The sequence below is a fragment of the Rhincodon typus genome, chromosome 30 (genome assembly GCF_021869965.1).
Source record: "Rhincodon typus isolate 14 chromosome 30, sRhiTyp1.1, whole genome shotgun sequence".
In the NCBI taxonomy this organism is placed as follows: domain Eukaryota; kingdom Metazoa; phylum Chordata; class Chondrichthyes; order Orectolobiformes; family Rhincodontidae; genus Rhincodon; species Rhincodon typus.
The window spans coordinates 16,832,177-16,884,596 of NC_063361.1; the positions used below are offsets into that span (position 1 = coordinate 16,832,177).

Below are 52,420 nucleotides of genomic sequence, written 5' to 3' on the forward strand. Positions count from 1 at the left end.
ACAAATAGGAATTATAATCATTTAACACCACAAAAAGTGCTTCTCAGTCTACAATCGAGAAAGAAAAACTTTAGCACAGGATGCCATTGTCTGAAAAAGGTCATTACTAGATAGTCATAATGACACTGCTCTCCCCATTGAGAAAAATCAGGTGTCCTGCAACAAGATATAAAACTTGGCTAAGAGAGGGATATACATTCTTTGGGAACTAAAGGTACAGAATGCTCACCATCTTTTTTCAAGCCACATTTCACAACTTGTTGTTCAACCCATAGACTATGACACCATCTGTACAGGAAATGAAACAGCAGGATATCCTGTTTTGTTACTCCAGTTCTACAGGTGTTCCAAATATCAAGACCAATGATTAAATGCCAATTCAGAAATCCCAGTGCAATATAACAGGTCAATGTAAACAAGGAATGAAGAACATTCAAAACAACAATTTCCTGGAAAGTTTTTCAGCTTACTACAACTCCAACAGCACAATATAAAAATTGTTTGTGAGCAACTGTGTTTGTTATAAACTGCAAAAGCAAACTAAAAAGTAAAATTCTGAACTTCAAGGTTATTAAGTCTTGAACCAAGATCTACAGCTTGGTTCTTAATCACATTTGGCTCCAGATCTCTCCTGCAGTCAGGGGTTAGGATCGTTTGCTTTAGCAATGCCTCCCCTGAAGCTTTACCAAAGGCTATCCAGGAAGAAAGGGAAGTGCTCTACTTTGGGTGGCAAGAGGTAATCCTGATTAATTAAGGGAGCCTGGACACTGGCAGCTGTAGAGATCCACGCCCCAGGATAGTTCAAGAACTGGCAAAATTACAGAACTGTAGGATATATACCACTGTCTACTCAGTGATTCACGCTGATATAAGCAAGTGCAAGAGCTGTAAGGTTGCCACTGCTTAGGACTGTCAAATAGGCAGTTGGCTGTCAGGCACCTCCACTAGATAACTACAATGCAAATCAACGTCTGCTAGTTGCATTGAAATGACAATGTAGCACTATTTGCACAATCTTAGTATTACCTCAAATACCTGCCAGAGATCACACTTCAAACATGGAAGCCACAACATTCAGTAGCTCACACACCATTTGTAATAAATAGGAGCACATACAAATCCAACAGCATTTCACTCAAGGTTTGAGATAAACAAGGGAGAACAACAAAATATGGCCCTTTGAATGGAGCTCACCTCTTATTTAGGGTTCATCCCCACTTGCCAGCCCACTCCAGTCAGGTTTGATGTTAGCCTGTGTGGTTGCCTTGCTTGGATAAGCTTATTGGCCTGGTCAGCCTTTACTCAAAGTGCAAGCAGTTGATAGGCATTTCATGAGTCAAACAACATGAAGGACTTCTCCTTCAACACTAAGCATTTCCTCATATTGGCATGTTAATGAAGGAGCCAAATAGCAGGAAAATGTTTCACTCAGTTTGGTGGAATCAATCTGTCTTGCCAGGTAGATATCCAAAACTTAGTCATGTGTGAACACCTCATTTCTGGCAAAGAATACACACATGATCTTAGTTCCATCAACTGCAGTATTTGAGAATATTCGAGATTATATGTTCATGAATGTGACAGAGGTTCCTAACAGGAAGGTCAGGAAAGCTGAGTGATCGGTCTCTTGGCATCCCAGCATGGCCTCAATGTGGACTTTCAGCCTCGATGATTTCAGAATGGTCTCAGCCTCAGGAACCTCAAGGTGAAGTCCAGTATGGTCTGGAGTTGCGGCCCAGCACGGACAAGAGGCTAGGTGCCATCATGGAGTGGGATGGAAGGGCTGTTATTCTGAACTTATCTTTATTTTTTTCGTCACAACTGCACAGGATGTCAGAGAAACTGGTGTCAAGGTGCGATTAAACCCAAAACACTACACTGGTGTTTCCCAGCCTCCCTCCCTCCGACCCAAAAAAGGACTTTGTGAGGAGGACGTCTGGCAAGGTAAAGGTGTCCAAGGGAGCAGCTATTAAAGAAAGTGGGCCAGTGTTAGATTGCAAGTGCCGAGGCCTTTGCTCGAGAGGTTTCAGTGTAAGGAGGCTGACCAGGGGTACAGGTAAGAACTCTAACTATTTCTGTCTATATGGTAGTTAGGGCAGCGGCATGCTCCCCTTGCAGGATGTGGGAGATCAGGCAGACTTCCAGTGTCCCTGGTGGCTACAACAGTGAGTAGTGTACCCAGCTGCAGGTTTGGACTGACCACATTAGGGAACGGGAGCTAGATGCACAGGATCATCCAGGGTGCACAGAATATCAATGATAAGAGCTATACTGAAGAAGAAGTGGTCACTCCAAAGTGCAGGCTACAGATAGCTGGGTGACAATGAGAAGAGGTTTTGGGGGCAGGGGGAGGCAGATAGTGCAGGGTTCCCTTGTGGCCATTCCTCTCAAAAACAGTATCTTTGGATATCCACTTTGGATACTTTTTTTGGGGGGGCCAAGGGAGAAGTGTGACTTTTCAGGGGCTAGCAGCAGCAGTCGGGTCAGTGGCACAATGATGAGCTCTGAGGCGGAGGGAAAGGGTGCAGTCAAACAGAGCAGTACTGATGGGAGACTCAGTTGTGAGGGGGACAGACAGGAGATTGTGGCCAGGATGGTGTGTTGCCTCCTGGGTGCCAGGGTCAAAGATGTCTGAGCAGTTGCAGAACATTCTGAAGGAGAATGAACAACTAGAGGTCACTGTGCACATTGGTACAAATGACATAGGTAGACAGAGGGATGGGGACCCTGCGAAATGAGTATGGGGAGTTAGGCAAGTTAAAAAGCAGGGCCTCAAGGGTAGTGATCTCGTGCCAGTGAAGACAGAAGTAGAAAGATAGGCCAGATGAATGCGTGGCTGAGGAGCTGCTGTAGGGGGGCAGGGTTTTCAGTTCTTGGATCTTGGGATCTCTTCTGGGGAAAAGGTGACCTCTACAAGACAGACGGGTTGCACTTGAACCAGAGGGGATCCAACATCCTCACGGGGAGGTTTGGTCGTGTTACCTGGGAGGGTTTAAATTAGTTTGGCAGGAGTGGGACTGTGAATAAGACAGGGGCCATCAAGAGAAAGTTTACTATTCAGGATACCCAGGGGAACAGTAAAGGGAGGGAAAAGGCTTCTGGTTTAAAGAGCATTTATTTCAACACGAGGCCTGATTGGTAAGGCAGATGAGCTCAGAGCATGGATTGGCTCTGGGGACTGGGATATGAGAGCCATAACAGAAACATGGCTGAGAGAAGGGCAGGACTGGCAGCTCAATGTTCCAGGATACAGAAGTTACAGGCGTAACAGAAGTACAAAACAAGCTTGGGGGGGGTTGCCCTTTTGATAAGGCAGGACATAAGTGCTTAGACAGGATATTCTTCAGGGATCATCAAATGAGGCCATATGGTTAGAACTTACAAACAAGGAGGGGATGGTCACTCTGTTGGGACTGTATTACAGACCCCTAAATAGCCTGATACCAGAGGAGCAGTTACGTAGAGATTGCAGATACTTGTAGAAAAAAATAGGGTAGTATTGGTTGGAGATGTTAAATTTCCCCTGTATTGACTGGGCCACCCACAGTTTAAAAGGGAATGTGTCAAATGCATCCAAGAAAGTTTCCTAAACCAATATGTAGAGGGCCAACATGGGACCTCCTCTTAGGAAACACAGTCGGGCAAGTGACTGAACTGTCAGTCGGAGTGCACTTTGGAGCCAGTACCATTACTCTTTGCTTTAAGATGGTTAAGGAAAACCTATGGACCTGCCCTGCCTTTAAGTTGCTAAACTGGAGCAGGGCCAATTTTGGGGCCATTAGGCAGGACCTAGAAGAGGTCAACTGGGTGAGTCTGTTTGAAGGAAAAGGAAAGATTGGCAAATGGGAGGCTTTTAAAGTGGGATATCAAGAATCCAGGGACCATAGGTCCCTGTTAGGGTGAGGGGAAAGATGGTAGGTTCAGGGATCCCTGGCTAACAAGGCACATGGAGGCTTTGGGCATGAGAAAGGTAGTGGCTTACATTGGGTTTAAGCTTTCGGGCTCAAGTGAATCCATAGATGACTATAAAATGTGTAGGAGCACACTTAATGGGGAAGTCATAAGAGCAAAAGAGGCATGAGATGGATCTGGCAGATAAGGTTAAAGATAATCCCTAGAGGTTCTATAGCTTATATTAAGAGTAAGAGGGCAACTAGGGAGAAATAGATGTCCATGCTGATCTTTAAGGGGACCTATATGTGGAGCCATAGAAGATAGGGGAGATAAATAATGAATATTTCTCCTCAGTATTTACTGAGGAGAGAATCATGGATGCCAAGGAAATAAGGGAAACAAATGGGGATGTCTTGGACTGCATACATATTACCAGAGAGGTGTTTGCAGCCTTCAAGTGCTGCAAGGTGGATAAATCTCCTGGGCCTGATCAAGCCCATCCATCCTCGGACATTGTGAGAAGCTAGCTAAGATATTGCAGAGGCCCTTCAAGATTTTTGCTTCATTTTTATCCACTGGTGAAGTTCCAGAAGACTGGAGGGTGGCTAATGTTGTTCCATTCTTTAAGTTAAGACAAGCCAGGGAACTACAGGCCAAACAGCCTGACATCAGCAGTGGTAGGCAAGTTACTGGAGAGGATACCCAGGACAGGGTCAACAAACATTTGGACAGTCAAGGTCTGATTAGGGATAATCAGCATGGATTTGTGCATGGGAACTCATGTCTAATAAATCCTTTAATTTTTTGAAGAGGTAACCAAGAGAATGGATGAGGGTAGGGCCATGGATATTATCTACATGAACTTTAAGGCCTTTGACAGGGTCCCACACAGCAGGTTAGTCACAAAGGTTAGGTCACATGGGATCTAGGGAGAGTGAGCTGTTTGGATTCAAAATTGGCTCGATGGTAGGAAGCAGACCGAAACGTCAGCCTTTCTGCTCCTATGATGCTGCTTGGCCTGCTGTGTTCATCCAGCCCTGCACCTTGTTGTCTCGGTGATGGTTGAAGGTTGTTTCTTAGACTGGAGGCCTGTGATTAGTGGTGTGCCACAGGAGCCCGTGCTAGGACCTTTCTTAATTGTTATTTACATAAATGATCTGGGTGTGAATGTACAAGGCATGATTAGTAAGTTTGTGTATGATACAAAATTAAGAGGTATTGTTGATAGCAAAGAAGGTTATCAAAAATTACAGAGGGACATTGATCAGATGGGGAAAATGTGCTGAGGATTGGCAAATGCAATTCAATACAGAAAAAAAGAGAGAGAGGTGTGGCACATTGGAAAGTCAAACCAAGGTAGGACTTGTACTGTAAATGGTAAGGCCCTGAGGAACGTTGTGGAACAGAGGGGCCTAGGAGTACAAGTACATAGTTCATTGAAAGTGGTGTCACGTGTGGACAGTTTCGTGAAGAAGGCATTCAGCATGCTGGTCTTCATTGTTCAAAGCAGAGAGTGTAGGAGTTGGGACGTTTTGTTACAGTTGTACAAGTGATTGGTGAGGCCACACTTGGGAGTATTGTGTAGAGTTCTGGTCACCTTGTTATAGGAAAGACATAGTTTAACTGGAAAGTGTGCAAAGAAGATTTACAAGGATGTTGCCAGGACTAGTAGGCCTGAGTTATAGGGAGGGGTTGGCCAGGGTAGGACTTTTTCCCTTGGAACATAGGACAATGAAGGGTGACCTTACTGAGGTGTATAAAATCATGAGGGATAGATGACAGCATATAGTCTTTCTTTCGCTAGGGATAGGGAATTGAAAACCAGAGGGCATAAGTGTAAATCTTTTCCCTCTCACCTCAAGGACGTGAGGGGCAACTTGTTCATGCAGACAGCTTATATGGAACAGGCTTCCAGAGAAAGCAGTTGAGGCAGGTACAATAGCAACATTTAAAAACATTTTGATAGGTACATGGACAGGAAGGGTTGAGGGGGATATGGACCAAATGCAGACAATTGGAACTTGTCAAGTAGGCATGATGGTCAGCATGGACCAGTTTGGACTGAAGGACCTATTTCCATGCTGTATTACTTTATGACTGTGCCTGGTTGAAAAGGAATTTGCCAAAGAATATTTACAGTGCAGGCTGTTATTAGTAAGGTCCCTGCTCTTCAGTAAAAGTCAACCTGTTATTGAAGTTAAAATTAATCACCAAATTAACAGCGGGTGTCATACTACGAAAGTTCACCATGAATAAATTAATTGGCCAAAATGCAGTGTGCAGTTAACTTCAAAATCATAAAACATAAACACTATTTCAATATTACAAATCAGAACACTTACTACTCCCCCTCAAATGGAATTGTTCTTTGCCTCAAACTCTGATTGCATGTTGACAGCACTTTTAGATAGCCACAGGATAAACTTTTATTCCACAGTCAGACATGCACTGCAAAAGGGTGCACATGTAGTAGGCTGCATTATCTACAACAGCTATGAATATAAAACTTATTTTAAGATGATGCAGTTATTCTGAAAACTGGTGCTGACTGATGTCTAAAGCAAGCTACAGGCAGTGTATATAGTGGGTGGTGGGGGAAGAAAACGAATAGATACTTTAGAGATTCAGCTTCTAGCTATATTGGCATTTGATCAATGGTTAATGGCTTGATCAAGATTCAACTTGCATTCACTTTAGTTGCAGCAAAACTGGTCTATTCCACCATCATTGTAGGGCAATTTTTATCTCATTCACACCCCTTTCAAACTGGTAGTTAACCTTAAATGCCTGTAATGTTCCTAAACAACAGCTTTCATGAAAAATTCTAAGCACGTTCTCAATATTGGATATGTACCCATTATCAAATGATATAGAGAAGTCGCTTTGGTCTCTTGTGCAGTGTAAAAATCATTGCTAAGTTTTGCTAAAACATTAAATTTGAACAAATTCAATATCAGGTCATATCAAAAATACTTGGCACTTGCTACTCAATTCAATAATGTTCCTAACATATTAAGTCCCAATTCACGTCAGGCTTTATTTCAACAATGGAGTTCGTCATCCACCCATAATCAGCAGGAATATCACTTGAATAGCAAGAGTCATTCCAGGAAGCATCTTCAAGATGAAGGGATTTACTTTCAGACACAAGTGAAGAGTGCACATTTCTTGACTCTTGACCTTAAAACAAATCCATTAAAATACTTTGCTGAACCTTGAAGCAAGGTTGCAGCTTGCCTAAGGTCTCATTTCTGGCACTAGCAGAGACTCATGTTCAAAAACATCCCCTTCACATCCAACAGTTATGAGACCTTGATCTTTACATACTGACAAGGTCCTTACCTACCTATGGTAACAGTCTCAAATTCCTTCTGAAACTTGTTTGTAGAAGGCAAAAGCCCAACAACAAACATGCAGGCAAGCACTCCGCACCCACTTTAAGCCTGTGCATGTTCCATGCGCGTTGTGCAAGGAGCTTAAAATTTGTCATTTTCAGCCAGACATTGAACAAGTTAGATGTTAAAACAGAAAGGTTTCTTCCCCCAACTCAACACCACCCGATCATTTCAAATTTCCACAATAGCCAAGGAGATATTTTCAAGTAGTTAATTTCTTGGCACACAGATAATTAACTGAATTTGAAGCTCCAAAATTTGGATCATTTGGGCATACAACATGTGAAATGGGCTGAAATCAAGGCATTTTTTGATGATTTTTCTTCCTTCTAATTTCCATTCGATGGATCAATCACCATTCAAATATAAATGTTTGCATCTTTTCTACCGTGGTAGAATCTATTTTGGGAAGAAAACCCAACTTTACATTGTTTTTACTCTAATTACTATCCTATTAAAATTGTCCTTATGAAGATGGTGAGAAACTATTTTCAAAACACTGCAGTTTACACAGTGCATGGGCACACAGCGCTGTTAGCAAGGCAACTTTGAGATTTTAAACCTGAGACAGTGAAGGAATCAGCTCAACGATCAGTGTAAAAGACACATGGAAACACCACCTGCAAGCTACATGCCTGACCCGAAACCAAAAGTCACTGAACCGTTCCTGTTTGAATCAAAATACAGATGTACCTTCCCTGGAATGTAGCTGTTCAAGGCATTACATTCAGTGGTAGTTAAGGATGAGCAATAATGTGATGCCCATCCTATGCTATACCTAGACACTCAGCTCATGCAATGAGTAAAGAAAGTCAGATTAAACACTAGGACAAAAATTGGGCACATTTTAGGAGTGTAAATCAGCAATGGTGGGTGACTGGTCACAGCGCAGGATAGAAAATGGGCAGTTTTGGTGAGTCAACATCAAGCTAGTGGAAGATGGGAGGTGAGCCAAGGAAGCATTTCAACATCTGAATCTGGGAGCTGAGACTGGACAGGTCCCAACAACTTCTCAAAATAGATCCCAACCTTATACATAGGGAATAGCAGGAATTGAGTAAAACAGAACCATCACCACAACATAACATACGCATAACCTACACAGGAAAGTCCGTCCTGGCATTGTTCTACTGCAACGTTTGCATCAACTTAAATTGCAACATCAGTAATTCTCTTAAATCAAGAAGTTGGTTTTGTCTGTCCGAATCCTTCGTGCAGAAAATGCTGGAATGAAGAATGCCTATTTGATAAAAGGTATAGCTTTTTTTTTTAAAAAAGATAAAATCACATTTGACAACATGCAGCCAACTGCAGTAATTACCTTGCACCTCAGCAGCGGGTGCACATGTATACACATCACGCACAGAGCATGGGCGAGCAAGAGACAAATTCAGTTTATAAAACTGAAATCTCTTTAGTATGCAGTAATACTGTTAGCTTAAGTGAAGTAGTTTTGCCTACACACAAGACAGACAATATTGGGCTCTTTCAAAGCTCAGAATGGATAGTAAATTAGAACATTATGCTTTCACTTCTGAAACCCAAGTTTGAATCCAGACAGCTGAAGTTTAAAAAAGTATGACAGGTTTTACAAAGCTTCTAAGCAAGTGGCCTCAACTGAGTTCCTAGAGGTCACAAGCATACAGTGCAAGAGGGCTCATAATTCAGTACTAAGCTGACAGCTTCAGTCCAAGGACAAAGATAGTTGGTGTGGGAAATTGAAACTTAGTTTGAGCACATTTTGGCAGTCCTTGAAACCAACAGCAAATATAGGAGAGGAAAGCAGTCTGCCCACCAGCATGGGATTCAACTCACCTCAATAGGCATGAAATTTATATAGAACAGATGCAAATGAAAAAATCCAATTTCAGAGACAGCTCCCAACCCCCAGAAAGGAACACAAGCCAGCAAGACGTAGACCAAGATTTCATTTTCCCTTTTCGAAAAAAAAACGCATGCAGAATTTTCAATAAGTAGGTAAGGCACAATTCCTGGCTATTTCCTACACATTACACCATTAATCTCCCCTACAGAGTAGTTTCTTCTTTCCACATGCATTTGGAAATTGAGAAAGGTTTCAGGACCTCAAACAAGAATCATTATGGGGCAATTCGGATCGAGACTAAAACGTCTAGGTTAACGTACCCTTCAAGAGAAATGCATAGAATTCCATAATTCTTGGGAAGCAGAACATTGGGTGATGATGATTAGGTCATTTATTGCTCATCCTAATTGCCCTAGAGAAGGAGCTAGTGAGCTGCTTTCTTGAATCATTGCAGTCCTTGAAGCTTAGGGACACCATCAGTGCTATTAGTAAAGGAGGATGTACACTCCAACAGAAGAAAGGAATCAGCAATAAGGAATTACATTATTCCTCTCCACCCCAGGACTATGGGAGATAAGCTTAACATGTAAAGTTTGAATGCCTCAAAAAATGTTTTGTAGATGTTGCTGTCTCAAAACGTAGATACATGAAACAAACCTGCAAGAAACAGCTGCCTAATCAACTTGCAGCAGATAGTGACAAGCACATGCTGCAGTTTCATACAGTACAAAAAGAGTAGGCATTATAGATTCCTAGTAGGGACGGGTTACTAGAAGCACCTGCCCTTGCTCCTGAACCCTGTTACTATAATCTCCTTCAAGCAAACCATCCAAAAACAAACAAACAGTCAGCAACCTTGCCCACTCCCCTTGGAATTCAAGATCACTGGTCAGTCACAGTCTTCGATTCTGAGGAAGCAGTGCTGCTTAATGGTTGCCAGTCTGATCTTGCAGCAGGTTAAGGTGAGAAGGGACATTCCTTCTTGGGACAGCAATCTACTGAAATGCCCATTGCGTGGCCACTAAGGCACAAGATGCAACAGGCTTGTTTGTGGTGTTGGTGGACTGTATCCACTACGCTGGGGAAGCCACCGCTGCATTGAAAAAGGACAGTTAATAATCCCAAGATGGTAGGAACTGCCGACTTTCTGAATAACAGTCCAGACCCAAAACGGCAGCTTTCCTGCTTGGCCTGTGTTCATTCAGTTCCACACCTTGCTATCTCAGTTAATAATTCCAGTGTTGTCTGGCAATATATCAACACAGCATAACCAACTCTGAAGTAAACAATGAAATGAAAAAATCATAATCCACTGGATAACTAAAGGACGGTTTTAAAAAGGTCTCAAATTAATGGCTTGCCTGACAAGTCTTAGTTGTTAGGTCATCAATATGGAGAATCTCCATCCTCTCAAATTATAAGTTGTCAGCACTCCCTTCCCTTCTCCTAAAAGGGCATCCAAAAATCATGTCACTTAGTTCCACCATACAACACTAACTCAAATCCTCAGGCCTAAAAAAATTGCAGAACTTAAATGTTCACAATAGTTACATCCAACCTTTGATCTAGTTAGTACAAAGTGGGCACAAAAGATTACTTCACTGGTCTCAGCTGAAGTTTCGCCATGGTAAAGATTTCTGAACAATGTTTGAATCTATTTGTAAAATCAACCAAGCAGAATCTCACTGCAAAAGTAATGGCAGCTTGATGGAGCATCCAATTTGGCTCTGTGCATTTTTCCCTATTCTTTCATGGGACGTGAGCATGGTTTCTAAGATCAGCATTTGCTGCCCATCCCCTATTGCACTCCAACTGACAACCATTATACCATCTCCCTCAATTGATATGACCCAGGTTCTCAGTCAGGTATATCAAATTCTTACTTTCACTAAGATTAGTGTCATTCAAGTTCAATGATTAGAAAGCACCATTTGTATACCAAACAACCCAGAAAAGTTCCTTACACCAGTATTTAACAGATTATTCACGTAATCATATGTGCTACATGATCTGAAAGTCTATTTCAGATGTGGAATATATTACATTAGCTTTGTTGACTGCTATGCATTAGCCAGATATGCTGAACAGCCAAGTTTAGGAACATGCCGGGTGTCTCTATGCTTCACCTAGAGCAGCACAAAATTCATGTAACTACACAGGTCCATCTTAACTTGCCATGTTACAATCTACAATTGTAAGAATTCAGTTATTTTATCTAGATTTATTTTTCAGATTCTGCAAGCTCATTTAATTTGGAAACACATCAGCGCATCTTACTTTTACCAAGTTAGAATAACAGAGTCCTTAAAGTGCACTAAAAGGCCATTTGGCCCCCCCCAAAGAGCACCCCACCCAGGCCCAGCCACCCACCTTCCCTATCCCCATTACCTCACATTTATTATGCAGGTTAGGTGGTTTAACCATATCACTGGAGACTAATGGGCAATTCAGCATGGCCAGTCAACCTAACCTACACAATCGTTGGACTGTGGGAAGAAGCTGGAGCACCCAACAGAAACCCACAGACATGGGGAGAACATGCATACTGCACATAGTCACCCAAGGCTGGAATTGAACCTGGGACCCTGGCACTGTCAGGCAGTAGTAACCACTGGGCCATCATACCACCCATTACTGTAGCTCAGTCATTTAGACTAGAAAGTGAATGGAGCTCCCTGCACTGATCTAGGAGACAACTCATTCAGGAAGGCAACCCTTAAAGTCCTGACATTCCCTTTGTAACAAGGACTTACATGCTGTCTCTGATCTATTCTGAAGTTTACTGAATTCCCTGAAAAATATTTCATTTGAGGACTTGATCAAAGGCCTTCTCAAAACCAAATTACACCACAATCATACGGCTTTCCAGTCTACTCGGGATGGGGCATTCTCAAAGTCACAAGCTATCAGGTAACATTTTTTGAAACTGGTTACAGTCACTTATTAAGCTACAATCAGATGACCTTTCACTTCCAATCATGAATTCCCTTATTTCATACTCCAGAAGGCAGGGATGTCAACATTACTTTTCCAATCAAATCCTCTCCGTTAAAAAGATGGACAACTTCAATTTCCATTGCATTGCTCATCTGTGCTAGCATTGAAAACTGCACTGATCACTTCATTAACTCTAGACTCAAACTATGCTGATATTTTCCTGGTCAGACTTCCTGTGCTCAGGCAGATTTGAAAAACTGACATTCTTGCTTTCACGTCTCTCTGCTCCTCACATCGCAGTATCCTCCTTCACCATGACACCTTCAATCCCAGAATCTTTTATATCTTCAGTTTTAAACTCACTTCATATTGGTACATATGCCGTTAGCTATTTAACCTCCCAAGCCTTTGAATTACCTCGCAAACCTCTCCAACACCTCACTTATGGAAAATTGTTTAAATCTACCTCTTACTCTGCCATCTATCCTAATATCTCCCAGTGTGACTCCATGCCAATTTAGTTTGAAAACAATCCGAAAGAGAGTGTATTGCTAAGTTTTACAGTGGTAGAAAATCCTATAAAAAATGAAGTTGCTATCTCATTTTATAATATTAGCAGGTCAGCATTTTCAATCTTCTAGTACTTCAAGAACTGTGTACCTCAGCATGTTCGTCAGAATCTACCTTTCTCCCTCAATAATTTTGCTAAGTCCTACCTACAGCAAGGATTTGCTTCTAGCCATTAGACTTCCTTGGACATCCAATACATGTAAAGTTTGCAACATCCATTCTAGTGGACACAGCCACCTTTTAAATTTGAAGAATGAAAGAATGAATCATTTAGATATTTCTCTATATTCAGCTTTGAGCCCATTTTCATGAATTGTTTTTCAGTTTGTTATTTTTGTCTCAAATGCATAGCAGCTGAGATGGTGAAACCTCAAATTCTAGCATTTTGTTTGCATTCAGGTGAGCAAGTCCTTTGATCTTGAAGTATTTCAATTATTTTGCTTTTTAAAGGTCATTTTAAAATTGCCTGCATATCCATTTGGGTAACATTCTTTAGCTCCAGCTGACTGATTTCTCTTATTTAAAAATCAAACCAGAAACTCAACGTTATACCTTGCTCAATTTGTATTCTCTAGACAATTTACTAAAAGCCTCACCAATCCATTGTTAAATTTAGTTCACTTGAAATTTGGTCTCATTCCCAGTTCAGCTAGTACTGCAATTTAAATTCCATGTTATAAATCAAGAAAATTTGATTAAGACAAGCATTACCACTGGCTCTCAAAGCTTATTTAGAAGTCCATTGACAAACTAGCTCCCCACAACAATAGGAAAAAAAGCAGAAAGAAATTGTGTACAAAGCCAACAAATGAGCAATTAGAGCAGCAATAGCTAGGATGTACTCTTCAGTCACAAATTTTTGTAAAAGTTTTCTCACAGAAATAGATATTGTTCATTAGGTATCAATTCAAGACTGCAGTCACCTTTATTTACAGCATAGAGATAACATACATTGATAAACTTCATAGGACAGAAGAATTTCAAACAGCAGAAAGCTGCACAATGTGTGGTCCTGCACATTGAGCGTCTCTCTAAAGTCACCACTTTACATTGAACAATAGCAAAATGGGAATCAGTGTCAAAGACCTTAGATTCAGCTATCAATACAAGGCCAACAAGGGATGTTTTTCAGACATTTGTTCATTATGGGTCTGAAGTGATAGTACCTGTGTAGCTTTCTCATTCTCCCACGATGCAGAGTGTACATCACTATCACGTGGCCACTGTCCTATCAAGTAAGGTCCGATGATTGTATCGAGGGAGGAGGTGCGTCGTATGCAAGATTTTGTCTGACGAGACTTGGGTTTCTCAACTGCTGGAATAGAAGTCATTTTAAAGTTAGTATTACTTGCTCCCCAAATTCCTGCACATTTACTTCAACTGAAGTTTCTTCTCACTCAAATTTTTTCATTACCCTATGGCTGTCAATGCTTTGCATCTAGACAGCTTAAAAACTTTGGAAGAAGCCCACTGTGATGTAGCCAATATAGAAATCTTGCAAGGCTCGTGTTTGAAGCTAAACTGGACAAAGCACTGCCATTTCTTTGCTGGCAAGTTACAAAATCAAGACGTATTGACAACAAAACCACCCAGAAATTTAGTTCTAACACGGATGCAAGGATGAAAATGTAACACTTGCATAGTGAAATGATTTTGCAAGATCTGGCACTAATTACAGGCAGACTTAACAGCAGGATCTGGTCACATCAACTGAAATTCAATCCAAACTCTATGCCCATTAAGAAAGATTCACAGAAGAAATCCTCTCAATAAAAAGCAAGCAAAGCTAAAACATAAAATTAAACAATTATACCAAAAATGACAGATTTGTAAGCAAACGTGCAATCTTGAAGCTTTCTTAAAATATACTTGCACTAAACTGCAAAACTGAAAATATTCAGTTAGTATATGGCATACAAGTTTATTGTTGTAGGCTTCTCGTGAAAACTAGTCAAAAATTAATGACAAGTGTTTCAGAAGTGCTCAGTCGGTCTACAGTCTCTGATAAGACAATTAAGTGCAAGGGATGGGCTAAATAATGACAGGCCAGTCAGTCTAACTTCAGTGTTGTGAACATAATTACAATAAATTGAGAAATGGGATGAATTGATCCATGCCTTTACAAGGCAGAATTAATATAATCAGTTTGGTTTTGTTAAGGGAAGTTATATCTCACTGATTTACATTTTGAGGAAGTAACATGAAAGATTGATGAGAAAGCACATAGATGCAGCAGGTAATCAGGGAGGCTAATGCAATGTTGACTCAATTCAGATGTTGGAATATCAGTAGAGAAATTTTACTGCAACTGTACAAGGTGCTGGTGAAACCACATCTGGAGTGGTGACAGCAGTGATGACCCCTTTATTTAAGCAAAGATATAACTGCAGGCAGTTCAGAGAAGGTTCACTGAGAGAATCCCTGGTATGGAGGAATTATCTGAGCAAAGGTTAAACAGTTTGGGACTCATTGGAATTTGGAACAATGAGAGGTTATTTGGTTGAAACTAAGAATTTTTAGGGGCTTGATACAAATACTGACAGGATGTTTCTCCTCATGGGAGAGTCTAGGGCCAGAAGACAATCTAAGAATTAAGGGCATCAATTTCAGACCAAGGGGAGATTTTTTTTTCCAGACAATGGAGTGTGTCTTTGGCACACTGCCACACAGCACAGTCGGGTCAGGGCCCTTGAGTATACTGAAGGCTGAGATAGAAGCAGGGGAAGCAATGGCTCTGGGAAAAACACAAGAAAGTGGATTGAGAATTGTTAGATCAGCCATGGTCCTATTGATTGGGGGAGCAGGCTTGAGGAGATGAACGGCCTACTCCTGTTCCTATTTATGGAATGAGGGGAGTATACTGGATGTCATCCATGTAGATTGAGACATTTGACAAGGTTTCAAGTGGCAGACCTCAAAAAGATTAAAGCCCAGGGGTACAGGAAACTGTGGCACATTGGATCCAACATTGGCTCAGTGTCAGAAAACAAATGGTGACGGTTGCTGGATGCTTTGTGAATCAGAAACAGTCGTAGGGCTTGGAGTTGGGTCCCTTGTTATTTGTGGTAGATAATTATGATTTAAAATTTAAATGTGGGAGGCATAATTGAGAAGTCTACAGATTACAAAAAAGGCATGTAATCAATAATGAAGTGAATAGCTGTTGAGTCTAGAATGACATAATAGCTTGGTTGACTGGGTAGCAAAATAAATGGCACTCAATCCAGAGAACTGAGGGGCAATGCATATGGGGGAAGGCAAACAAAGGTGGAATATACAATAAATAGTTAGGATATTGAGTGGAGTCAAGATAGTGAGAGACTTGAGTACATATCCACAGCTCTTTAAATATAAGTAGTGTTCAAGGAAGCATATGGATTTTTTTTCCCTTTGTCAGACAAGGTATGCAAGAGAAAAGCAGTGATTAGAGCTGAAGCAGTGGAAAATGCTGTTAAGCCACAGCAGGAATGGTGTACACAGGTCTGGTTATCACATTATGGGAAGAGCCTTACTGCTCTGGACAAAGTACACAGAAGTGACCTACAAAAATCTGCCAGGACATGAAAATGACAGCTGTAACTCTAACCCTATCGCAGACTGGAAAGGCTAGGGTTATTTTCTTCAGAACAGAGAAGGTCAAGGGATGATTTAATCCATGCACACAAACTAAAATTCCCCTATTACAAAGCACAGTAACAGGAGCTTATGCCTTTTAAACTTTAAGTATTTTAATTTTACAGCAGCAAACAGAGGACTGGACAAGGAAAAGAGGAAAGACACAAGCTACCGAATGTGGAACATGCATACTCATCTACTTTTACTATAAATGGTGCACATAAAAATGTTTGAATTTTGCATGCATGCACCTTAGAAGTTCAGTTTAACAGGATGCACTGCATCAGATAAATTTGACAACAATTTGTCATCAACTCTGTTATAAAAGCTTTTGCAACATGGCTAGAGTTGCCAATGGATATTAAAACTCAATCAAATATTGCTCACATCTTCAACAAACCTCTGTTCAAAGGGACAAATATTTACTTTGACCAAAATAGCTACTTCCCACTGACTATCTTTTAAGCTTACACCACTCCCACAACAGGGCTCGTTAACTCAGCAAACTCCAAACTGGAATACACAAAGCTACACCTGTTCAGTTGAACTCTGCTTTGTACACTCCACATTTGAAGAATGCTAGTTCTATGAGCCGGTTAAGAAATTGCCCAAAATAAAAGTTTAGTGGAGTATAGATCCAGCAACACTCCAGCATACCAACAAGTTTTGAACTGATCAACTCTCCCCCACAAGAACTTAGATTCTCAAACTGTCTCAATCCAATGCAACAGTGGAGACTTGTTCCTAGATGTTCTGTTAAACCTTCCAACTCTCCTATGGAATTTTAATTAAGACTTATTGGTTTGCAACTCTATTACTGCAGAGCTCACAAACAGCACATCACTGGAGTTCCTTCAGGAATACAGTCTTGCCTTGGGGCTCAGAGTGCAGTTTTGCCACACAGGAAAAACAATTTCAAATTTTAGAAAAGTTAACTTATTATGCAAAGGAAACTTTCTTGCCCAGGCTTGCAAAACAATTGCAACTGATATGTCAATTTTACTGAAATAATCCTATCCCTTCTGAAATGTTCAATGCATTTTGCCAAGATAGGAAATTAATCAGCTATGGTATTCACATATCAACTCTTAGTATTGCAAAAAGAACCAAGGTTAACATCAGGAAAAAATAAAGATGGAATCTCCAAGGCAAACCTCTCACAATTTTAGGTATGTTTAAAAGCAGTGTCAAAACATTTCTTCAGAACCTTTCCAAGTATAACATGCAGGGCCACACTAGAACGCAGGGCAAGTGATGTGCAAAAGGCCAAGCCATACAACTGAAGACAGTGGAGCAAAGTTGACATCTAAGTCCTGAAGCAATTTTGTCAGAGGATTGTGGACAAGTGCGGGGTGGGGGGGGGGACAGAAAGAGAAAGGAAAAACTTGCAATCGTAAGTTGTGCACTCCAAGTAAAATCAGCAAAACATGGTAGCATCAAGGAGGATAGAGGAAGAGTCAAGGAGAGAGTTAGGTCACAACTTTCAGTTAACTTGACAAAAGTTAGGACTCATGTTGGTCAAATAAAAAGGAGAGAAGCAGTCTGGATTTGGCTTGTATTTGCACCTTTATGGTATGATTAATGACTACATTGTGCTAAACATTCTGAAATGAAACAATATGGTAAAGGCAACTATGTACAACAGTTCCAAACATCCCATTGTTGAAACCAGTTCCACAAAGCAAAATTACCACAAGCATAATGAAATCTCACACGATACCACAAGAGCATCTATCTACTTCTCTTTACTGCCAAAGGATGTTCAGCAGCAGTAACATCCACAGTAAACTTTAGCAAAGTGAAATGTTAACAGCTTCCTCTCCAATAACTTAATGGTTTTGGACAATTTTAACCTTCCAGTTCAGACTCACTAATGACAAAGTAAAAAAGGATAGAAATTTAAATAGTCTAATCTGGATGTGATTGCATTAACCTCCTTCATTTCACTAAGTCTGCAGGGGTAGGGGGTGGTGACAGCCATGTTCTTCCAGAAGGTTCCAGCTGGCATGACATTCTACCCCACCTCTCCCAGTTCAGAGTGAAACGTGTCATCTATTCTACCTTTTCACAAATAGATGATGCGACAGCAATTACCTGGCACCATCCGCTTGTCTGTCAGAATGCTAAATAAACTAAGTATACAAGAAATGCAAACCAACTTCCAACGAACCCATACTATCAGCTTATTAGAACTTAGGCCTCACATTGACTAGTGGAAATAGAGTGTTTTTTTCCTTGGAAAGCAGCAGATAACATTTTTACCACTCAAATGCCAGGCAATGATCATCTAACCAAAACCCTGACATTCAGTGGTGTTACCACTGTATCCCCCAGTGTGCGCGCGCATGCAGGAAGGGTGGGGTTGCCTCAAACCAGAAACTCAACTCACCACAAATAGTGGTTACAAGGCTGGGAATACTGCAGCAAGTAAGTCACTTCCCGATTCCCCAAAGTCCATTCACCATTTACAAGGTACAAGTCAGGCGTGTAACAGAATACTCCCTATTTGCTGAGATGGGTGCAGCTACAACACCACAAAAAGGTTGACACTGTCCAGAACAAAGCCCCCCACCTGATTGGTACCACATCCACAAGCATCTCTCCATCTACCACAAACACTCAGTAGCAGTACGCACTACATACAAGATACACTGCAGAAATTCATCAAAGAGCAGACAGTACCTTTTAAACCTATGAGAAGGACAAGGACAGCAAATATACATAAACACCACTGCCAGCAAGTTCCCCTCCAAGGTGCTCACCATGCTGACATGGAAATATAATCACCATTCCTTCAGTGTCACTGGGTCAAAACCCCGGAATTCCCTCCCTAAGGGCATTGAGGACACATAGCATGTGGATTGCAACGGTTCAAGAATGCAGTTTGCCACCACCTTCAAAAAGGGAAACGAGAGAGTACAGTAAATGTTGACCAGCCAGCAATACCCACACCCCCATGAGTGAATTAAAAAAATTATGCAGTACTGAATGTGAATGCAGCAACTAAGCAAGTGTTCAACAGCACTTTCCAGGCCAGTGACCTCCATCACTTGGAATAGTACTCCCTAATCTTTTACACCACCTATGAACCCCTAGGTGAGCCAGCAACCATTGTTATCACAAAGTTCATGTTCCCACTTGAAGTCCCGGCCTAGAAGAACATGGCTACCAAAGGAAATGCAATCATGTAGATGTCCATGTTACCTGACTTGAAAATAATTCATTGTTCCTTCACAGTCATTGCATCAAAATTCTAGGTAGGACTCCCTGTCCAACAGCACTAAGCACCAGAACAGCTGCAGCAATTCAAGTTGGCAGCTCATCATCTTCACAAGACTAATTAGTTAATATTGAATGCTGCTGGCATTGTTAGCAAAGCCCAGATCCCACAAATTATTAAAATGTTGTGCTGAGTCAGTAGAACCTCTTTTGTAGAAAAAGAGGCTCGTTAAATACTGCGTTCTAAAGTTGCCAATCAAACATGTTCTGGCTTCTCTCAGGAGACAGCAAATGCTACTATGCATGTTTCTGCATACAAACACATTTATAACCAAGTTAGTTATTAGGTCACTCTAGGGAACGTACAAAGCATTAGCAAATGCCAGCAGATTAAATGGCAATACCTCCTTGAAAGGAAACAAACTTTTCAAATCTATTGAATGCAGTTAACAGATGATCTTTGGGTTGTTAATCCAGTATCATAACCATCAGGCCAGCTCCAGGTATGTAATCAAGTCATTTCTTCCCTTTCAGCTGACACACATCCAACCGCACCATAATTAGATACTAACTTAAAACACAGCACAGAAGTCAGTTTGAAACTTCTACAGGACTGTTGCTTTTGCACTTATTGGTTTCAAATTCAAAGACAAAATACCTCAATATGTATAGGTTTCAGCCATAATAGTAAGAAAGTCTTGATGTTTGTGTTGTGATCAACTTCATTTTGGTTACATTTATATAACATGCAATGAAAGCTGCCAAGCAATTGTAATTACAACTGTTCTCCAATCTCAAATTCTTGCATTTAAATGGGAATACTGTTATACTTTACAAACCTGAAACAAGATGTCACATGAAATGTATTTACAGAGTTTAATATTAAGCATTAAGAGTCTTCACTAAACATTGAGTTCCTTTGCAATATGATTTTTTTCATTAGCATTAAACTTCCGGCACGATCAGCTTCTGTTCCCATAAACGAAAGGTAATTAGCTAATTAGAGAAGCTAAGCACTGTTACTTGTGCTTAGTCTGATTACTTGGAGAAAAGATCTAACTCAGATGTTACCAAATTTCGAAGGTGATTCGGGAATTAACACTTACATGAAAGGCTTGTTATTACACAGGTATAAGTCAATGTTAGAATGATGAGGGTTTATGCCAGCAATAAGTGTCACACAGTAAGAGAGATGGCATAACTAACTCAAGCTTCAATCATGAAACATAGCAAACAGAAAAAATACTGACCCTGTATCCATCAACTGCTCACCAAAAGGCTCCTGACTGTCACCTCACTGCATTCAGTGCAACCTAATGAGTCATGTGTAGAAAGATTAAGGTCAACAGTCTCATTGCTGGACCTGTTGCTCAAAAGTACTTTCTAGGTGGTTTAAACGTACCACTTCTTTGAATGTTATTGACTGGAAGATTCTAAGTCAAAAAGTTGCATGGGCTTTGGGTTTTCAGATCTGGGTCACATCACTGCAAGCCTCAGGTGGACAAACTACTAGAAACAAAAGTCTCAAATCACTTCGTTTCCAGATGTTTGCATGGGGGATGCTATCAAACACAGGTTAGATTAAAGATCCAATTTCCTCTACTTTACTCCAATGTGGTCACTACAGATATCAAAAGATCAACCTCTATATAAAATGATCTTTCCCCACAAAACACTAAGATTAAAAAACAAACTTCTAAACACTGGAAATACCAAAACTGTCAACACTCATTCACTCGAGTTTATTTGTGATATGTACAGACTTAAGATTGTTCAGTGTTGGATTACAGCTCAAAGCCCAAAAACTTTTATTTGATGTTGGGTTAAGTAGTTGATTAGGCTCAACTCATCATTCTACTGCACTTTGGTGAGTTCTAGACTAAACCTATTGCATGAAATCTTCAAATTTTAAGAAAAAACATTAAGCAGAGGCAGAAATAGATGAGAGAGCAAACTTGAGCTGTAAAACCACTGAGTGAATTAACATTATTTAAACAGCCCAAATGCTATAAATTGAAAATTGAAAGGGCCCAAGTATCAGGGATATCGTGCTTGGGCTCCTAAACTTTCAAGGTGGCAGTTTGATAGGTATGAGTGCTACCAATGGATTCTAGTTACATTTTCACTGGGACAATTTAATAGCCAAATCATAGCTTAAAGGCATCATTTTTTTTAAATCACTGACTTGCAAGTGAAGTGATAGTTCACAGTTCAAATACCCCTGTTTGGGAATTACAGCCTGATACACTGTCAGATAAGTCTGTCGTGCATTTCTGAATAAAGCATCGTGATAGGCTTAGGAGATGGTGAGAGCAAGGAGTTAAGAATTTTATACTAACAAAATATCTGCATCCTTGCTGTTGAAAATTACTTATTCACAACATCAACATGTTCAAAAATACAGAGATATATTCAGTTTCTAAAATTTACTTTCCTCTTGCCCTTTGCGTGCAGTGGGGTTTAGTCTAGTCTTGAAGGTTCATGAGAAATTACCAGTTTACACTTGTTTTTGAAACTCTCCAAACAGTACAGAAATATTCAGTTACTACAACTGCCCAAATATCCATTTCAATTTTTCAATCTGCAATCTGCTATGTATTCTGATTGTGCCTCAACATGGTTTTTAACCAACAAATTTATACATCCTTGTAATTTATTATATTTTACTGCTTCTCATATATAGAAGACACACTGAAAAAATCATTTTATATTAACAAAAGTCTGTATGAAAATTTTAGAAACCTAAAGCAGTAATTTCGTTGTGGCACAAACGAGCTCTGCTCAGCTTCCAACTGGTGAAACACAATGTGAAGAACAAGCTGACAAGCCAGTTATTTCCATCTTAAAAAGTGGAACATTAAGAAAATTACACTGCCTTACAGCAAGCTTGGAAAGCCCCAGGATTCAGTTGTACAAGTTGGCTATTCTGTAACTAGTCTGAAATATAAATGATACAAGACTACCTTCTCCAGATGGTCTGGGGTCTATTTAAAAAAAACATTAATTGCTCCCAATGTGGTCCCGGGAAACAGAGGTAGAGTACGATACTGCTCAGTATGTTGATCACACCATAGCCACATACTTAGCCACCTAGTGACAAATAAATCTTCACTCAATCCTTAAGAGTGGCAAGGATAACTATTTCAGACACATGGAGGCAGGCCACACTTTTATTACTGCCCTGCACTTTGCTTGTAGTAGCACAAAACAGTGATAACAGTCACCTTTCAAAAACAAAACACCAGCTTCACAAGGTTGAAGCTGTACCCAAATGCTAGAAAGTCAGCACCTCTTACCCAAATGCCCTTTGTGGTTGAACCAGAGTGGCAGTCAACATTGGGACTCCTTTGCCACGACTGCAATATAACAGTTGGTCATTAAATCTTTGAAGGGGGGGGGCAGTTAGGATTGGCACAGGGAGGAGCAAAGAGTTGTGTATTGAAAGAATGACTAAAACAGTCCTAGAAGACAGTGCTATAGCTGAATGTATTAAATCAGATTCCACTGTGTTCTCATGTCAACAGCAGTCTCCATAGTTAATTTCCAAATTTTGCAAAAAATTTTTATAAGCTGCAGGATCCCTTCAATTGAAATTAAAATTAAAGGCTTAAAACAGGTGAACGAAATTTTAAACAATAAAGTCACCTTTGTCTTACCAGACCATGGAACTGGTCTCAATACAGACTAGCACTTCCTTAACTTAAGGGTGCAAGCATACCGAGGCGGAGAAGGTGAATCCTTGATAGTAATCTCAGCAGGTGCAGGAATTGAACCCATACCTGTTGGCATCATTCAATCACAAACCAGCTGGCTAGCCAACTGAGCCAAACTAACCCCCTTCTCTGTGCCTGTTAGCAAATTAATAGGAAGACCTGCACACACCCATCTAGAGTACAGCATATAGTTCTGGCCATCTCAAATTAAGAAGAATGCAACAACAGAGCAGTCCCACAAAATATTCATGAAACTTGTTGCAAAGAGATGCTACAACCAGAGACTGAAAAAGCAAAAAGGTTGTTCTCCTTGCACAAGACCATGACGAAATTTGACAGAGGCATTCAAAAGCATGAGAGCTGTGGACAGAGTAGACAGGGCTAAACCATTTCTACTCATGCAAGATTAGAGAACCAGAGGACACCAATTAAAGATGCACAGCAAGACAAAAAAGCAATGGCCTCATGAGTAAAACAGATTGATGCAGCAACTAGCTACATCCAAAACACAGCAAGAGTGTGAAGGCAGATTAAAGAGAATGCGATCATCTGAAAAAGAAAAAACTGCAGGGCAGAAAAGCAGCATAGAACAGTGACGCACAGTGAACTACTCTGAGCCAGTACAGGCAGTGACCCGAATGGTGTCCTATGCTATATCCATTCAATGACTGATTTCAAGAGCTTTTCCTGACTACAGGAATGACCCAAACACAAGAGGGGCTTTAAAATATAGTTACCGTAGTAATGTCAGAAATTTGCCAATTTGCATATCTTCTGTCATGAAATTTTTATCATGAAAGTTCATTCATCTGTGACTTTCTAAAGTACCAACTATCATTAAAGATTTCTTCATATGCTTCAGCAATGTAACCTCTCTGCTATTCCAATTCTCGCTGCCTGCACACTCCCAAGTTTCATCAGCCCACTACTAGAAGGTTCATCTTCAGACATTTAAGCTCTGCAATAGCACCCTAAAATTTCTCCTCCATGTTCTTTAAAGCATTATCCTCATGCTGTGGCTTCAAATTTTGTTTTGTCATGCTCCTGTGAACCACCTTAGGCTGTTTTACAGCAGGACAGAAATACAAAACTGCTAAGAACAAATATTCCAATACACACTCTTATACAGGAAAGGTTCCAAACTTGTCCCTCATTACTCAGAAAAAGCCATCAATAATGTGCAGCTGGGTCACAACTCAAATTGTGTTAAATAAAGTCCATATTTATTCCAGTAAATACAGTGCACAAAACTACTTCATTACCACACGAACAAAATCCAGCACTTCAGCTTTTAACAGCTGCAGCAAATATGCGTGGGAACAAAGTGTTACAACCAGTAAATATTTAGTATGGTTAAGCAAACTACTGTAGATGGTGACTGATCATGAGAAAGGGTGGCACCATGTTAACATGGAACTGCGCAGATAAATAGAAATGTCTGCATGCCATTTACTACTGAAACAACCCCACATGCAGTCTATTGATATGAGCCTATCTTCACTCAAAGAAAGTTCAATTAGTTTACATTTATTTACTTAGACTTTAGTAGAGCCTTTAATAAGGTTCCACATGGTAGACTAATTAGTAAAGCTCACTCACATGGGATTCAGGATAAGCTTGCTAATCGGACACAAAATTGTCTCCTACTGTAAAGCCAAGGGTGGTGAAGCAGGGTTGTTTTTCAGACTGGAGGCCTGTGACCAGTGTTCCACAGGGATCAGTGCTGGGTACACTTTTGGTTGGCATTCATATAAATGATTGGGTGAGATTATAGGAGGCACAGTTACTAAGTTTGCAGATGGCACCAAAATTGGTGATATAGTGGACAGTGAAGGTTATCTAGGGTTAGGGAAATCTTGATCAATTGGGTCAATGGGCTGAGGACAGCAGAGGGAGTTTAATTTGGATAAATGAGAGGTACTGCATTTTGGTAAAACAAACAGGGGCAGGACCCTGGGTAATATTGTAGAGCAGAGAAACCTAGGGGTTCAGGTACAGAATTCTTTGAAATTTGCACAGGTAGACAGGGTGGTTATGGAAGCATTCAGCACACTTGCCTTCATTGCTCAGACCTTTCAATATAGGAGTTGGGACATCATGCTGAGGTTGTGCAAGACACTGATGAGGCTTCTTCTGGAATACAGTGTCTAGCTCCGGTTGCCCTGTTATAAGAAGAATATCATTAAACTGGAGAGGATTCAGAAAAAATTTACAAGGATGTTGCCAGAACTGAAGGATTTGAGTTAGGCTGGGACTATTTTCCCTTGAGTGTGAGATTAAGGGGTGACCTTATGGAGGTTTATAAAACCACGAGGGGCATAGATAATGTGAATAGCAAAGGGCTCAGCCCCAAGGTGGGGTGAGTTCAAAACTAGGGGGCACATTTTTAAAAGGTGAGCAGAGGAAGTCGAAAAGGATGAGAGAAGCTACATTTTACACAGAATGGTTAGTGTGGAATGAACTGCCAAAGGAAGTGGTGGGTGCATGCACAATCGCAACATTTAGTAGACATTTGGATAAGTAAGTGAAAAGGAAAGGTTTAGAGGGATATGGGTCAAATGGAGGCAGGTGGGACTGGTTTAGTTTGGGAACATGGTTGGCATGGACTAGTTGGACCAAAAAGAGTCATACAGCATGGAAACAGACCCTATGACATTTCGCATATTGAGTCCTATCCAACAAGCAGTAACTGAATGGTCAATAACCTGTTTTGGCCAGACTTTCACAGATCACAGTACTATTGCCAGTTCAGTTGACAATCTCATTTTGGATGTGAAACAATTTGCACAAGTAAAAATTGGTTTCCTCTTTTTCAGCAATGCAAGCAAAAGCTGTCAACCTAATGCAGCAATCAACTGCCGATAAACAAATGTGCAGCATATTAGGAAGAGTGATCTTTGCAGAAATACTGGCACTGAAATTAGAGATCACAAGCCTCTGTGAAATGGGAATATCTGAATGACAGGCTGATTAAAAGGAGTTATTCTGCAGCTTTGTTGCAATAAGACTGTCCATGCATCTAATTTCAATATTAACCTTGTTCAACTGCCTTATAAATCTCTCGTTCGATATCTGAATTAACACAGAAATATTTCATTTTCTCATCTTTCACATTTTCAAAATGATTACCCAGGGGATCGTCTTCAACTTAGCTCACTGGTTTCTTTATAGAAATGCTACATCATATGTCAAAAGCCTATAGATTCTCACAGCTGGAAGCATATTACTTGGACACCTCCATATTCATTTTGACAGCTACACCAATTCCGAACACATTCTATGCAGTTACTGAACACAAGTAATATGCCATAAATGTAGCTATTATTTTGGCATCTAGTTACAGTTGTATTATTTCTATTAAACTTCATGTCTAAATTAAGCTCTTTCTTCAACAAAGCATTCCTACTTGTTTATTTCACTCTTGCAATCAAAACAAACTATACCAGTATTTTTAATTTGAATGTAAATTAAATTTAAATTTCAGTGCTAGGTTCTTATTCCTTTAAAATTTAGCCCAATTTAATAGGATAGATAATGCTGCTTCGAAAAAAGGAAACTGCAACCCCCTACACAGTTGTTATTAAGACACCAGATTATTTCACAACCAGATTTAATTATAAGACAGAAGACAAACTACTGCTCAGCTGTATTGTGCAAAAAGGTCACATTCAAAAATTGCAGAGGCAACTTATCTTGAGCTGAACAATACTATTAGCAACAACCACATATTTGGCAAAATGATTTGGAGGACCCCCAGAAGTCTTCAAAATGACCACTTTATGCACCCAGAAATTATTGCTACATAAACACCCTTTCAAAAGGCAGCAGTTAAGTGCCAGTTTTGATACATTGTACATTTGTATGAAGTCTAAAACATCACTAGCCAACTATATTTAAACCCAAAAATTAATTTCATTTCCTCTCTCACTGCTTCTAGTGAATCTCTGCAGTTAGTAACCATAGTTCAATTCAAACGTTTGTACGCTGCTGATGGAAGCTGATGCCAGCCTGATCAGGCTTATCATTGCTACAGTCTGAGCAGTGTTTGAAACCTGAGAGAATTAACAAACAACAAAAAAAACATGCAATTTACTCCACACAAGTTGCAGCTAACATTGCAATTCCAGGTTCTGTCATTAAGGGGAGGCACTCATGTGGGGGTAGAGAACACAAAAAGAAAAACAAGTAGGCAAGCAAAGAACATGCAAGCTGAGATTGTTAAAATAGATGCTGCTAACGTAGACATGGAGAAAAGGATAAGGGGATGGGGGGGGGGGGGGGGGGAGATTTGGGACACCATGAGTTGACCTGCTTCATTAAGGTTGCGGCTCTCCAGAACAAATTAAAGATAAAACACACCGAATAAAAAACTTATTGTCCCCGTGTGCAATGCTTGGCTGAGATTAATGCCCCGCTGCTCCCTATTGAAGGTGTTTATGTTGCTAGGGCCAGGCAGCAGGAGCAGGTGCAGGTACCTTTGCTGACGGGAGATGTGCAGCAGGAGGCCGAGTGACTGCCTTTCCTCTCCCCGGACGGGGCCGCCCTCCAGGCCGTCTCTTGCTCCCCCGGCCCTGGGCCGCTGCTGGTCGAGGTGGTGACGCTGTGGAAGGCGCTGCGGCTTCCCGGCGGAGAGACGGACGGAGCCGGGGAAGGAACCGAGGGGGAGGGGGAGGAGCCGGGGGCCAGCCGGGCGCCGCCGGGGGGAGTGCTGCCGGCGGCCGCTCGCAGCTGAAAGGGGACGGTGGCTCGGAGCGGCTGAGGGCGGCTGGAGGTCGGGGAGCCGCTGGGCCGCACCCGCGGCGTCACTTGCGAGGACATCGCCGATCGACGGGACTTGGAATTCGAAGACAATAAATGGCGGCGGCAGCGGCGGCTGTTCAGCGACCCCCTCCAGCTGCTCCTAGCCCACCAGCTCCTGGGGAGAAGATCCACTCCCCTCGCTGCTCCCTCTCTGTTCTCACACTGTACATCAACACTCACTCGAACTTTCCCTTAGCCCCATCACCACCGTCCCGCCCCCTTATGGCCTCCTCTCTCCCCTCACTGGCCGTGCCTCTGCCGGCTCGAACTCCGATTGGTCTGACTCCCCGTCCCTCATTCCAGCTGTGACCAATCGCAAGGGGCCGATGGCACATTTCTGGACGGCTGCCTGGAAGGAAAGACACTGATTGGTCGTTCGGCAGGAGGGCGGGGCCTTCTCCAGATCTCCCACTTGCTTGGTGAGTGCCGACATCAGTCAAGGCTGTCGCCGATAGCTATTGGATGAGGCGCGACGGGGGCTCCATGGCAACGACGGTGAGTGACGTCACAACCAGTGCCGCGCGGTCATGTGACCGTCTCTCCCTGGGTTTTACTACAGCCTTTGACGTCACAGCAACAATAAAAATAATGAAAAACTCCTTCTATTTCTCAATGAGTTTCTAATCAAAAAGGCTGCCGCCGTCTCATTACAGTGCAATAAACTGACGTGCGAGTAATTTTTTTTCTCACTGCATTTTCTTCACTTGTTTTTGCTTTAACTGTGTCTCTTTTCTACAGCAACATTGGTATTCTCCTCTTCTTCTCATCCCCTGCCAGTTAGTGCGACAAAATTCAGAATAAGGTCACCATCAACAGATGCAATGCACCGATGCACTCCTTGAGCTGTAGAAGTTACCAAGCAGGTGTGCTGGGCAATCTTGCAACTGAATAGCCTATGGTCCTGGCACTCACCAATTCAGCTATTTGCAAAGCACTGACACTGTAGGTGTTTTCTGAAATAAAGAATGAGCATACCCTACTGGTGTGTCCATATGTTCTGGAGACCTGAACACCAATGTCTGTGCCGTTGTTGACCGTACGGATGTACAGTAAATAATTTCTGAATATCTGTTAGCAATTTAGTCTCTCGCCATCTGAAAAAGACAGAAATTATATACAAGCCTGTCCCTGGTAAATATAGTGAGTCACTCAGTATTGCCATCAGATATGCCCTGCAGTAGATTCTTACCTACGCTGGCAATATCATGTCATTTAATGATCTCTTTGTAAACAGTGTGTAAACTCTTGTGTGGCTGGTAAAATGGGCTAAACAGTGGCAAATAAGGTTTATTAATGAAAAGTATGAGGTGATGCATTTTGGGAAGACTAACATGGCAAGCAAATACATATTGAATGGTAGGAACCTAGGATGTACGGCAGTCAGAGGGACCTTGGTGTGCATGTCCATAGATCCTTATGAAGGCAGCAGGATAGGTAGTTAAGATGATTAAGAATATGTAAGGGATTCTTGCCTTTGTTAGTCAAGGCATCAAATACAAGAGCATGGAGGTTGTAATAGAGCTGTATAGAACATTAGTTCGGCCATCGCTGGAGTATTGTGTGCAGTTGTGGTCACCACACTGTATGAAGGATGCAGAGGAAATTCACTAGGATGTTGTCTGGGCTGGAGTGATTCAGCTATGAGGACAGCCTGAATAGGCTGGGGTTGTTTTCCTTACAGCAGAGAAAGCTGAGGGAGATCTTGATTAAGGTGCACAAAGTTATGAGGCGCATAGATAGTGTAGATAGGGAGAAACTTTTACCCTGACTAGAAGGATCAGTAACAAGTTGGCATAGTTTTAAGGTAAGGAACAGGAAGTTTAAAGGGGATTTTAGGATTTATTTTCTTTCATCATGTGGTAGGTATCTGGAACTCACTGCCTAAAATGGTGGCAGACACAGGAATCCTCAAGGCATTTAAGAAGCATTTAGAAGAGCACTTGAAACTCCATACCACACAATGCTGTGGACCAAGTGCTTCAAAATGAAACTAGAATGGTTAGATGCTATACATCTGATGCAGACATGATGGGCTAAAGGGCCTTTTCTGTCCTGTAAAATCTCCATGACTCACTTACAAACAGCGTGCTAACTTTAGTCAGTTCTACTTTTTATCAGTGTCTACATATGCTTTGTATATATGCTGTTTAAATTGAGCAGGTCTCCCTATGGTGTTGATGTGCATTGTTGTTGCTGTTCATCTCATCTCTTCTTAAACTAAGAGTGATTGCCTTTCTCCAGGAAGCATTATTCAATGGCTATTGCTATTGCTATGGCAACTGTTGTTCCTGATCCACCTCCATTCCTGGAGATTGTTCAGAACCCTGTAGCTGATGGTCATTCTGTACTTTGTACAGGTGGTGCAATCACATCTTGTGATCAACTGCCTATGTGGGCTGACTCTTGTTGAAAGCACTGGAAGTTTGCATTCTGGTTGGCTCTCCAATGCTCAGCTCTTACTGTTACTTGGAAGTTTTATCAATGTGAGATTTGACTTTCTGTCATTTCTCTTTGATTTTGTTAATCATGCCTGTTGCTACTCCTAACTTCAGCTGTTATTTTTTGCTGTAAAAGAATAATTGGGAGCAATATAATACTAATCTTTGGACTGGACTACGTTCCATGTCTTCAGAAGTAGTGTTACATTCACTGAAGGATTGCCTTGAATAAGTCTGTGCTGGATTTGCTCAATTTCTTTATCATCCAACTTGTAATTTTGAAGCTGCGTCAGACTTTCCATTTGACTGCAGATCATGCAGAGATAATGTCTGTGTTAAATTTCCCAATTAATGTCTGAAATCTCCATTCATGAATTGTGTGCCATTGTCACTTATCGCAATGTCTGGAATAATGTAATGACTCACGTGTGCTTTCAGGCATACTATAATCTAACTAGTAGTCTTCAGATGGTCTAGTTTCCAGTAGTCAGTATAGTACTCAATGGTGACGAGGTAATCAGTTACTGTGAGAGTGAAGAAGTCTACTCCAAGCTTTATGCATGGGTAATATGGGATTTCATTCATCAGAGCAGCTCTTTATCTTGCTTATCTTTATCTGGTATTTATTACAAGAAGTGCATTAGTTGATGTGGTGGTTAATTTTAATCCTCATGTTTGGCCAGTTGAATACCTCTCTTTCCTTCCTCAGATTACAAAATTCCTTGATGGCATGCCTGGATTTGCTTTAGATATCTTTCGTCACTTCCTCAGGGGTAAGAACTCTATTTGCTTTGTATAAGATCCCATCTTGGGCTATCATTTAATCTCTGTCTGCCCAAAAATCTCTTAGAGCAACGGATGTGCCCATGATGCTTTCAGGCCATATTATCGTCATTAATTCCTGGAGCACATGGACAGCTGCATTTTATTATATGCTTTGCTTAATTTGAACATCTTTCAGATTTAATGTGCCTGTTAGTTGATGATTTCCAAGGCATTGTTTCGCATTGAATCTGAAATATTTCACACTTTGCCTCCCTTAAAGGGGAGAGTTGCTTTTGATGGCATGTTGGTTATGTACATCTGTTTCTCTTTTTGTATGTCTCATCCAGATGATGATTCTGCAAACTAAGTGACATTCTTTGCTTTCGAGTGATTTGTGGTCAAGATACAAGTCAATCGTCTCTCCAGAACAGGTATTGATTAAAATGCTCACAAGCAAAGAAATTGTCAAACACACTTTCTCAATGAGAGTGTAGCAGAATTCAGTTTATGTTAATGCCCAGACACAAATGCAAATGGTTGTCTTTCTCTCAGAAGGATTGCTCCAAGCCCTGACTTGCTGGCATTACACTGCGATGTGACTTCACAATTGACATTGTGATACCTCAGCACTGGCATTATTGTTGCTAATTGTTTAAATTTAGTGAAATCTGCCTCTTGTTCTGTTCCCTAATACTATCCATTACATACGCATAGCAGGATAACATAGAGTTGCACATATCTGATGACAAATTAGGCATGAACTTTGCAAAGTAGTTCGTGAATCCGATAAAGCATTACACTGATTTCACAACTGTTAGTTTGTGCATCTTTGCTGCACCTTGTCAAGATCTGGGTGTATTCCTCTCACAGTCAGTACACGAGATATGTAGTTGACTTTGGGTGTCTTCAATCTTTTATTGTTCACCTTCAGGTGAGCTGTCTCAAGCAGTTGTGATAGATTCTGATTGTGTTCATCATAGAATCCCTACAGTGTGGGAACAGGCCCTTCGGCCCAACCAGTCCACACCAAACCTCAAAGCATCCCACCCTGCTATAACCCACCTAATCTACACATCCCTGAACACTACAGGCAATTTAGCATGGCCAATCCATCTAGCATGCACATCTTTGGACTGTGGGAGGAAACCAGAGTACCCAGAGGAAACGCACACAGACACGGGGAGAACATGCAAACTCCACACAGACAGGCACCGGAGGGTGGAATCGAACCCGGGTCCCTGGCACTGTGAGGCAGCAGTGCTAACCACTGAGCCACCGTGCCGGGTTCTGTATTGGCTTCTTCAATTGTGCCTGCACATCTATAGACTGGATCATCCACAATAGTTTCCATTCTGGAAAATTAGTGATTATTTCATGCTGTCTTTGTTGGTACTCTTCTGGATCAGTGGAAATGACAAATGGGATGCACAGCCATCTGTACCAACCAGATATAATCCAGAGTGTAGTTAGAAAGCTTTCGCATTCACTCGGCTTAGCTTTTCTTCGCATCAAGGGTGGTAAAGACTTGCCCTCACATCAAGGGTGGTAAAGACTTGCCTTCTCAGGCAAATTGTGATAAAATATCTTCAATGGCTAGCATTGGGTTGTAAGATCTCTTCAAAGCTTTACTGAGATTCTTTGGATCTATGTATACTCTCAGTTTTCCAGGGTTTTTCATTGCTACCATGTTCCTAATCCAGATTGATGGAATTGTCACTTTCTTGATTCTTCCTTCTTTCCAGCACTCCTATCTTATCTTTCAGGGTGGACTTGAGGCAGATGGAACTCTCCTGTTCATGTGTCTTTTACTTTCATCTACTTCAAGATAATATTTACTAGGAAGATACCCAAGACCCGGAAAACCACCTTTGTAATCTTTTAGGATCTGTTGAGAAGTCAAAGTCTTAAAGGCCTGCAAAACCCAGCAAATTTCTTCTGGTGTATTTAAGATTACTGGTCCAAACTTTAAACTTGTTTCAGGGGAGATATGTGGATTTTACTTAACATCTACGATCTTGAATTCCAAGTCTTCATTCTTCCCATGACATTGAGGTCTCAGCTTTACTTGCCCTTTTAGAATTAGTCTTATATAGTTTCAATGTCACAGGTGAGACCTTCAGTTTTGGGTCGCTGTCTGAAGTTATTTTTGCGCAGCTCTGAAAAATTCACAATGCTGTACAAAGCACCTTTGTCTGTTGGAAATTTCATATTCACTCGATGTCCCCTCCTGCTGTCAGCATGATAACAAATCACAAACCATTTATCACTTTTAGGCCTGCCAGTGTCAACCTGTTGCATGATGTAAACTGATTTGCCAGATTCATCAGCTGATGTCCTTCAAGCAGCCAGCTATGTAGGCTTGCTTTGCTTCTTTCTAGCCAAGCACTTGTATACAAAGTAATTTAGCTTCTTTCAGTTAGAGTACTGCTTTCTCCATGCTGAACACACTTCATTTTCTTTGCTGTGCTTCCCTCTGCACTATTTACATGCTGCTCTCTAGCCTTGATCTTTCTGCTGGCTCTTCAGCAGATATTTCTTCCTTTTCTTTTCCAATATGTTATTCCCATTCTTCCTGGAATGCCTCCCAGCATAACGCATTGCCTCATCTGTTTTCCTGTTAATACATTCTAGCTGGTGATCAACAATCTTGGGGCTTCTGCACATCATTCTTTGATTTAAGAATGTTTTCATTGAATCATAGAATTTCACAGTACAGAAGGAGGCTTTCAACTCATCATGTTTGTACCAGTTCCTGAAAGAGCTGCCTAGCATGATCCACTCTCCAGCCCTATCTCCGTAGCCCTCTAACTTCATCCCTTTCAAATATATATCCAGCTCACTATTGAAACCTCCTGTGGAACCTGCCTCCACCACTCTTCCAGTCAGCACATTCCAAATCCTAAAAACTCCCTGAGTAAAGAAATTTCTCCTCATCTCACTCCGAGCTCTCTTGCTGATAACCTTGAAGTTATGACCCCTAGTTCCTGATAGACTAACTAATGGAAATAGAATATCTTTCTTTACCTGTCAAAATTGTTCATAATTTTGAACATCTCAATAAGCTCACCTCTTAATCTTCTGTGCTCCAAGTAGAACAATGCCAATCTTTCTAATCTTTCCTTGTATCTAAAATCCTTCATTCCTGCTATATTCCAATAAATCATTTTTGATCTCTCTCCATGACTTTAACATCCTTCCTTAAATAAGGTGCCCAGAACTGAATACGATACTCCAAATTAGTATTTCTCTCCTCCAAGTAGGATGCTCTCTTTGCAGGATCTCTGATGATCTATCTCTGATCAGATCATTTCTCAGTTGTCCAAATTCACAGCATTCAGTTGAATATATCAGTACTGTCACAGTGTTCAATAGCCACTCTCTTCTTAAGTTCTGATGTTGATACCATTAAGAAGTAACATTAATATAACATTGAAATTGTGTCTTCAAAGCAGAGACCGAAACTCTGGCTTTTTCTGCTCTTCAGTGATACCTAGGCTACAATGCAGCCTGTAGCACTCTTTCCACTTCATTTCCAATTCATCCGGGAGTGGACAATACATAGCCATTTTGACTCAGCCAATAATTCAAAATTTCTGAGGTAGATTTCACCTGACTACAGAATGCTCGCCAGAACACTAAATACATCTGTGCATATTTAAACATTCTTCTAATAAAACAGCCTAATTTATAGGGCTGGGTGGCTCCTTCATAGAAGGAAGAAGAAGAAATCATTGTTACCTTGAATCTAATAGACACAAAAATCTCTTTCTTCTTGTACTGTTATTTGAAGCAACTTTGCAACTACTTCCCAATGACTCCCACTCTCTCACTTGTTGTTAAAAAAAAATTTCCCATCCATCCAGGCTTCAAAAGATTTTTAAAAAGAAAGGAATGTTTGTTTGCACAGGTAGCTGTATGCATATCTGATTCTTAAATTTTTTGGGGGAAGAAACCTTACTTTCCTGATTTGAACTGTTGGTTGTGGGAGTCCTGACACCAATAACTGGCTCTGAAATCTCTCTATTTTGAGTACTGGCTTCAGTTTTTGTGGTCTTGCAATTTGTATTTTCAGCAACCAGAAGTCAGAGTTCATATCTTCAAATGCAGTTGACATCAAACACAAGAAATGAAAAGAAAAACTCATTTGGTTCCAATATGTTGTTGTAGATTGTGACTTAAGATGTGCAGTTACCAAGGAGGTTCAATAATGAATTTGCAGGAACCATCCTGAAGTGAACGAGGAGGCAACATATTTCAATAAGTCCTCTATTTTTCGAACTCAGATAAATTGAAAATGTGTTACATCTGTACCACCCTTACTGTAATCATGCGATAGATTAATCATTTGCATTAGCCACGTCCAAAGAACTCAGTAACTTTCACATAGACTTCCTCAGAAGTGGTTATTCAATAGTTGCACAAAATTCTAGCCATTGAGATCCTCAAGCAAGTAACCATGAGAGACAGAATCAACAATAGTAATGGTACATCTAAGGTTGGCTCATTATCTTGATACGTGCTGATAATAGACTACCCAAGAAGGTATTCCACAGTGAGCTGAAGCTTGATAAATGCTCTCAAGCATGACAGTTCAAAAGATATTAGGATTGCCTGAAGACCAGTCCAATAGAATATGGTATCTCAACTGACGTAATGCGAGTGACAGAAAAAATGTGGTGAAAGATGATTCACAATGCCACAGCAAAACTTGAAACAAGTTTTAAGCAAAGAAAGAAGGGCCTAAAGGAAATCAAGATTAATCCACAGATGAATCTGACAGCCAATGTTCTGTATGGGGTAGGGGGGAACGGTGTGAGGGGGGGAATATTCCTCACAAAAATTGAACGTAACAGTCATTTAAGAATCCACAACCTTTACCAAGTTAGAGACAAATTATAGACTGAAATCATTGACAATGATCATCATATTTTCCCAATATTGTTATTCCTCTCCCATGATGCTGCTGGAGTAAAGTGTTTTAGCCAGAAGCTTAGCCAATAGCTGACAAAATGCACATATGTGATTGTTTTCTTTGACTGTCAGGCAGTATTCAGACTTATCTTCCATCCAGAGGCCATGATGTAAACATCTTCCTGCTCCAAAGGCCGTATTTTCTTTTCTCAATTTACACAGTTCCCATACACAGAGTCTTTAGTCATGAAGATGAAGCCTAAACACATCTCAAAGAATAAAATAAATCACACTTCATAGTTAATCTGCCAAGTAACACATCTGGATCAGAAAAATGAAACACATGGAAATCTCCATTGAGTTACAGATTAAAAGATCACCTAGTACATTAAGCTCATTCCCATGCTGACATGTTGCAATGTATTTGCACCATAAACAAAACTCTGGCTCCACTCCCATCAAACTTCAAGACATGTAACCTCTAAGGAGAAGCTAAAAGACAAAAGAAAACAAACCAGAGAGCAATTCTAGGAAAACTCTGGAAATTATTTCCTGATCAATAAAGACAATGAATGTCCCAGCAATTTATATGAATTATTTCAACTATCCCTGAGCTACCTTCTTTGACTTGAGATGTTCTTGAATCTCAGCAATTCACCTTTTTGAATAACAGCAGTTACCAAACACCTTGGTGGGTGGGGAGGGCAACCGACATTTTTACAAATAACACAGTGTGGAGCTGGAGGAACACAGAAGACCGGGCAGCATCAGAGGAGCAGGAAAGATGAAGTTTCGGGTTAGGACCCTTCTTTAGAAGAAGCGACCCTCCTTTCTGAAGAAGGGTCCTGATCTGAAATGTTAACTTTCCTGTTCTTCTGATGCTGCCCGGTCTGCTGTGTTCCTCCAGCTCCAGCATCTGACTCCAGCATCTGCAGTTCTTACTATCTCTGAGATGTTTTTACAAGCCTTATTTGTCACTCAGTGCCATTTTAGATTTCAGACAGTCAGGCCAAAGAGTATAGCCTAGATTTTATCAATATTGCTGCCCCTGTGTCATGCAAAATGATAGGCGTCCACAGAAATTACAAGTCCTTTCCATGAACATGGTACTTCCCAATTTCCAGGGGCCAGGAAAAGCACTTGCTGCAAGACTACGAGACTGAGTGCAAGTTGGATTTAGCAGCATCTCATTTTCCTCTTGAGAACCCTGTAGCTTTCAGGACTCAATATTGACTTCAACAATTGTAGAACATGAACATCTTCTTCTATGTCCTTTACCCAACCCCCACAACACAGGCCATGTCGTGACACGGGTTGCTTTCAGCACAGTCAACCCATTTTCACCTCTTATGGTCCCTATTATCAGCTTTTCTTCTCCCTGGCTTACCATCATCCATTCCTTTGTCTGCCTGACTGTTGTTCCCTCTCACTGGGTTCCCTCTCACTGGGCTCCATCTCCACCTATCTACTCATTTCTTTCCATGAACGACCCCTTTCCTTCCCACCCATCCTCTATCTTCAGCAAATATACAACTTTCTCCTCACTGCTATCAGTTCTGAGGAAGTGTCACACAGGATTTGAAAAGTTAACTGTGCTTTCTCTCAAAAGCTGCCAGACCTGCTGAGTTTCTCTGGAAATTTCTGTTATTGTTCTAGAAAAAGGTTTGGGTGGAGACTTTCACGTGTGTAGCTGGCATTTTAAACGATCAGTTCTCTCCAATCAATTAATTGGATTTTGGTAGCCCAGGTAAAAGGGGCATAGGTTTGCAAAGCAGCTATAAAAGACATGGGGTGGGTACAGGAGCATAGGCTGACATGGAGTTTCTGAGGAGTAATGGGAAATGGGTACAGGGTAACATTCCCTCTAATTTTGTTTTCTTCTACGCAGACCTCTGAGGTCTATTTGCAGCAGCATCTTCTGAAACCAGAAGACAACGTCAGGAATGGCATTGGTATGCTGATCGTCATGTGCAGATCCTCAGAGTGGTTGCATGGCCACATAGCTGCACAGAGGAAATGTTGGTAGAGGGTATGGAGTGGCATAGATAAGCCATAGGAAATGTGTGAGAGGAGAGGAGTTTGAGAAGGCTGAGGACTGGAGAGCTGTTTAACTTTTTATTCTTTTTGTAAAATCTTCACTACATTGCCAGTGCATGGAAGCTGGCCTTCTGCCAGCTACCCTCCAGCTCTCTCCTCTCAGTCTGGGGTTGCCCTGCCTGAGCCCTAATGTAGCTCACACTTCAGGCTGAAAATCTAACGTCCACGCAGTCATTTTTAGAAGTTGGGTTCCTAGGCGCACGACTTCCTCCAGATTGATGCATTTGACTCGTGGCTGAAAATCTAGGCCTTATTCTTTGTCCCTTTGTAACTTGTGGCTACTCTCCACACATCCTATTCCTAACTTAGTGTTTTCTGTAAACTTCAAATATGCTACACCATATGTGGGTGGCACGGTGGCTCAGTGGTTAGCACTGCTGCCTCACAGAGCCAGGGACCCAGGTTCAATTCCACCCTCCGGCAACTGTCTGTGTGGAGTTTGCACGTTCTCCCCGTTTCTGCGTGGGTTTTCCTCCGGGTGGTCCGGTTTCCTCCCACAGTCCAAAGATGTGTGAGCTAGGTGGATTGGCTGTGCTAAATTGCCCATAGTGTTCAGAGATGTGTAGATTAGGTCGGTTTTAGGGAGATGGGTCTGGGTGGGATGCTCTGAGGGTTGTTGGGCCACACTGTAGGGATTCTATTTCTTTATCCAAAACAATCCTATGTATAGCAAAAAGCCGGGGCCCCACTACCAGTCAAGCTAATTGAAAATGTTGGGGTTGCAATGAATTGAAAAGGATTTATTTACAAAAAAAGTTACACTTTCTTAAAGTATAACCTTGGCTTAGGGGTAGGACTTGCATTTAAGTCAGAAGCTTGTGTTTGCAGTTCGTAACTTCAATACATAATCTTGACTGAGCCTGGATAACTGACAGCATAATATCTTTGGAGATGATGTCATTTAGCCACATGAGATGTCAAACTGAGGTCTGCTCAGCTGCATGCATTTGAAGAAAGGCAGTGAGATCCCCTAGTGCCCTAGAAAACATTTTTATCCACAATCAATAGGACCAAAACAAATTCACTCACCATTTATTTCATTTGTTGCTTATAGGGCTGATCTATATAAAATTTACATTCAAGTTTGCACGCAAGGCATAAGAAATGCAATAAAGTGCATTCAACATATATGCAACAGTGTTCTTACTTCAACAGCTGTTGATTGGCTGCACAGCACTTTGGACTAGCTTTAAAATACTGAAAGGACAATATAAACGCACTCTCTATTTTATATAGTTTCCCTTTTCTATTTGTCTGTTAAATTAATCGGTAATCTCATGATTGAATATGATGCACTCATAATTGTGTACCTAACCATCACAAAATAAAAAGGAAGCTCAAAAGCAAAATCACAAAGGTGAGAAAAGTATTGAGAAAACAGCAAAGGCTGGAAGTATTCGACAAGCAAGTCAGTATCTGAAAAAAAGAAAGATATCCAGTGGGAACTTTCATCAAACCATCATCAATGCCTTGGCGAAGTAGAATGATATTGAACAGAAAGTATTTGGTCTTAGCTATTTTTCTGCTTGTGAGTTAGGAACAAGGGTTTTGCTATTTTTAAATGCTTTCTTTGGATAGGACCTTACCTGCAAGTCAAGTAAAGAATTTGGTCTGTCAGTCATAGCTAGAATAGACCAAGACTGAGACTCAGGATTAAAATCAAAGAGTACAGGAAACACTCAGCAGATCTAGCAGCATCTCTAGAGATTGAAAAGATTTAAGATTCTAGGTCTGTGACCCTAAGAAAATACTCTGTTTCTTTTCAGCAGGCTTTTGATTTGGTAATGTGTCTCAAGACTGGAATAGGCAGAGAACAGATGGGGTACATGATTGATGAGTCTGTGAGCATGGGAGCCAGGTGGAGCCATCAGGATGCGTGTTCGAAGGAGAAAGTAGAGATAGAGTTGGAGTAGAGCCTCAGAGACCAAATGAGCTGGTCCCAAAGGGAACTGCAGGTAAGTGTGGGTGACTACTGTTTAAGATGAGTGGCCTCTGGAGACTCACTTCACTGTGCTATAAATGGAAGTGCAGGTAATCAGTTTTGTTTCAAGGAACATATGGTAATTCATTCACCAGTTCATTGGAGACATCAAATGCTTTTTTTATACAGATGTTTTATGTCCTGAATGAACCATATGAGAGACCAATGTTCTACTTTATTTTGATATATCTTCTTAGGAGAAATGCAGTTTCTTGCAGGGATCTTGAAAGCTAATCCACAACAATTTGCACGGCTAGCTGCTGGAACTTCAAGCTTAGTGTAAATTGACAGTTCAGTATTCTTACTGTCCCAGGATAGTATTCAACTGCATTTGAAACATGCATGAAACTCTCAAACCCAGGACTTGTCTATTGTTGACAGTTTGTGTAAAAAATTCTGATTGGTGACTAATTGCGTGACTACATTTTCTGTTAAAGAGTGGAGAACTAGAACACAATATTCCCCATCAAGAAAAGCAGATGGATCCAATGGAATATTATTTATAATAGCCTGGTGCCATAGGAACTGAACCCTATTGCTGACAATTACAACAAGTGATTTGAATAGACTGTCAAATTGTCTTTGAGGAAGATTGATCTGAATTGAAAATGAATGCATACCAAAATGATTTGAATTTGCCTTTAAACAAATTATTTCAACAATGATTCCATTTCATGTAAACCAAAAGGTTCACTGAAGGCCATTTTTCAATGGTTTATTTACTGATTATGAACTCAGGTTCCAAACCAGGCCATTTGCCTTTCAATTCGTTAATGATTCTAGGAGGATCTATTGTAGGTAGAAAAAAAATGAAGGTCCTACAAAAGGCTGCAGTGATCGAGTCATGACTCACAGTGATGTACTAAGTTAATTTGTTGCACACAATGATTGCCCTGTCATTTCCATCTGCAGGGGTTCTTGGCAATTGCAATGACCTGCCCATCAAAATGGATAGTACTAGAAATGCTTTTAGATCAGCCCATGGTTACATATAACCTGTATTCTTAACAGACTGAAAATATATATTTTTGTAATGTTTAATAATTACTTTATCCTCCCTAAACATTTCAAAAGTCTTAACAAGTTGAACAAGTCTTATTCATTTGACTGCATACTACCTATTTCAGGGCACTAAACTCCCTTCCAAGCTTCCAAGCCTTGGCGACAGAGGTAGGAAAACATTTGTTGTCTTGGCTAGACTTTTACATCCCACCACTTAGGAATATGAGGCCATCTAAAACTCTGCTGCCTGTGTCCTTAATCACAATGAGTCCTATTCTCCCATCAACTTAGTGCCTGTCAACCAATAATGGCTTTGAATCAAGAAAAAAACTCAGAAGTTGCTGAAAAGCTCAGCAGGTCTCGCAGCATCTGTGAAGAAAAAACAGGAGTTAACGTTTTGGGTCCGGTGACCCCAGGAAGGGTCAACAGACCTGAAACGTTAACTCTTGAATTTTTTCTTCACAGATGCTGCCAGGCCTGCTGTGCTTTTCCAGCTACTTCTGTTTTTGTTCCTGATTTACAGCATCCGCAGTTCTTTCAGTTTTTATTAAGTAAAAAAACTCAATTTTATCATTCTTCATTTTTCTTCACAAGTACATCATGGCCTTAATCTTCCCTAATTCTGTAATCTCCTCCAGCCTTACAACCATCCGGATATTGGTATCCATCTGATCCAGGCCATTTGAGAATCCCCAATTTTAAATGTTCCACCATTGGAGGCCATTCTTCATGTACTTAGACCCTAATCTCTGGAATTCCCTCTCTACACCTCTGCACCACTCTGCCTCTCCTTCCTCATTTAAGAGGCTATTCACAACATACCTTTTGTCAAAATCTTTGGCCGTTTGTCCTAATGTCCTCTTATGTGTCATATTTTGCCTGAGAACACTTCTATAAAGCTCCTTCAGATATTTTATTATGTTGAAGGTGCTGCATAAACTCACAGTTTTGTTGTCCAATACCAAGCAGTGGGTGGGTACAGGGGGAGGGGACAGTGTGCGCAGAGCATGCCCAACTCAAAAGTATTCAATGTCCTACTCAATGATGTTGGGCTACTATGGGCAGCATAAGACCCCTTTTTTTTATGTAGTATTAGAAAACAACCATATGACTTGAGCTGGAATTCTGTTTCCCCATATCAATTTGGGAAGTTGGCCTTTTAAAATGTTTCATTTGCCTGTCTCCCTGTTTCTCAATGTGAACAGAACAAATCGGAACTGAAAATGGACCCCAGGTGGGATAACAGTGTGTGAGGTATAACAACTGGTCGGATTGGATGGTCCTATCTTGCCCTTCTTTGTTATACCTGTGTAGTTGCTTACTTAAGTTATAAGCAACATTGGATTCATATTGAACTCTGATCTGGGATGTTCAATTTAACTGAGCCAAGTCTATCACTATGTGAGATTGCCAGTTTAACACTAATTTGTGGAAGTTTTGCACTGTTGACTTTCCTCTTGCAAGTATTTCCAGACTCATTTCTCTTAGAATCCTAAGAGAGCAGAGAGAACAGACTTTCCATTAGTCTCAGCTGCATTTAACCCCAAATATCAGAGGTGAAAGAACGGTGGGCAACCAACTAATCAACTCAGTCCCTTGTCCATTCACTATTAATTTACATCAGAAGGCAGACATTTGAGTCTCGCTGACACTGAACAAAGTTCACTTTCTTTCAATCATAGACTGCATTCGCTTTGGGAAAACACTTTTCATTGCCAAAATGCAGGTTTAGTTATGAATGTCCAAAGCAGCCTTCAAGACAAGAATGCGTGACAGGAATAAAAGATCTGGCTTCTCTCTTTATCAGACCTGTTTATCTTGTCTGTCTTGCTGCTCAATATTCTTGATCATCATTTCCATCGTTGTCAGCATTTAATATCACATTACATCATTTGATGTTCGCCAAACACCCATTTCCTCAAATTAAAACATCATAGTGAACTAATTTTACCCTTATATCTTGTTTACATTTCACATATTCTCATATATTACTTACTCATTCTTGATCTGCTTTCCTCTTTTAATCTTACAATTTTTGGACAATTTTTTCAGTTTTACTTATAAGGATGGTTTTCCTCCACATTCCTAGAGCTGGGCACTATCACTGACATAGTTGCTTCTTTTTACGAACACGTCGCATTAGAGGTTGGAGGGAAATTCCTTACAATTTTGTCCATTCTTTTAAGCAGTTTCTTTTAAATTTGAATAAAGCATCTTGCCAGAATGTCATTGGAAAGTTGGATGTCGGATGGAGATTATCAAACCGCTGTTCTCAATGTGTCTGCATAAATTTCCTGATGAAATTATGTCTGTTATTTTCTGTATTTCTCGACAGTAAATTTGTGATTCATTTTGCACAATAGCAGTGTGTTTTAAGTCTAATATGTTGTCATTGCTGCTCTTGAAGTTCTTCTATTTTTGGTTGTTGGAAATCTAATTCTCTATCGACATTATGACCAACTTATTTTCTACCCCCTATCTCCTGCTGAGTTTGCAAAATAAATTATATTCAGCAAGACTCTGTGGTAGATTTTATATAAAATTTCCTCTAATCCATCTTTGGAGAAGTCATCAGCTATCTTGGAAGGTCATATCAAACTTTATTTCACTGTTTATTATTATTTTGTCTTTTTGAAAAATGTACCTGGCTAGCTCTACTTTTGAAGATGAGTAGTGGTAATGTGTTGGCTCCATTTGTTAGTCAGTTTGTCTGTAAACAATATATCTCAAAAACTAATAGATAGCTTTCAAGAAAACTACAACACTCATCAATTATGATTCGAGGAAGTACTGACGTGAGTCATAGAGTTGTACAGCACGGAAACAGACCCTTTCACCCAATTCATCCCAGTCGACCAGACATCCCAATTTGACCTAATCCCATTTGCCAGCATTTGGCCCATATTCCTTTAAACCCTTCCTATTCATATACCCATCCAGATGCCTTTAAATGTTATAATTGTACCCACCTCCACCACTTGTTCATTCCAAACACACATCATCCTCTGCATGATAAAGTTACCCCCGAGGTCCTTTTGAAATCTTTCCGTCTCACCTTAAACCTATGCCGTCTAGTTTTGGACTCCCCGACCCTGGGAAAAAGACCTTGGCTATTCACCCTATCCATGACCCTCATGATTTTATAAACCTCTAAAAGGTCACCCCTCAGTCTCCGACACACCAGGGAAAATAGCCCCAGCCTATTCAGTCTCTCCCTATAGCTCAAACCCTTCAATCCCAGCAACATTCTTGTGAATCTTTTCTGAAACCTATCAACAAAATCTTTCTCATAGCAGGGAGACCAGAATTGAGTGTAATATTCCAAAACTGCCCTAACTAATGTCCTGTACAGCCGCAACATGACATCCCAACTCCTATACTCAATGCAATGACCAGCAAAGGCAAGTGTGCCAAATGCTTTCTTCACTATCCTGTGTACCTGTGACTCCATCTTCAAGGAACTATGAACCTGTACCCCAAGATATCTTTGTTTGGCAATGCTTCCCAGGCCCTACTATTAAGTGTATAAGTCCTGCCCTGATTTGCCCTACCAAAATGCAACACCTCACATTTATCTAAATTAAACTTTATCTGCCACTCCTGGGCCCATTGGCCCATCTAATCAAGGTCCCATTGTATTCTGAGATAATCTTCTTCGCTGTCCACTACACCACCAATTTTGGTGTCATCTGTAAACCAACTAACCATTCCTCCTATATTCACATGCAAATCATTTATATAAGTGACAAAAAGGAGAGGACCCAGCACTGATCCTTGCAGCACACTGCTGGTCACAGGCTTTCAGTCTGAAAAACGACCTCTGTCTCTATCTTCAAACCAATGTTGTATCCAAATGGTTAGCTTTCCCTGGATTGCATGTGATCTAACCTTGCTAACCAATCTACCACACGGAACCTTGTTGAGTATCTTGCTGAAGTCCCCACAGACAATGTCTACCACTCTGCCTTCATTAAACTTCTTCACAAAAGTTAATCAAGTTAGTGAGACAAGATTTCCCATGCATAATGCCATGTTGACTATCCCTAATCAGTTCTTGCCTTTCCAAATACATGTAAATCCTGTTCCTCAGAATCCCCTCCAACAACTTACCCACAACTAACGTCAGGCCCACCAGTCTATAGTTCCCTGGCTTTTCCTTTCTGCCTATATTAAATAATGGCACCACATTAGCCACCTTCCAGCACCTTATCTGTGGCTATTGATGATAAAAATTTCTCAGCAAGGGGCCCAGCAATCACTTCCCGAGCTTCCCACAAATTTCTAAGGTTCACCTGATCAAGTCCAGGGGTTTTATCCACCGTTATGCATTTTAAGACATCCAGCACCTCCTGTTCTGTAATGTGGATAATTTTCAAGATACCACTACTTATTTCCCCAAGTTCTCCAGCTTCTGTATCCTTCTCTACAGTAAATACTGACACAAAATAAGAGGCCCTGTCCTTTGCCCTTAATGTATTTGTAGAATGTCTTTGGATTCTTCTTATCCCTATTTCCCAAAGCTATCTCATGTCCCCTTCTTGCCCTCCTGATTTCCCTCTTGAGTATATTCCTACTTCCCATACACTCCTCAACAGATTCACTCAATTCCAGCTGTCTGTATGCCTCCTTTTTCTTGACCAGAGCCCCAAACTAGTTTTTGGCAAAGATGTGGATTTGGATCAAGGAATATTTTAAAGGGTCCATTAACTTTGAGGGTGAAGGTGAATTGACTCTTTTTAGAACATTGGAAATATGGACTATCAACTTTCATCATTTGATTTTAGTACCTGAGTCTTTCATGGATTGATATGGTTTTAAAAAAGCAAAACAAGACACTGACTTAAAAATTACTGCAGTGATCACCTGACCCCAGGTTGAGTCAAGCTTCCAGAAACCAAAGGAAAATAAATAAAATCATCTGAACTGAAATTAACACTTCTATCAAAAGAGACTGAAACCAGCCAGGCATGAATAAACTTGCTTGCTTCCTATTTTAATTTCCACCTGTTTAATGAGTTTCACATGTTGGAGATGAAAGATTCAGCTGCAATTATCAAGTTTGGAAGCAAAGACCACAGATATATGAAAATTGGCCTTTAGTTCTCAACAAAAGTGCTCAAGAAAAACATCTGCCTTCTCTTGCTGTTAGCTGTAGCTCCTGTCACAATACCAGGAAAAAACTCATTACCAAATTAATAACGTACAAAAATGTGATGCAAGGAGATTGAATGTTCAGGAGTTTGGGCTGGCTTGAGCAACTATTAGCTCCAGAAGCCTCCCTGAGGTCCTTTGAGGCCCAATAAAGCCATAGAAAGCAGTGATTGCCATTTGTTGGCTCCAAAATAAGCCAGTTTTTCTTTCAATTGTTGCCTGTAACATTAATTACCATACTGTGTTAAAGAGTTGAAGCTTTTATTTGGAGTCTTTATGATGGTTCTCTTGCCTCTGAGTGGCAGGGCTGTGGATTCAACACCAATTGTACCCAAGAATCTAGGTTTTCATTTCACTGGAGCAGTGAGTGAAACATTTAAACAAAGCCTTGCCTGCCTTTCTAGCAAAAGCATAAAAGATTCCCTAGCGACTTTCTGAGAAGAGTAGGGGAGTTCTCTGACTGCTGCACAGCCATGCTGCTAATGTCCTCAGCAAACCTCTGGCACCCTCCCCAGGTGTAGCCTTGCTGGACTCGGCACCTCCAGGAACCCAAACCTGACTCCGAGGGCACACAGCCATCAATGTATCGTCATCCTCTAGGGTGCTACTGTGTTTCCAGTTCTCCAAGTGGGTTGGCAGCTTTTGAAGACCAGCTGACATTCTATATGGAAATTTCAGCAATTCTGGAAGCCACCTGTCCAGCTTAATTAAAAGCTGCGTTGGTTGGAGATGGAGTTACAACTCAAGTACCTTCTATTTTTTGACTATATTCCATTCCTTACCCACACCTCTACAAGTCTTTACTAGCTTTGGCTCCCCTAATGCCCTGAAAAGTCTCAACATGTTTACATCCCTCATGACCTTGTCCCTTTTCATTTCCATAACTCTTCCAGACCAACAATACGCTGCCTAAATGCTGACTTTAAAATCATAGTATCCATACAATAAGGAAACAGGTCATTTGGCCCAACAAGTCCACACCAAACCCCCAAAGAGTATCCCACCCACACCCATTCCCCCTACTATATCCCTGTAACCCTGCATTTTCCCATGGCTAATGCACCTAACCTACACACTATGGGCAATTTAGCATAGCCAGTCCACCTAACTTGCACACACCTAATTCCCTTTGCCTTGTTGCTGGTGGCCATGCCTTTATCCACCTAGGCCTCAAGCAATGGAATTCATCCTTGAAAACTCTCAAACTTTCAACTTCCCTTTCCCCCACAAAAGGCCTACTTTCAACTGATCTCTTTGATTAAGCTTTTGGTCATTTCTGCTAATTTCTCAACACTCATTTTTATCTCATTAGATAAATGCCGAACACGTTGGAAGATTTTTTTACATTGCAGGCTGTACGTAGATGGAAGTTATTGTTGTTTGAATGTTGCGTGTGTGTTTGCAGTCATGTCTCAAACCTACATTGTGTTACTGTTTGGACACTGTTTTATTCTACATGAAAAAGAGTGCATGTGAGAAGTTTTATTAGAACTAGGGCAGGGTCATGCTAAATTAAGGTGCTTCAAGTTATTACTTGCAGCAATGAATAACATGTAATAATTAAATCTTTCCAGCAATTTTACAATTATTATTGAGAGAAAGATGCATCCTTAGTATCTTTTGATTTAATATGACCTGAAGAACATACATGATAGGAACAAACATGTTTCACTCCAACCACATCAAAACATTTTTGGAGGTCCTGAAATGGAAGTAGGTTTCTCTCAGCTTGTCTAGAATTGTCCTGGTGTCTTCAGCAATTCAAGTTTAATCTTCTGGGCATTGCTGCAAGCAAACCAAGAGTAAAAGCACAGGGACAATGGAAAAAGTGCACATAAACACATCAAATTATTATTTATAGAAGTTATTAGAGATGGGCAGAAAGACTCCTTGAAGTGGTTGGAGGTGAGTTGTCATTTAATGAAACCTTCAAGACTGCATTCAATTAAAATTAGATGTAGTAGGGATAGGGCAAGCATTGAATATTGTTAAGGCTTCTGAGTATTGCAACATAGGTCAAAATGTATCAAGTAAATGTTTGTAACCTTACATATATAGGCAAAGACCTACTTTTGCCATTGAAAATAAAATCCTGAAAACACAAAATTAAACTTGGGAAGGAATTTGGAATGTAATAATTAGATTGTATCTAGCTGTAAGTCATAGGAAGGGATTCTGAGCTACTTCAAAGAGGCAGCTTGTGCTGAAGCAAAGGTTGTGGTTCAGTGCAGAAGGAAGCTTATTTGCTTTGAAAGGTAAAACAAGCTTTTGGCAGAAGTTTCACAATAGTAAACCATAATAAAATTCAGGAGAATTCTCTCTGTAAATGATAACGTTGAAAGAAGAGACTGCAATTTATCTTTCAGGTATTGATCAACCTGAAGTGCATTTTCATTTTATTGTGTCTTTTGCAAATTATTCGTCAAATAAACAGTATTTTAAAAAAGCCATCTGTAAAACATCTGCAGATACCTTAATTTCTGCCTGAACAAAGTTTCTCCCCTCCGATGTTCTCTGTAATAACGTTTCTATTCACAGCACACTCGGTCCATTCTTTACTTCTCTGTGTCTCTTTATTTCTGAGCTTCACAGCACTAAACACATACAACACCAGATACTGTGATACAGAACAAGTTTAAACCAGTTTGGGTAATTATCAGAACATGCGGGTGACCTATATAGCAGCTAGGCAAAATGTAACAATCTCAAGTCTGTGCACTATACAATTATGCCTAAATCATTACTTTACCCACCAAAATAATAACTAATTGAATGTTCTGTGTGTAAGAAGTTCCTTTCTGTCTATCCAGCACCATGCCTAATACTTCTCTCAATAGTTGTTATAGCTTATCATTTTGTTTGACAGCATATGAATAAGATAACCTCACCATGTAATTATTTTCTGTTTGCAAACAATCAGAAATGGTCTTTCCACCTTTCCCCCATATTTACTGATGTGCAATTACTTACATCTCATTAAATGATATTTTAAATTTCCCAATACGAGAAAGTATTATAGCAGTTACCAGGCCACTATTTTACATAAGCAGGGTCATGGGTACAGCATTAGCAAGGCAAGGGGCAGCTACCCTTGAAGACAGACAGACTGTCTTCCAGCTGCCCAAATAAAAAGGAGACGAGTGGAGAAGGGGGCAGGGTGACCATTCAAAACTTGTCAATCAATTATGAAACTCTTTGTGTGCATTGTCTGCTAGGTTCAGTGTCATTAGTTCAAATGCGTTGTGCAGCACCAATAGGTTTCTGAAGGTTTACTTGAACGACTTGACCACACATGACACTTTCCAATTGTTACTGTACGATGTAATTCAAATGACATGCAGTTAGTGGATGGAATTTTAGTAAATGTTTAAAATTTTACCTTTTTAACTACATGTTCTTTTTGAAATTAGCAATAAGATGCTGAACGTTTGCTGGAAACCGTCCCATTTTACTAAATGGAAATGCCAGTAGTTTATCCATAAACACAAGTCTTCTGCCAAGAGTAATTAAATGCATGCTGCTATGTTGTGGGGAAATCAAGCTTGCGGCCTTGCATTTTGCAGCATCTGTCACCACTCGGCTTGAGATCAGTTAATGCAGCAGAAATCGTAGATCAAAACCTGGGCCCTTGTTTGCATATGTAATTCAGCTACTCGCTGATCTAATTGAACCTTGCAAGATTATGGAGGGAGTTGAGAAAATTAAGTCAAATTGAGTTGTTCAATGTAATGAAAGATTGAAATATGATAGAGCATAAGGAGGAGAAGGTTTTGTACCTCAGAGCAAAATCTGTTCAGTATAAATCAGAGGAAAATATAGTTAAACTGATGAGTGCTCTGAGCAGACCACACTCTGAATACAATGCCCAATTGTGGTCTGAGAAAAAAGAGGGGCATCAAAGTGTTAAAAACAGTGACAAGAAACATTATCAAGTGTCAAATAATGCATCTATATTATGAAGAATAACAGAGAAAAATGAATGTTTGAAGCCAGGAAGAGCAGTGCAAGGGCAGCGATCTTGCAATATAATAAATGATATAAATAAGGTTAATCAAGAATACTACTTTAATTTCAACTCTATATGGAACAAGAGGGAACAGATTTTTAGCATTGTCATGAGGAGGTTCTTCTTCACAAACAGACAAAATTGCAGAACAACTGGTAGTTTTTTCTTGGGAGGGCGGGCTGTGTATGGTTATTTTGAATGGAAGAAGTTAAATGGACAGATAAGCATTAGGTATTGCGGTCTGGTGACATTATCAGGGAAGTCAGTCAAACTTTTCTTGTAGTTTAAGGCAGGTATGAAATAACTTACCATGAGAAGTTATTGAAGCAGCCAGTGTAAAAGGTATTCTGTAGAATTTCTAAAGAAAAAAATTTTGGAGGATGTGCTGAGATGGTAAAATGCAGGGTTTATCTCTGAACAGCCCCAAAAACCTTTTCCTGTTGCTGAAAATTCTCATGTCTTAACCAGTGGACTGATCAAAAGATCGAGCATACTTTTACAAAGTAAATTACATTATTACAAATGAAAAATGCAGCAACTTTGTTCTATTGATAAAACATGGCAACATTACAAAGAGCACTCAAATGTAAGGCTACTGCCATGATTAGGAAAATGATGCATTGGAGCAAAAACATGAATTCACTTCATTGAATCACTACAGTGCAGGTAGAAACCATTTGGCCCATCCAGTCTACACAGTTTTTTTAATTCTTTCATGGGATAAGGGCATTGCTAACCAGGTGGCATTTATTGCCCAAAGGAAGGTAAAGAGTCAACCACATTGTTGTGGGTTTGGAGTCACATGTAGGCCAGACCAGGTAAGGATGGCAGTTTCCAGGACATTAATGAACCAATGGGTTTTTCCTGACAATTGACAAGGGGTTTGTGGTCATCAATTAGATTCTTAATTCCAGATATTTTATTGAATTCAAATTCTACCATCTGCCATGGCAGGATTTGAACCCAGGTCCCCAGAATGTTACCTGGGTCTCTGGATTAACAAACCAGCGATAATACCAGTAGGCCATTGCCTCCCCTCTGAACAGCATACAACTCAGAACCAAATTATTTTCTGGTAACAATCAAACTAATCACCAGCCAGCAATCCTACCTTCTCCTTTGCTTTTGATTTTATAATTTTCCATGCAACTGAACCCGGCCCCTCACATAATAAAGCTAATTCATTTAACTCAAAGCCCTAGTTGCTACAGTAGTTATCTGATTCACCAGGACTTTGGTTCTAACATGTTTCAGGTGGAGCCCGTTCCATCAGAACAGCTCCCTCTTTACCCAGTACTGGTGCCAATATCCCATGAATTCAAACCCATTACTCTAACACCAACATTTCAGCCACATATTTACCTCTTTAATCTTGTTAACCCTGTGCTAATTAGCTGTGATTCAGGTAGTAATCCAGAGATTATTACTTTTTATGTTCTGCTTTATAATTTAGCCCGTAGCTGCTCATACTCCAAAATTGATTGCATTTCAAATGCAATTCACATGACACAGTCTCAAAGATAAGAATGCATCATGGATATTTTTGCTTTTCTTGCAGTCCATTATCAAGCTGCTGAGAAGTGACAATTTACACCTATGAATTAAAACGAAAATAAATAATGCCGAATATCTTATGGCTTTGAACATCACAAGAAAATCATTCACAAACAACTTTATGTAACATTTTCCATCCTCTTAAAAAATATAGCAACTCAGCTGCTCTTAGTTGTTATGCTCAGAGTCAACAAAGAACGACTGGAATTTATATAATACTCTTCACAAACACTGGATGCTTTAAATCTTTTGACAATCAATAAAGGACAAGTGCAGCCAGTGCTTGAATGCAAGAAGTGCAGCAGCCAGTTTATTTACTGCAAGCTCTCACAAAACAGTGATTTTATAATAACCAGTTGATCTGTTTTTTTTTGATGACGTTGATTGGGGATAAATATTTGCCACAATATCAGAGTTTTTCTACCGCTCTTCTCCAAACTAATGTAATAGGATTTTTTTTGTTCTCCTGAGACAGCAAATGGGGGCTTCATCTGAAATGTGATGTCTCCAACAAAGTTGCACTTCCTCAGTACTGCACTGAAGGGTT

General features: G+C 40.5%; 1 protein-coding gene across 5 annotated transcripts; it reads right to left on the reverse strand.

Annotated features, from left to right (window-relative positions):
* Positions 1–13,521: 13,521 nt before the first annotated feature.
* Positions 13,522–28,187, reverse strand: LOC125486596 (glucocorticoid-induced transcript 1 protein-like). Of its 5 annotated transcripts, none has more exons than XM_048614714.1 (3): positions 27,644–28,187; positions 25,241–25,330; positions 13,522–13,933 (listed from the first exon to the last, which is right to left on the reverse strand). In XM_048614714.1, the coding sequence occupies exons 1-3, from the start codon at positions 27,984–27,986 to the stop codon at positions 13,722–13,724; spliced, it is 645 nt and encodes a 214-aa protein (XP_048470671.1). In that variant the 5' UTR covers positions 27,987–28,187; the 3' UTR covers positions 13,522–13,721. The 5 variants fall into 5 exon arrangements, with proteins under 5 accessions (XP_048470671.1, XP_048470670.1, XP_048470669.1 ...); XM_048614713.1 differs by having other exon boundaries at positions 25,226–25,330; positions 27,644–28,186; XM_048614712.1 differs by having other exon boundaries at positions 13,522–13,936; positions 25,226–25,330; positions 27,644–28,186.
* Positions 28,188–52,420: the final 24,233 nt, after the last annotated feature.

Coding starts and splice junctions, on each gene's coding strand:
- LOC125486596 (XM_048614712.1), bottom strand. CDS start 27,986: ATGTCCTCGCAAGTGACGCCGCGGGTGCGGCCCAGCGGCTCCCCGACC. Junction 25,331..27,643: donor CACATCTCCCGTCAGCAAAG/GTACCTGCACCT, acceptor TTCTTATAACAG/GGCAACCGGAGCTAGACACT. Junction 13,937..25,225: donor GAAAGGTCTGAGCAATGAAG/GCAAGTGTGCTG, acceptor CTTCTATTCCAG/CAGTTGAGAAACCCAAGTCT.